A 70,412-nucleotide genomic window follows, 5' to 3' on the forward strand; every position below is an offset into this window, starting at 1 on the left:
CCCCGGCTCGCTGCATGCCTCCACAAATAGCAGTGGTGGAATCTTACACTTCCAAGTAGCTCCTTACTCCCCCCTCCTCGGCTCGTGGTTAATTTCTGTTTGTTTTGGGTTTTTTTTTTTTACCTTTGTTCTGTTAAGCGGCTGCTGTTTGAAAGTATTAAAGCCGTTGTAGGTTGCTATAGAAACTTTTAAAGGACAGTGAAGACAGAGGAAAAATTGTAAGTTTTTAATAAAACAGAAGTGACTGACTTGTGCTAGGAGCAATTCACTTGGTTTTCCTTTCTTTTTTTTTCATTGCCTTTGCTTTTTCCCCCTCATAGACTAGGCCTGGAAAGGGAAGGAAAGCTCCTGGTCTCTGTGTGACGAGTGCTTTCTGTGTACTCTGTGCTCAAGTGTACCTGTGTCACCACCTCGATGAATGAAACTGAGTGAAGCCCTACTAAATTCTCTCTAGAGCTGTGTAACACCAGTGTGCCCCTGATGCTCTTTTCTGGTTCTGTAACTCAGACACAGTTCCTAATTCTTGCAAAAAGAGGTTGTTGTGAAGTACTCTTTGCAACAGAACCAAAGAAGCCCTATTGGACAAGGATGCTGATAACCCACAAAGCCACTGATGTGTCTTAAGTTTTATTAACTGGTCAAAGACTGGAAAGCAGTGGTGATACAATTTGTTAGCCAAAGCAAGCCAGGGGAAGTTGGGCATGTTTTTATTTGATGGTTTGCCTCACACCTGGCATAGCCATGTAATCTTTCAGTGTTAAAGATTCCTGTCACTGACAAGAACTCTTATCTGAACACCATGTCCACTATTCAGAAAGTACTTCCATAGATAGTAGCAACTCTATTTTTTTTAGTTATTTGGTTTTTAGTTCATAGGCTGTGTTGCATACTCTGCTTTGTTCTTTCAATTGCAGTGATGATGTCCAGTGTAGTCATAATTTCAATATTCTGTATATCTTTGGTAGTAGACACTACTTACCTATTTCCTTTTTTTTTAACTAAAGAGGAGACATTAGCTATGCTGCAATAAATAAAATTGTTGTAAACTGAAATGATAGCCTGTGTTTTGTGGGTATATGTATGTGCATACAAATATGTAGAGAGTGAGCTCTTTCAATTCTTTTCTTCTCTGTTTAGGCTTTCATACTCACATCTCCATGTGCTTCATTAAAAAGACTTAGGCCCTTGATCCAAAATCAGGCTGAAGTTGACTATTGGTGCTTGCTTGGCTCCAGCGGATTTTAGATCAAGCCCTAGTCTTCACCACTCTTATCTCTCAGATTTGAAGATACTTCATCTTTTTCTGTTGTTTTGGTTTTATTTCATTAGAATGAGAACTACCATATTGTTAATATGTGAGTTCAGTGGGTATCTGTACCCCTAAATGTGATTTCTGATTAATTTTTTCATTCCATTAGAATTACTCATCCCTCTCTTTCAAACACTGCCATGTATTTGAATTCATATTATGGGTTTAATTCAACAAACCAACATTTGTAATCACAAACACATTTCACAGGGCATGCCTACAACTGGCATGCTTCTTACTGAAAATAACCTTTTTCCATGACAAAAAGTAGAAATCACTCACAGACTGCAGGGTTTATCAATGAGTTTGTTAAACCCAACTAAACTTAATTTTAACCTGAAATAACTGAGAATTATGGAGAGCTTCTGTTTGGTCTTGTGCAGTGCAACTGACTTGAGAAACAACCAGCCTGTTATTTGCTGTGTTATTTGGTGGAATGACTTAAGGGAGATGATCCATATCATTCTGCCTTCTCTCAGGGAATAGCTTGCATGTGAGGCTAATTTTATTTTTAATGTGGGAGAAGTGATCCACAGAAAAGCAAAGAAATCTCTTTCAGTTAGGAAGATACTGCCCCTCAGTGATTATCCCATATTAAATTGCTTCTCTAAAACAGGCCTGAGTTAGGTTCCCTCAAATCCTTCTGTGGATGAAGCACAGGATGAACAAGGAGGAGGAACAGGAGTGTGTGGGCCTGTAGGAAAGTAGATTTTTAGAGAGACCTTTCTACCTTGAATCAAAAATAAATCTAACAAACAAGAGAAAATGGCCTGATTTCATATTTATGCAGGAAGGCAGGTAAATGTCCAGTGAACATTGCAAACTCAAAATTTTAACTGTTTATTCAGTGAAGGGAAATGTGACTGAACAGCATTTGGCTGCACAGGTACTTGACAGAACTATTTAGGAAAAAAATCCATTGCTGTCCCCCAGACATCCCAGTAAATGGAGGCTGTGGAAATTACTAAATTTCTCTGAGTGACAATTCAGCAGCTTCTGAGATCTAGCAAATACCCTGACTGATTCTGCCTCCTAGGCTGGGCATGCACAGAAAAGCAGGATGTGTCCATCAGGTATCCTTTCCTGAGAGTGTTTCCATGCCTTGGCCACAGCAGCTCAACTCCCAGCTGTGGGAAGGATGTGCTGAGGATCTCTTCACTGGGAGATGCTGTTGTTCCTTGTGCCTTGACAGTTCTTTCCATGGAATATAAAACAGAATGTGACATCCAAGTGTTCCAAGATGCGAATATGTCAAAAATATTTAGGGCTTTATTTTTCTCTAAAGATAAATGTATAATTTTTATTGCACATTCTTGAGCTGGAAGAACTGAATTTATTTTTTCCAGACCTTGAAATTCTTAATTTATACAAACATATTAGAGCCAGGCAAATTTTAATGAATCTAAAGCTGAGTTTTATGAGTTTACAGGAAGATGGGAAAAGTGTGATGTCCCCTCATGGCCACTGTTCCACAGGAAGAATGATTTGGTCACTAAAGCAGAGCAGAAAGAGTTGGACTGGCTGTGTTTCCCATTCTGTTTCTCCCAGAAACAGTCCCATTGCACTGATTTTAGGTTCTTCAATTTGAATTCCAGCCACTTTGAATTGCTGGGGGACCCAGTGCTTTTACATTGAGTTTACAGAGGAATTCAAACTTTATTCCCACATCACTAATCTGTAAGGTGGGAGTAGTATTTACACACTGAACTGGTTTAAAAATTGCAGTTTTCTTGTTTGCCCCAGTACTCCACAACTGGCACAGCCAGGTAGTACTGACCAGGTGAGGGTGGTGCAGTGGTTCCTGTTACTGAGAGCTGGGCTTGTCTAAAACAGCCACAGGCCAAAAAAGATTACTGCAAAATCAAAACAAAACCAAAGGTATTTCCAGGATTAAAATAGTTCTGTTTCAGTGTGAAATCTTAAGATTGTACCTGTTTCACACAGAAACAAGCTGAAAATGTAAAGGTGGCAAACAGTACTTTCCCCCTCAAAAGTGGTCTCTCCAGTCATTGGAGAGAGTAATTTTAACTTAAAACTTTTTTCCAAGCTTTCTCCCCCAAGACACTCAAAGCCAAATCATAATACTAAATCATAATATCAAATCATTGATAGTCTTTAGCTATCAGTTATCTCACTGGCCCAGAAGAGTTTCAAGAACTACAGAGCAGGAGTGAGAAATATTTCCATGTACTGAGCTGATCTGTAGCCTAAACTATGAGATCACCACACATCCTGTGATGTGTCCTGCACACATCCATTCTGCAAGGTGCAGTGGCCTTTATTAATGAAGCTCAATATTCTTTTGGCATGGTTAAGTTTGTAAAAATCTTGTAATCACTTCATATCTCTACTATAAATTTGAAATGTTCTTGGCCCTATATAGTGCATGTTCATATATGAGGCATACACTTGTGTAAGTTCAAGATATTTCTTGCAAGGAATATTCATATCTAACAGATAAGGTTAAATTAATTGAAAATTTATTTTTATAAATTAAAGTCCACTCTAACAGCCTTAAAATATTAAAGTAAGCTTAATATATTAAGCAAAACTAATCTTCAGATTTGATAAATACCACCTTGCTTTGTACCACAGCTACTAATTATCCTGCCAGTACATGCTTGGGTGCAGTTCTAGTTTAGAATTTCCCTGAGATGCATGTGAAGGCTGGAGCTCCAGGGAGGCATTTCTGCGATGGGATGCTATCCCAAAGACCAGGGAACAGTCTGGAATAAACACACATTGGCAGGGGGAATGCTCCAGGGGATTTACTGAGTAAACCCACCACACTGCATGTCAGCACAGAATCGGGATCAATTTGTTTTTAAGAAAAAGAACTAAGCCTCTGTACAGCAGTAGTGCCTATCTGAGGGAAATTACAGGCATTTAAGGTGGATTTTTCTGTTTGTTCTTGGCTTTGCAAGTACTACTTTGCCCTGGAGTTATTCTGAGCAAAATTCCATCTGTCGCTCTCTGTCCGTATTTACTGTGTCCGTGGTTATTTGATCAGACTGTGACTCCTGCCATATGCAAAAGGCATTGGATTGTTGTGTTTTCCTTCATTTTTGGCCACGTTTAATGCCCCGTGTCAGCTCTCAGTCTTATTTGCAACCCTGACTGCTAAGTTCCGAGGTGGCTGCCGCAGTGTGTTTGCATCAGCAAGCAAGAGGGGTTGGAGTGTTAATCAGTACTAATCCCGTTATCAGAGCAGCAAAATATCAAACCTGACTAGGAGTCAACATAAGGGATGAACAAACCCAGTTTTTCTTGGGGGACTCATAAGATAGTAGAGTTTGGCTGAGGCTAAAACTGCAGCAGGAGATGAAGCAGTGAGCTTTTGACAAAGAGCCCATCCAGGGAAATTGTTCCAAATCCCAATGAATTTCTCAAGTCAAACACAACACCTTGACCACAAACGCCTTCCCCTCAATTTAATGTCACTGCAGAGGGGTTGTACTGGGGAGCAACTCTTTTTAAGAGGGGAGAATGTTCCAGTAGCCTGGAACTGTAGCTCTTACAAGAAACTTGTTTCAGGGCAGTGTTCTGTGACCAACCAGGTCAATACTATGCTTATAAATCCAGCAGGTGGTAGTTTTTGGTCATCCTGATCCTTTGGGTAGTCTGAATTGCCCTATGAGCAGTTCCACTGCTCTCTAGTTCTGATCACAGGTGCTTTTGGGGTGTCTGTGATGAGGGTACATCATTAATTGGTTAAGTGATGCTGAAATCCTCACATTCTCTGCCAAAACTACCTCTCAGTGTAGAAAACTCTGAATGCAGCCAATGCAGGGTGGAGACTGATATTTGGCCTTGCAGGAAAACAAGGAGAGAGTGCTGAGAAAGCTTTGGTTTCGAAAGCCCTGCAGATTTTAGGGAAGCTCTGAGCACCAGGAGGGCTCCTCAAAGCTCAGCTTTGTTTCTGCACCCTGCCAGGAAAGTATTCTGAAACTTTGCAAAGCAAAGCTCCACAAGTTATCTTCTAAAAATCTCTATTTCCACTGCAGCCAGATGCTATCTTCTCTGCTGTGAAGTGAGAAAGAAAATCTGAGATCCTGTGTCCTATCCAGCCACTGAGGTCTTCTGGCTCTTTAGGCAAACTGTCTGGAGTTTCACGTGTGGGTTTAGGCAAAAGTTTTTGCAGTTTGAGACTGTTGGAGTACAAATCCAACATGCTTAAAGATAAAGCACTGCACAGCTAAACAAACAAAATCTAGCCATAATGTCAAGACAGATTCCAGATTTACTGATCAAAAATTAAGTTTAGTTTTTTTTAAACCTCATGAAAGAATATTGTATGAAATCCACTGAGGTTCAAAGCTGAAATTGAAATTATAAATTCGATAAAATGATAAAACCGATGAAGTGATAAAACGGATTAATTGATAAAACCGATGGCCCTCACAGTGCCCCACACTGAAGTTCAGAATATTTCAACGTTAAATTTTGCATTTAAGTTAATGCCACCCCACAACTATATCTCAATATTTAAAGAAAAAAAACCTCCATGGCCGATTAGCTTCCAGTAAACCAAACCCTTTAAAATCATTGCTGCTCAGCATCACAAGCGCAGCACTAAACCCAGCTGCCCAAACACCTCTACTTCAAAAGTTGTGCAAATGACCAACAAAATAATCACCCCCCGCTCGTGTGAGCCGATCCCCAGCACCAGCAGCTCTCCAAATTTCCACTGATCCCCTAGAAACGCAGGCAGGTGCAGGGAGTTGCTGTCCCTGCTGGCCCTGAAGCTGTGGGGCTGTGGGGCCGCGGCTCCTGGCGCCGGTCGTGTCGCAGTCTCTAATCTCTGCTGTTGCATGTCCTGGGCAGGCAAGCGTGGGCGACGCAGCAGTGCAGGATCGCTAGACAGCAATATGGAAGTAAGTAGGAAGTTCCTGATGTCTAGCTGGATGTGATGATGTGCATTTCAAACCTTTCTTTTATATACATACATATTTTTTTGCTCTTTTTTCTTCTAACATATATATATATACACATATATATAACCTGCCTGCCACGAGTAAAATGCATGCCTAGGCTATTCACTCTGTATTCTTCCAGCTTACAAAGCACTGACAGCTTGTTTTAGAGCAATGCCATTTTTGGTTTGAGCTAACCTTGTTCCCTTTGTTCCTGCCAGCATGGTTAAATGGATATGATGTGTCCTTTTGCCACCATTTCAGTCTGGTCCCAGCTTAAAAGCCCACCTTGCTCTTTGTTACCAAGTACACTGTTCTTGCTGTTTGATATTTAGCTACACTATTGACTGTCATGCTCAACCATCCCCATTGCTTATTTTCGAGTTCAATTGCTAAATGTATGCAGTCATGACACCATGGAATTGCACAGATAGGGCATGGGAGGACAAAAAAAATTATTCAGATAGGTGAATTCAATGTGGATTTCATGAGATTTCATTCATCTTCAAACCATTTATATATACTGTTCATGTCTCTGAATTCAGCTTGCAGATTTTTTTTTTTTTTTTTTTTTTTTTTTTTTTTGTGTGTTTGCTTTAGGTAGATTACAGTTTAAATCTAGCATACTTTGCCTAACTACTCTTGTGTCCCATAACTCTTTAAAAATACAAACCCTCAACTTCAGCAACTAAATTCCAGGCTAAATAATAGAGAATGTTGGACCATAGGTCAGAAAAATATAAGCACATAGAAATGTTAGTGGCAAAAATGGTATGGTTCCATTTAACACAAAATGCAGAGGTAGGCCTGAGAAGCAGCACTGTCATATATAGTAGTGGAAAACTGCTATAAATAAATATTTAAATACCATTTTAAAATCTGAGCTGTAACTGTAATATTTGCTGCTGTATGTTTAACTATTTAGGTTGCATTTAATCTAGCGCGCTTTTTTTGTGGTAAAAAAGCAAGTATGGTATTTTTTGCAGTATTTTAAAATGTATTTTTCCTTTAAAAACACACTCGTAGGTCTTATATCATGTTACATTTCCGTGACATTTTTTTTTTTAATTTGAAGTCATATCACTTTATGTCAAAATATTGAGAGAAAATCACCCAATGCTTAACATCCTCTAAGAAGGGCATGAGTGCCCCACTGGCCACTTAGGGAAGGTGGAGATAAAATTTCCCCTAGAGCTCTCTAACATAATCCACCCATGTTAACCCTAAAGGAGGAGTTTGTGGGTCAGTGTGAACTTTTTCTTTTTTTTTATTTTTTAATTTTTTTTTTCCCTTTCCGAACATTTCAAGATATATTTTTTTTAATTTTTATTTTCTATTAATTTCTTTTTAGGGGTCCATCATTAGCAGTCCTCACATGCGCCGAAGAGCTACATCAACCCGAGAGTGTCCATCTCGCCCTCACCAGACTATGCCCAACTCCTCCTCACTCCTAGGGTCCCTGTTCGGTAGCAAGAGGGGCAAGCCCCCCTCGCAGAGCCACGCGGCCGCGCAGACCCCGCACCACGCGGAGGGCGCGGCCGCCGCGCCGCACCCGCACCACGCGCAGTTCTGCCACCAGAACCCGCCGCCCTACCACCACCACCACCACTACCACCCGCCCCCGCCCCCGCACCCGCACCCGCACCAGTACCACCAGCACGGGCACGGCCACGGGCACGGCCCCTACCTGCCGCACGCCCCGCACCACGGCCCGCACCACGGCCCGCACCACCACGGGCCGCCCCCGCCGCCCGCCGCCGCCAGCACCAAGCCCAAACACAGCGGCATCAGCACCATAGTCTAGGCCTAAAGACCCTCCTCGTGACTCTAGTTCCAAACCCAGCTGCAAAGGCACTTAGAGGAAGCAACAAAATCACACCGTCAGTTTTTACCCAGGCCATTTAATGAGCTTAAAGGCTTGCTGTTACTAAATAAAATAATTCCAGTTAGCCCAGGCTATACTGGTTTTACTTATCTACTGGATAGATGTTCACCACCATCTGGTTAGTTCTTATTTCCAAACTTGCCTTGACAACGTGCTGCTTGCTGAATCTGAGGAAAGCTACCTTTTACACCAAACCCCTGGACAATTTTACACACATAATGAAAAGCTAGCCTATGGAAAAAAAAACAGGGAAAAAAGTCAGACAGAACCAAGTGTTGCATTCTTGCTCTTTTACTCTCAATGGGCAAAAAAAATAAGTAGACCTGATATGGTTGATGAAAGTACGTAAGTAAACTTTATATAATATAAATATATACATATAAATATAAATATAAATATATATATATATATATATATATATATATATATATATATATACTGTATAGTTAACATTTGTGCTTGGAAAGAAATTTTTTCAGTCCACAAAACTAGCAATATAGACTTTACAAGGAATTCCACTTACTTGATAGGACAGTATAATAGATGAATAGCATATGAAAGTAGACCAAAACCATTAAACGTTAGAAACCAATTTCAAACATTTCAGTATTTTCATCACAAGTCCCCTGGACTTGTTAAGATTTCTAAGCAATCATTACTAAATGTGCCAAGTAACATAGCATTTAAATGTTATAGTCCAATACTGCTTTGTATAAATCCTTATTTTATTAACACGATGATATCATACGTAATCAGTATTAGAGCTGCTCTGCTATTTCAGGTAAGCAAACTCGTTAAGATGCAGTAATTATTCCGTAGCAATGGAGGGTGCCCACCTACCAGGGGGCACCTCCGAGCATTGGTCACACAAGTTCTTAGACACTTTAAAGGCTGTGATAACTGTGAATTTACATGATCCACATTTCTTTTGTAAGCATATGGATTGAACGAGCACATGGGAAGAGTTCCGCCAGGTGCATGTAAACACTGCAAAAACATTCATCTCAAACATGAAAATGGCAAACCTCCATCCTTCTCAGCTACTTTGGTTCCTGTTTACCATAATTGCTCATTTTTACCTCCAGCGAAGCTGAATTCTAGTCCAGAGTGTTTCCAGTGGAAGTGCTCTAAAACTTGAAGGTTTGCTTTAGAATTTAGTATAGGGTTTTTTTATATATTGTCATAGTTTGACCTTGGCACAATGCTAGGGCCCCCATGAAGGGTATATTTTTAAAATGGTGGCTGTGAGATGTGACTCGGGAACAGAACAAAGCAGGCTCTCATTCGGGGATGGAGGGGAAAAAAATCATAACACTTTATTTATTACAAATTTAGAAAGGAACACATACTAAACTAAGAATGAACACCTTCCAGATACCTTCCTCCTCCCCCTCCCTTTTCTCCAGAGATCCACCACCCCTCAAATTATCAACCTTCAAATTCATCAGGGAGAGAGGAGTCCCCCCTTGCCTCATGGGCTTTTTCCGGAAGCACAATTGAAACCTCCTGTGCTTCCGTGTCACCCATGGCCCCACCCAAAGAACATCGGCCCTCGTGACTTCTCCCCCCCATGTCCAGTGCTCTCACCACTGGACACGGGCCAGGACTGCTTTTAGGGCTCCCCGTTTAAAGATGCTCCACCCACTTCCAGAAGCAGCAGTCTCTCAACTCTTGGGACACCAGTCCCCCCCAAATTTCACCCCCTGGGGCCGAGGGGCCTCATGAACAGAGATCTTCCTCTCCGTGGAGACAGAGGGCATCTCACACCCCCTTCAGCCGTCTCTGTTCACGCCGCTGCTTCACTCTTGACTCCCGGGTGTTGCCTCCCCCTAAATACAGTCTCTGGGTCACAGGGAAAAAACACGGGTCTGTCCATGGCTATACAAGAAAGAGTCCAGCCCAAGGCCACTCCATCATCTCTTTCACTCAGGATTCTTCTCTCTTCCAGCTTTCCTCACGCTTGCCCATCTCTCATCTCTCTCTCACCTCATCTTGATTCAGGAGGATTCAGTATTTGTAAGGTTTCTATTAGTCTACAAAGGGGTTAAAATCTTCAACTCTGCCTGCCCAAGGACTCCCACATCTGCCGGGCACCTTCTCTCGACGCATCCCCCGCTTCTGGCCGGCTGAGTTGCCAGCACAATTTCTGTCTCTCTCTCCGGGGGGGGGCTGCCCAGACATCTCAATTCTCATCAACCCCTGCATGTTTTCCTCCACCTCTGCACCTTTTGGGGCTCCCAGCCTCCTCCCTGTCATGGCCTCCCCCTGCCCCACCCAGACGCAGCTGGGCAGGGGAGAGGTCGGACCTTACTCACCAACGCCGGATTCCCAAAGAGGAAGTTCTCTGGGAATCTCCTGCTTTTAACCCCCGTGTGTTCTCAGAGGCGTATCCAGATTCTCAGTGGCCATATCACATGCCAATTTTGAATTTGGCCACTGATTGGCCCGACTTAGACTTTTCCAAAAACACATTTCCGGGCCAAACCACGACATATATATATATATATTAAAAAAATTTCAAAATCTGTAATTCCATGTAGCCATGTGCTAGCAATGAAGTGGCTTTACCATTTTTACTCATCACATTTGTTAGTTTGAAACACCCAGCACTCAGCAGGCTGAGTTTATGCTCAAACCTTCACTTCCATAGTCCAGTTAGTTGCAAGACATCACATAAAAATAGGCTGTGCTGTTGTTGCTTATGTGTTGTAACCAAACAATTTGCAAATTTCTCTACAATTTGTATCCCGAAATCCTGTACAAAGCTATCCATGGCACCTACTTTGTAGTTTCAGCACTTTGAGCCACTGCAAGGACTTAACACCTAAACAGTAGAGACAAAGGAATCACAACTGCAAAACTGTACCAGCCTAAAAGCAAACCTTGAAGAGGATGAGCAAAAAGTTCCAGTGAGAGATGGGTAAAAGTAATCACAGCTCCAACCAGTCGGGTTTCTGTGGAACAGAAAACAAACAGTAATAAAAGCGTCCCAAATCGGGAGGACATGGGAGCAACAGAGTGACTTGTCCTGTTGGCTTGCTCATGGCATCTCTAGCGTGGGGAGGATGGGAGAGGTTCAGTCATTTTTTCCCTTTCATACCATGGATACCACAATACCAGCAGAACTGCAAACTGAGCACTTTGTTCACCTCCACAGAGAGCAAATACAGCAATCTAGAGTTTAGCCTTTTGTTTCCAGCAGTCCACGTTTGTTTCACACATGTGCAATATGTTTTCCCCTTCTGCTCCTTCTCCTCAGAATGATCTCCATGAAAAGAAAACAAGTGATTATTATTCTTTTTCTGTGTCACTCATTCTATTCTAAATTCTGCGGCTTACCTTAAGAGGGCTCACCTGGGTCCCCTGAGGCTCTGTTCCTTGCAGTTTAAAAAATATATACTGTTCTTATAAGGGAAAGTAGAACTGTCTGCATGTCATCTAATGTTATTAGTGTGAGGCTACACTCTACATATTGTATAATTGCAAAATATATCAGTGTTACTGTTGATATTAGTTGAAGTAAAGTGATAACATGTTTCAATATGTAGACTTTTCTTCATACATCTGTACCAATAGTAGAGTCTAACTGTAATTTATAGGTTGTTCCAGAAAAGATGAAGAACCATTTAGGTGCAAACATCTCTGAGAAACTGCATCTTTTAATTAAAACAGAGGTAAGAAAGCTCCTCTTCACTGGGTGATGGAGTCTGTACTTGTTTCAGATGCAGAGGCATAATGGAAGTAAAATTCTGTAGATGGAATAAAGGCAGAATATGCAGTAGCAGTGGAGAGGAAAATCTGACTCACTGTGTTGATTAACGCTGAAGGTGTTAAATCTCCCAGATCTGCATTTGCTTTGTGTTTAAAAAACCCTTTCATTCATTTAAATTAGAGTTACATATATTCTGTGCTTAAACAGTGAGCCACAGTTTAATGCCTGCCCACTGATTTTCCATGTGCAGTCAATGCATTTGTGAACCAAAGTGTTGAGGAGATGTCACAAACGTGCATGCACAGAAACATTTCCACATGGTTCCATGGACACTGGGGAGGAGAATGTGCCTGCCCTGGGCCTGCAGGGAGTGTGAAATCACAGATCACTTGGAGGCTGGTTAGAAACCAAAACTGGTAACCTGAGAGCACGGGATTTGGAAACTCTGTTCTTGCTCTTTCAAGCCAAGGAGGAGAAACAGTGGACTTTACTTTTTTTTTTTCCCTAGTTTTGTTCTGTTTTGTTTCTTAGACTATGTGTTTCTATGTACTCCAACCAAACAAAAGTGTCTTGGTGTCAGCACAAGTCTCCAGACCTTTGCTGCTTGTATAGGGTCATAGTAAAACCTCTCTGACTCCATCCTTGATCAACAGTTGCTTAGAGCAGTGTGGGTCGTGCCTAGAATAGGAGAATTCCAGCACTTAACACTGCCTGGGGTTAAGAAAATGAATTAAAATGAATTCTTCAGCCTGCAGACAGGAGTAGAATGGAGAGGGTTTTTTATCAGATACCATTGCCAATTACAAACTGGTACAGAACTGCATAGACTGACCGTGATTCTCTCTTCCCATAAACGATGTGGCAAAGCAGTAATGCTGATTTGGACAAATGAAAGGGAAATGTAAAGAATGAAGGTGTGGCAACAACAAAAAAAATCTTTTCTGGGACAACAATCAAATATATATTTGGGGTTTTTATTTTTTTAAGTTAAGAATGAAATGTAAAACAATGTAAAGAAACAAAAAATCAAAGTTCATCCTAATATAATGTGCGCCTTGTATTGCTAAAAAAAAGAGTCTAACATACAGTGTAGAATGATTTTCCCATCATGTACTGCATGCAGCAGAAGCCTCTTGTTTCTTGATAAAATGAGCTGAAAGACAGTCAGCAGATATTTAAACACTGAATCTCTAGATGTTGACTTGCTGTTCCATATGAAGCTGTGTGTTTTCTGCAGTTAAGCATGCATTTTGCTGTTCCCTTGTAAAATACCATCGCACTTCTTGACTGAAAAATGGATTCTCGTGTATATATTTCAAAGAAAAGTGGAACCAATAACAAGATTCAATTTGGAAAAGAGAAAAGGGGGTGGTGAAAATGGGACCAGTAGGGGGAATAGAGAATTATCTAAATTGTACATAGTGTGTAAATTAGCATTACTATAAGTCTGCAGTCACTTTGAGGTTGCCTATCTCCTGCTAGGAACTTAAATCAGCTTTGAGTTGTATTAAACTGTTAGAATTAGGTCTTGAATGCAGACTCTTAAAGACTTCAAAAATCATTATGCTTACAAGAAGCTTCTGTTCTGGGGAGGCTCGAGACCCCTTTTGTAACTCTGGGGAAGAAAGGAGTGCTTTCATTTTAATATGCATTCTGTTTGTAAGTAGTAACAGACCCTATTGATGTAAAACTATAACTGTGATCATGTGGAGAAATCAAATAAATCATTTAAAACTCTTTGTTTCTCATTTAATGCAATCCAAGAGCTTCAACTCTTCATATTTGAAATGAAGGAAATTCCTTCCAATGGTATCCTGGCCCTGCTGAGGCAGTGGGATTTGTGCTGCTCACTTCAGAGGGGCCAGGAACTGAGGATCAGGTGGAGGAGGTGGTGAGTGGAGTCTGTGACCCGTCCTCACTCAGCTTGGTGGGGTAGTGCTGAAATAAATTGAGTTCTAGAGTCACTAAAGAGCAATGAATCCAACAGCCAGATGTGCAGCCAGGGAGAGAGTGACTCCAGCACCCAGATGTGCAGACAGGGAAGCACGGCAGAGGTCCTGGTGGACAATTCCTAAACCCCTCGAGCCCCGGAGAGTGCTGGCAGCTTTGAGACCTTCGGTCCCAGGGGCTGTGTGTCCAGCTGACCCCAGGCAGCCTCAGGAGCTCCTGTCCAGGGCACTTGTGCCCTGCCTGGGCAGGGCCCCGTTTGTCCTTTCCAGGGTCAAGTCCTGGGCTGCTCCGTGGAACCCCCAGGAGCTGGCAGTGCCTCGTGGCCACGGGCAGGGAGCCCCGGACCCCTCAGCCCAGCACCGAGTAAGTACTGCCCAGTTACTCCTTGTCCTCTGTTTGTGTGTCTCAGTTTCCAGCCCTGAAGGATCCTTTGCCACACGTGACCTTCCCAGAGTTTGAATTGCAGTTACATTTTGACAATCACCTGTGGATATTCCATTGTGGCCTGAACTTGGTGCATTTCCAGCCTTTCCAGGAGATTGTAGTGTGTTCTGGAAAGCCTGGCCAAGCTAATGCTCAGCTGTCAGTTAAACTAAACACTATGTTTGCTTCTGTTTTCTACAAATTTTAGGACATTCTTGAATTATTTTGTGGGAATAGTCAACTATGACCTCTTTCTGGAGGGCTGTAATTTCAGGATGCGCATCTTCACCAATTTTTTTTTTGGTAGGTAAGTACCCACTTACCATCATCCTCTGTGCCACTCTGAGCTGTGGGAGCCCTTTGAAGGTGACCAGTGAAACATCCTCTAGTGGAAGTAGAAGAATTTGTAGAGCTGTTCTTCACTGATGCTTCTATTCCTGGTTTAGAAATTAGGATTTGTAGAACTTTAGCAGATTTTGAGAAGACAAGAGGTTTGCACGTGGCAGTGCACTCACAGATTGTGGGAATGAGTCGTCATCCAATAAACAACTTCTCAAGCTCTTCTAGATAGCAACTTTTTAAAAACAGGTTCTTTCCCAAGAATTTTTGCCTTTTTTTTTTTTGTTGTTGAAATAAAGAAATGCAAGATTAAAAGGACAGAAAAACAAAATAAAGATCTTCAAATGTTTTATCTGTATCTTTCTTCAGATTTTTGTTGACTTAACAATCAATGAATTCTATTTAACTTTGTTTTTTTCCAGTTGGCCTTAATGATTGATTTTGATTCAGAGTTTCATAAAAACAGGTATGGTATTTTAGCATATATTTATTTTAATAGTTGTGTAGTGTTTTATTCATCTCCACCCTGTGTTACAGCTGCATTAAATACACCTTTTCCAAAGGAATCTTTCTGGATTTTTACCCTGCTTAGTGATTTTGGTGCCATATTTTGTTGATGTAAAATTCCTGGAAGGGAACATAACACAACCAATTTAATAGAAATATCTGAACCACACAAAAAATTCATTTTAGGTGTAGTTTTTTTAAGTAAGCCTTCTTTCTGTTTCCTATTATTTCAAGAATTAAAGACAAATCCTGTATTACTCAGCAAAAGTAAATCAACTTCAGGATGAGGCTGGTCATGAAAGTTAGGAAAATCTTAAATTAATATTTCTGCTGGAAGTACTTCCTCAGCTAAGCAAGACTTAAATGAAAGTTGTGTGTGCATGATGCTGACTTGAAGCCATCACTTCTTCACTTTTTCAAATCTTTAGATTTATCATTTTTGCCATGTGAATAATCACACATTTTTAGGGATAAAATGGAAAAAAAAACAACAACAAAACCTTTATTTAGCATTTTTGCAGTAACTGAGATGTGAAATTAGCAGCATGGTTCACGAGACACAGCAGCTGAAAGCAGCCACAGGAGAGTTCAATCCATCAGCTCTGCTGGGTAACGGCACCACTGGAGCTTTCATTTATTTTTCATCCTTGGACACAGTGCTTTAGACAGGTCTGTGTAATGAGCAAAGCAAAAATAATCTGTCTTTAACAAGATGAGCAGAGGAAATTCATTCCAAGGCAAATGAAATATTAGGAGGGCATGATGGAAATGTCTTTTCTCTGCAGTTTCTCAGCTCTGCCACAGCACAGTGCCTGGTTTCTGATGAGGAGATGGGCCCTGGGTGAGTGTCCAGGGAAGTGGGAGAAGCAGGGACGGTGCAGGAGTTCTGTGACTCAGCAGTGGGATCAGAGTGAACCAAGGCTGGAAATTAGTTCATTTAACCATTGCCAGTCTGACTTTGTAGTGATTTTTTATAGGAGCAGAGCTCAGCTGAGTGTGGGGCCCTGAAGGGAGGTGCCCACCCCCTGAGCATCTTCCCCCTCCACCAGCTCCCCGTGTTCTCTTGGCTGATATTCCTTCACTTGCTGGCTAATATTTCTTTATGCCCATCTCCAACAAGGAAGAACATTTTTATTTAATGATTCATCCTGTATATTGTCCTTGCCATCTTTCTGGTAGTCTCGTGTCTCTGATTCTGCCTCAGCCCTTACACCAGGCTCCAAAAAATGACTCTGCTGTAATTAAAAATAACATCCAAAAAAACCCCAACCAAACCCCAAAAAACCAACCAACCAAACACACCCCTGCAATCAGCAGAGTTTGAGATGCTTCTGTTGTCCTTCAACCCCTGAAATTGGAAGAGCAGCAACATTTTCCAGCCCAGTGACGAATGTGCTGAATATTCCAATTCAGACTTGGAGCATCCCACGTGTTTATAGCCCTGAATTTTCATGGCATTTCAGCAGGTTTTAAAAATGTCCTTGATTATGTTCTAACTCCTCTGCTATGCCAATCTGTACATTTTCAAAATCTTTTGTTTGTGTATTTTGTGCCTAAAGGAGGAGGAAACTTTGTTTCTGCTCTTCCTATTTTTTTTCTACTAGTACAATATGCAGTTTCCTGGGCTGTTGCAATATTCCATTACCCTCCTCACAAATTTCCAGACTGCCAGCATAGCTTCATGCAAAAAAACCCACAAAAACCCCAAACAAACAATAACAACAACAACAACAAAAAACATACAAAACAAAACAAAAAAAAAAAAACAAAGAAAAAAAAACACAAAAAAAAACAAAAACAAAAAAAACCCAAAAACAAAAACAAAAAAACCCCACAAACCCAACCTGTCTATATATTAGTAGTGAACCACAGGGGACATGTCCTCAGCAATTCCTCTGACTGCAGGAATTTGAAATGCCTTTGAAAAAAAGCTGGTGAAAAAGCACTGGCATTTTGGGTCATCTGTTTCTCTTCCCAGATGAGAAAAGGGAGAAACAGATGCCTCATTGAACTAATAAATAAATAATAAATTAAATTAATAATAGAAATATTTAACATAAATATATAAATAAATTATTTAATAGAAATACTTAAATTATTTGATATAAATAATGTAAATAATAGTTTATTAATATTGTACTAATAATTATTAATGAAATGTTCTTGAGTTCATGGAGCTCTTCCCTTGTCTCTGACATTACAGTGCAATGAAGGTTATTTTGGCAAAGAGCTTCTTGACCCATGTCCCTTCTGTATCCATTAATAGTGCCAAGATGTGCTTTAACCAGTTGCTGCAAGGTCTTTTTATAGCCAGCCTTGGCCTCTCACTCATCACTGTCCCCTGGGTGTGACATAAAGGCAGCACTCTCCAGGCTGGCCCACAGCTCCTTGGGTGCAATCCCACAGCAACAGCTTCTTTCCTGCACTGAGCTCAGGTCACCTCCCCTCGCTGAGCCAGAAACTTGATTTCAATACACTCTCCGGCACATTTTCCCTTGCTTGAGAAACTAAATCTTATTTGGCTGTTAAAAAAAATTATAGCGTGAAATAAAATATAAAATACTTCAAAACATGAGGCAATTTAGTGCTTCCTTTTAATCTAACATGGCAGAGCTGATGGACAATTTCCCTGCAAGTGCCACCTGACGTTGTGAGAGTCCCTTTGACTAACAGAATGTGTCTTTATTTTTCAGGTGGTTTCTTAGATGGCCACAGTCCAGTCAGTGTGAATGGACAAGAGCCTGGACGAATTTATTGATGTATTTATACAGTGACCATGTTAACATCTGGGTTTCAAACACATCACATCACTTGCACAGCCCACAACCAGGAGCAAAAGTGGAAATACCCGTTCCTGCCCTCACCTTTCCCAGGATTTCATATGTGAAACAGCTTTTTAAAAAAATGTTCCAAGTCAGGAGGTGATGCAATGAGCACATCATCGATGAGCACACGCCTGTGGGAAAGACAATTATGGATGTCAAGTGCAAAACTTTCATACCATCTGTCAGCTTGAACAGGAGCAAACAATGATTGCATAAAGAGAGGAGGAATTGTATGCATTTTCCCGGAAATGCTGCAAAGCCTGGTGAATGTTTTTGTAAAGTGGTTTAGTAACACTTTTTCAGTAAATAAAATATCTATGTCTCAAAGACCTAAATGTTATCAGGTCATTTTATTGCTGAATACCAGTTTTTAAGCAGCTGCTGGAAAAATATGGAAGAATAAAAAGGAAAGCTGAAGGGTATTTTTATTGTAGTCATTTACTGATCTCCACTTCTCTTGCATTAATTCCTTCTCAGGAAGAAATTTTTCCGCTTCTGTGTGGAATGGGCTGAAATGGACATCACTGTGGGAGTTGTGGTTGTTCACAAAATGTGGGTTATGAGGAGCTGTAACAGCTGAGGGATTGGATGGCCCAGGAAGGGAACCTGAAATGATGGGAACACGTGGATGAATATCTCAGTGGCAGAGACAGCAGAGAGGAGTCATAAATAAAAGTGGGGAAAGGAAAAGGTTGGGCATATTGCTGAAGCAAAAGAGAAAAATACTGTTTTAACTTTTTTTTTAGTAGATGGTGCAGTTCTGTGCAAGGCAGTTTGAAGATGTGTCAGGTCAGGGTGGAGGGATTCTGCAGAGAACTGCAGCTGCCAGCAGTGTGATTTCAGCTGTGGTTACACACAGCACTGGATGGGAGAAGATCTGTGGTGTGGCACCACTGGTGCCAGCGCAGGGACAGAGCATTCCCCATGCCAGTGATGGTCCACCTGCAGTTTCGTGCTGTGGGTGTGATATCACCCCCTGTGACTGGAAAACCCCAGGTGTTTATTTATTCAGGATATCCCCACAATGCCATCCTCATGCTTGCTGAGTGAACACACAGGGTGGGGTGTGCTGGCTGCTGCCTCAGTTCTTGTGGACTTCATGATGAGGCATCTTTTCCCTGTGCTTCCCAACTGCCCAGCCTTGTTTTCACTCTTTGGATCATTTTCTTCAAGCAGTTTGTACCACGCTCTGTTTATCCTTTCTTTCAAGCTGCCACATCACCCCTACATCACCAGAACCTGCCTGACTTGTCTCAGGAGAGGGTGGCCTCAGTTTAACCCTTTCATTCCTGATACTCAGTCTGGCAGGTGTTGTGGGACCTGCACCTCTCCTGCCCAGGAAGATAAAAAACTAATTTTTTAATCATTTTTTACCTCTCCTGCCCAGAGCTGGGATGTGACACTGCTGTGGCAGTGCCACCCAGGTCCCCTCAGAGGGACATGGTGTGGCTCTGCCCCATTAACCCCACGTGTCACAAGGCTGAGGCGTGTTCCCTTCTATCCATACCATCAAGCACTGGCACCTCATCACTGCACCCCAAAGACTGCCAAGTGCTGCACCCAGCTCAGCGTTCCCCACCCATTGTTTGCTGCCCGGGAGCATTAGACATCACCTCTTGCTTTTCCACCTTTCAAAACCAAAAGAAGCAGGATAATGTTACTTAATCAGAGCTGAGCACATCCTTACCTTTTCCTGATCCCTCACTCTCAGCCCTTCTTGTTCCCTACTTGCAGTACAGTCGAGAGGCAACCAACATGGCAATTTATTTGGGTTACAACATTAAAGGATTTTCATTTTATGAGTCATAAGTACAGGAAGCAAAATAAGTGAGTTCATTAAGCCTGTGTTTACTTGTTCTTTTTCCAAATGCCATTTTGTCACATTCTGCAGTTCCACACAGACCAAAGCAAAGTCAAGGCAGGTGGACATGGACATGCCTAAAATGACAGAGTAGCGGCAGCCTTTAAAGGGCTTATTTTATCTGAAAGAAACAGTTCAAACAAATTAATTCTACCCTTGAGTAAATGAAGCTCAACACGCCTTTAACAGCCCTTCTGTGTCGGTGAGCAGCCCCAGCCACCTGCAGGTGAGGCAGCGGCTGTGGGGTGATGGTGCCACAAAACTGACCGTGACCTCCCGTACTGAGTGCTTCTCAGCCAGATTTCAGTGAATATCAGTAATTTCACACAGGTTTGGCACCTGGGTTTTTAAAAAAAGACAAAACCCGCTGCCAGAGGGATGGCAGGGGAAGTGAAGGAGGAGGGGGATGCTCGGTGCAGGGCAGCGCTCTCGCAAGGCACAGCGAGCAGACAGGTCTTTGACACTTGTTTATGTGCGGGAAGGGCTGCAGGAGTGCGGGGCCGCTCAGGGGAGGTTGGAGCTGCTCACACCATCCTGCCCCGGCTCCCGACACACGGAGGAGGGGGAGTCAGGCTTGGATTTAGGAGATTCGGGGGCGATTTCCACGCTGCAGCCCAGCGTGTCCCGCAGCTCCAGGAGGGGAAGCAGCGATCCCTGCCTGCGGTGCTGCTCGCGGGCTGGCCTGCGCCGCGGCTTTCGCTTCATGAGGGCGATTCAAAGGCTGCACCAAGAGCTGCTTCTCGGCGGGACCGTGCGGCTCGGGCAAGAGCTGCCGGGCCGGGGAGGGGAGGGCACCAGGGAAGCCGTGAGGAAGCCGTGAGGAAGCCGTGAGGAAGCCGTGAGGAAGCCGTGAGCGGCGTTACTGCGGGCCCTGCGAGCGAAGCGCCGCCCCGTGAGGCGGTGAGGCCGCGGGGCTGTGGGGCTGCGGGCCGTGCCCCGCCCCGGCGGGGCCGGGCGCTCGGCGGTGCCGTCAGCGGAGCGCCGAGCGCGGCCATGAGCGCGGTGCTGCTGCTGCTGCGGGCCCTGCGCTCCGCCCGGCCCCGGCCCCGGCCCCAGCTCCAGCCCCAGCCCCGGGCCGGCCCCGCGGCCTGCGCACGGCCGCGCCCCGCCGCGCCTTCGCCAAGGAGCTGTTCCTCGGCACGCTGCGCAAGGTGGGTCCGCGGGGGGCGGTGGGGGCCGGCCGCGCCCGGGGGTCGCTGCCCTTTCACCGGCGGACAGCGGGGCTGGCACTCACCGGGGGCTCGTCCGCAGCAGCGCCAGGGCCTTTCCCAGCTGCTCATCCCAGCCCGGGCTGCGGGCGTTGCTGTGAGCCCTCGGCAGGGCCCGGCCCGGCCCGGCTGCCCCGCAGCCCCCGGGTCCAGCCCTGCGGAGCTCCCTGCCCTGGCTCTGTGTGTCCCTCAGCTGCAGCCGGGTAACTGAAGGGAGCCTTTGCACACAGAACAGGCGATGGGGCTCAGAGTGACCCAAACAACGCCGAGAGCCCCTGTGCCTGCCAGCCCCGCGGGTCCCCTGGGCGCTGCCTGTCGCCGTGCTCCCCCTCTGGGCATGCCGCTGAACTTGGATCGCTTCGTCCTCTGGTTGTTCTTCAAGGATGGAGGCTTCATGTAAATCTCTGCCTACAGTTTTGGTAGGAAAGATTGGTGTTCTTGTGGTGCCTTGAGATGCCACTGGACAAAGAAGTTAAAATCTGAGATGGAACGCTGTATTAAGCAGAGTTTGTTACTGCAGGGCTTAGAGTGTGCATTTATCAGAGATTGCAGGGTGAAGTAAATGGAAAGAAGGAATAATTCAAATCCACTGAAATAAGTTGAGCAATAAAGTCTCTTTCAACAGAGCTTGTCAGATAAGGTGTTAAAACAGGCAGCACTCAGGCTCCACTGTGTTAAACCCCTCTACAGATATGTCTGGAGTGTTTCTTCTCTCAAGTTTCAACACAGCAGCTTTCTGAAAACCTCTAACATTTCACAGGTCCTGAATTTTTGATGCTGATATATTGCTCAGAGTACCATGAACAGATTTGTGTGGACAGAGATAAATTCTTCTGTTTAAAAGGGGAAAGGCAGTAAAAATTAGAAGTGTTCTTCTCACGTAGCCTCCCACTCCTTGTGTTCCTTGTTTGTATTTTTTACCAATTCCAACCTGTCAGGCTGTGCTGCTTCCAGTTCATGGCCAGAACACCCTGGGGATGATAAGGAGTGGTGGGGCTCACTCACCTTTGTCCTCGAGGCATTAGCAGGTGAAATGTGCTGGGTGTTCGCAAGGGACAGTGCTCATGGGCTGAGCTTTGGAAACATCAAACTCATTTTTATCAGTCCCTGAATAGGGTTAAAACTCATGGGTGATGAAGAACTTTTGCATCCTCGTGGTTCTTAAAGGATCTCTTGATTTCTCCCTCATGTTTCTGTTGTTCAGTTAACACCCTCTGGTCTGGTTTTGATGTGAAATAAAGTTGGGTCCTGTGGAGCCCTATTTCTGTTTCGGGACATTTTCCACAATTCTTAATTTGCACAGTGTTTTAGAGTCTTTGCAAGGCATATCTCCCATGATTTTTATTTTAACTGCATGGTTCGTGTATTAAAAATTATTAAATAATTCTCCTATTCTCCTATTTTAGGAAGAAGTTTTTCCTTACCCAGAAATTAGCAATGAAGAACTGGCAGAAATCAACCAGTTTGTGGGACCTGTTGAAAAGTTCTTCAATGAAGAAGGTATATTATTGTGGTTTTATCCATGCAAGTGATTTAGTGATTACAAAATTATTTCACTATAGCAGTTCCATAAGGTGTTTCAAACATTTAATTTAGTTTATGCATTTATTGCTGCTCACACAGTGATGCTGATTCTGTAGCATGTCCATTTGTGGCTTTTTTGGGAAGTATTTGGGTGCTGATCAGAAGAATTAAATCTCCAAAACGGGAAAAACCAAGGATGTAAAAGAATTCTGGGATAAAGATAGGATTTGAAATTGGTTTTAGCTCAGCTGAATTGTGCTTCTAACTACTTCATACATTGTGATTTTTTTTTTCCTAGTTCTAGTTCCTAGAACTTTATAGCTGTCCTACTCTGCTAAAACTGACCGTGGCAAAATGCAGCAGAGATACTCAGAAATGCTGGCTCGTTGAGGAGTTATGAAAAATCAAAAGCATTTCTGTTTTTTCAGTATTAGAGTAATAATTCCATTTGGGAAAGGCCTTATTACCCGTCTGCATTCCAGAGAGCATTGCAGGGTGTCCTTCCATTCGTGCTGCCTTGGATAAGCCAATTCCAGAGCAATTGCAGAATAGTGGTTTGCACAGACAGCAATTTCTGGGGCAGTTAAACAGCACTGTCTCAGCCTTCCCATTGACAGAGGTTTTCCAAACTCTGTAGGAGTTTGGAGAAGCCAGTGATTGTCACACATCACAATTGGCGAGATCCAGGTGATTTTAACTGTAAAATTGTAGTGTTGCTCACTGACAGTAAATAAGGGATTTATTCAAATTACATTTTTTAACTCTTTGCTCTGTGGGGGGGAACATGGTTCATGGAGTAAACAGCCTGATGTTTAGGGAAGGAATAAAAGGGTCAAATTATGGAGTCTGGAGAAAGTATGATTCCTGTTTGTTTTCACTGCCATGGTACAGAACAGCTCTCTTAATCCCCCAAGAATCTAAAATCTCCTAAGAACAAGATTTTCTAATTTCCTCATTTATGTACTTTTTTTTTTCTTGTATTCACGACCTAGACTTAGTTCAGATAGAGAATCCTGAAAATACTTTGCTTATTCCAGTCTTGGAATCTGCTGGCATGCAGAACCAGTAGAAATGTTTGAGAAAATGAAATAAATGCTGTATTTTTCCCATTTCCAAGTCTTTTTCCTGAATATGTGGTGAGGACAAACAGGATGGTCAGGCTGAAGCTAGAAAGAAGAAATTCTTGTGAAGCTGGGAATGAGAAGGGTCATGAGTGACTGTGGCCCTGGTGGGGGAATCCTGTAGCCTCCCAGCTGCTCTGGGCACTGAGAAACACAGTGTTAAATGAGAAAAAATTCTCTATTTGTAGTGGACTCGAAGAAAATCGATCAAGATGCAAAAATCCCACCCGAAACCTTACAAGGACTGAAGGACCTGGGTCTCTTTGGCATGCAGATTCCAGAGGAATATGGTGAGTAAATGCCACAGAAGAACATCTAGGGGTGCATTTTGTGCCGCTTTTGTACCTCTCCAGTTAAAGCTGCTACATTCCTGTATTTCTGTACTTGAAATGGATTTTTGGGGGAGCGGGGAAGTGGCACAAAAAATGTACTGAAATAAAACCTGGTGCCTGTTCCAGGTGGGCTGGGCCTGTCAAACACCATGTATGCACGTCTGGGAGAAATCAGCTCCCTGGATGGCTCCATTGCAGTGACCCTGGCAGCTCACCAGGCCATTGGGCTGAAGGTAATGCTGCTGCTCTGGGGCCAGGGCTTCTGCACAGATTGCATGGAAAAGGTGAAGTGAAAAATGTGGGGCTTAGGGGGAGCAAATCAGAATTACTGGCAAAGCATAAATCAGGTTGTTGGTGTCTGCAGCAGCCTCTGCCACTGGTTCAGTGTGAGACAGAAAGGCTGCATAGGAAGTACACAAGGAAGTTACTATTAGGATAATTGTTCTTAGGTGAATGAGTCCAAGTTGTTTTTTTTTTTAAATTGGCTAAACTTGTTTAAAGTACCTAGAATAAATAGAATTGAAGCAGTATCAGGGGGGCTCAGGTGATGAGGAAGGAAAGAATTCAGAAAAGAGGAACTTTGGCTGGCTGGGGCTGCATGTTGGGGGGCCTAGAGGAGATAACTCATCTGAGAGAAAGTGTGTCAGTTTTGAACTTGAATATAGCCATAGGTATTTACCTTTTTAGTGCTGGGTGGATGGCAGAAAGAAGCTTGAAACCACACTCAGTTTGTTATAGCAAGAGAAGATTCCTTGTGGAATTGAGCAGAGAATGCTAATGAAAAAATATTTTAATGACTGACAAATAATACAGTCTTGTTGATTAAACTGTCTCTTGCTATGCCATAAAACTTGCAGATGAAGCTTTCTGAACGTGCTGGAGCTTGTCAGCTCCCTCTCTTTTCCCACAGGGTGATGCTGCAAAGTTTCCTGTGCTTGTTTCTGCAGGGGATCCTCATTGCTGGCACCGAGGAGCAGAAGGCCAAGTACCTGCCCCGCCTGGCCTCGGGGGAGCACATTGCTGCCTTCTGCCTCACCGAGCCCGGCAGGTGCTGCTGCCCCACAGCCCCACAGGGGCTCACTGCCTTAGCTGCATTGCTTCATACCTTCAGGCTTCTTTATCTGGGGCCCATGGCTTCAGTATATACATCTGTGGCTTAGTTCTGGTATTTCAAGGAACACTCCAATTACTCTTTCCCCAGCATGCTGCTTTTGGCAGTGTCCATGAAATCCTTGATTCTTGTTCTCATCCCAGGAATTCATTTACTTGAAAGGATGCTTTGTGCTACGTCAGAAATAATGTGCTGTGACTGTTCTGGGATGCTTTCAGTTCTTATTCAAAATATAAAAGCCTGTTTTGAAGGAGCTACCAAAACTAAAAGGAAGAATTTTTGTTGTCACTTAAGTGAGAGGCTCATTGTGTGTTCACATAGCTCAAAGTGTAGCTCCAAAATGTTGCTTTTGTGGCATTCTACACATTCTGGTCAGGTTATAATCCTGATAACATGGTAATGAGAAGAAATGTCCCCTCAGGTAACTTTTAGAACTGTTCAATCTAGTGAGCTTCCTTGTTAGTTAAAAGCTAAAATTTATATACTGCTATTTGAGACCCCCTCCTTTTTACAGAATAGGAAGAGGGGGAATATGCAGTTTTGTTTTTTTAAAGCGTGTTTACTTCTTTAAACATTAGTAACTTGTTTGTTTTCTAGTGGGAGTGATGCTGCATCCATCCAGACAAGGGCAACCCTGAGTGAAGATGGGAAACACTTCCTGTTAAATGGCTCCAAGGTACCTACTCACAGACTGGGAACAGGAAAGGGGTTTCTTACAAATGTAGGAAGTGTTCTTGTCTTTTGCATCAGTCTGGAACTGGGAGGTTTCCAAGCTAGAGGAGAATGACCCTGTCAAAAAGATTAGGCACAAAGGGACTAGAAAATTATTGTTAGAGAATTACTGCATTAAACTCCTGGTAAGGAAAATGGAAAACTACCCTGGGTTCTTTCTCTGTTGGCCATTTGTGTGTTCAGCTTCAGGGCGGGTTGGTTTCTTAGTAAATCAGCCCCTTCCATGACAGCTTAGGTAAAAGGAAACCTGAACCTGTATTTGACATCTCTTCATTCTGCAGGCTAGATTTTAAAATACAACTTGATATTTAATTAGAAATAGGTCTGCCTGGAACCTTTCTGTTAAAAGAAACCGTGACAAAAGCCAGTCTTGAAGAAATCAGAGATGTCCTGGTTTCAGCAGTATTGGATGCGTTGCAGACTTGGTCTGTAGTTGTTGATCCATTTGTGGTGTGAAGAGACCCACCCTGGGGGAGAGGCTGATCAGAGAATTTCTCATCAGAGTTAATTTTTGGCCACAGGGTTTGTCCAGTCTGCATTGCCCCTGTATCTCTCAGGTGCCAGCAGCAGCAGGATGGACCAGCTTTTGTGGAAATGCACTGTGGATTTTAATTTAATGCATATTGATACTACATTCTGGTTTTAAAGTTGCTCTAAACTGAGCACATGTGGTCAGCTCTCCTCAGAAATGTGCTCTCCCTGGGAGCAGACCCTCATTAGAACTGAAGGGAAGGAACAGCAATTTTTCAGCACTCTGTTCTTTTCCCAGCCTGTTACAAAACCCTGGAGGGCTGTGCCCACAAAATCAGCACATTTACCTTTCTTACACATCTTCCCTCTCTCAAAACAGGTCTGGATCTCCAATGGTGGCCTGGCCAGTATTTTCACAGTGTTTGCCAGGACAGAGATTGTGGACAAGGACGGGCAGGTGAAGGATAAAATCACTGCTTTCATCGTGGAGCGGGACTTCGGGGGCGTCACCCATGGGAAACCCGAGGATAAACTGGGCATTCGAGGCTCCAACAGTAAGAGCCACCTAAAACTGTTAGCAGAACTTGTTTTCATAGTTTAAGGTTTTATTTTGGTTGGATCATCTGAATTCAGGGGCAAATCAATACGTATTCCATGTTACAGTATAAGTTTCATGTTTCTTTAGCTGGCTTTTCCCAGGAGCCCTTCCTGACGCAGGGTCTGAAATAAGAAATCCAATTTGTGGAGTTCATTCACTGTGCAGTGAAAGAAATCATTCAGGAGACTCAGTGGCCAGTAGGTTTAATCTAGAAGTCCACGTTCTTCAGCTCTTCTAAGCTTTGTAATGATTGCATCTTTTCACCATCTTGGTGACTGTTCAGTCAGTTCCTTAGAACTAGAAATAAAGACCAAACTGTAGTTCTCTGTTTACACAGTGTATATTCATAATATTTTAAATATTTTACATCAATAACTGATGTCAACTACAGCCTTTTCCCAAATTCTCACTTCTTTGGCGAAGCATGTATAATTCTGTCATAAACAATGCATTAGGAAGACTTCATTTCCTGCTACAAATACTGACTTAAGTTCCTGAATGTCTTTTAAGTATTTCTGTGTCATATTTGATCAAGTGTTAATTCTGTGTTTCAGCCTGTGAAGTACATTTTGAAAACACCAAAGTGCCTATAGAGAATGTAATTGGAGAAGTTGGAGGGGGATTTAAGGTAAGCAGTGGAGAATAACTACTGGTGATTTATAGAAGTCTGAAGGAGGCTGTTTCCTCCCGTGCTGAAGTTTCCTTGTGGGTGGTGTGAGCACTGCCACACTCTAGGGTACAGGAGGAGAGATTCCCCCATTGATCTGTAAATTGGTGTCACTGGACAGTGCACAGTGTGCCATCATCTCAGATTTCTGTGTTTCTTCTCTTCTTGTTGGGCTTTTGGTTGTTTGTTGTGGTGTCCCCTCAGAAGAGGGAGTGACTTCAGCTGCCCTTCTGCCCTGAATGGGGGACATGTCCTCTGCTGGTTCCAGAGCAGAATGTGGGAAGGGAGACACCCTGGCACAGGCTGTGTGGATGTCACAGGGAGTGCTGGAGGCATGCCCAGCTCCAAGGTGCCCTGGCTGTCAGGTGCTTCTCCAGGGCTGCCCTGTTGCACAGGGAAATGCTGGCAGGACCCCAGGAGAGAAAACCACAGGTGGCCTTGCTGTGTAACCTTTCTCTGAGAGTGTGACCTGGGGAGTTGCTAACCTGCTCTTACTCCTTCTCCATTTCTTATTCCTGCTGTAGCAGGCAAGTCCAGGCCTAAGTGCTAAAAGAAATTATTTTCCTTAATGTAGTAGAGATTAAAAGAAGATTGTTATGGTGCCTTCCTGACAAGTTAAAATGTAGGACAGTGACTTCTTTCCTAACAGGCTTTGACATGAGTCACCCATGTTGAGAAACAACACTACAGACACCAGACTCCAAAATCTATTTTTTTTACGTTATTGGTCTGTATTTCATTTCTATACCTCCTTTCTTATCCCTTCTGTGATGTGTTGCTGAAAGCCACCTGAGGCAGAGAGCAGCCATCACAGGTCAGCTGCAAGGAGAAATACTGTGGTTTTCTTCATCTGATAAACTGGAGCCGTGCTGTCCAGCTGGAATGTTGTTTACCAGCTGCAGATAAATGCATTTTTATCTACATTTTACCTTCATCTAATTAGAGATTATTTCCAAGTCACCGGATCATCTACTTCAGATACAAAATTGGATGTAATGGGTGGCAGGAAAAGCCCAGTTTTGAAGCATATTCCTTGGGATGCTGAGAGCTGTGGTGGCTGATGTGAGGGCACTCTCCAGGACTGGCAGTGTGTCCCAGTGAGGAGTGAAATCCAGGGAACACAGAAGCAGGAAGCAGTGACCTAAGGAGAATGTGGCCTAAACCCCATCTGTTTCTTCACAGGTTGCCATGAATATCCTCAACAGTGGAAGATTTAGCATGGGCAGTGCATCTGCTGGAATGATTAAGAAGTTGATAGGTGGGTGAATTGGGAGCTCTGCATGGCTGGGTGCCAGCAGAAACTGCTCTGCCTGAGGCAGATCATGCAAGACATTCAGAGTGGGAGCAGGAGTCTTGACCTTGTCATAACAGGCTTTGATATCTTTAAAACACGAAAATATGGTTTTGAAAAATTAAATTAAAAGCCTGCTTGCAGAGGTTTTGAAATAAAGGTCTTTTTCCTTTTGTACAGTGTAGATTCAGTTCATAGAGTGGGAGGTTATTGCCTCTGTTGGACTTCCCTGAGGTAAAATGTTATTCCCAACAAAAAAACCTCTGTACTATTGATTTTAGAAGGTGTAATCTCCCCTGGAACCTCCCACCTGAATAACTGGCTCAAAGCTGCACACAGTAACTAGGGCTAAAACTGCTTTCTGCCAATTATTAGCCAAAACAGTAACAGAAGTCTCTCTAACCAATTAGCACCAAACCTGATCACTTCTCTTAAGAGTACAGGTTCATACCTCTGGTTCAAAAGCCTTTGACAGGCTGGTCCCACACTTGGTCAACAACATCAGTGTGAGGGTGATTTTCACAAAGTGCTGCTTCTGGAACAGCCAGGGGGCTCCTGGGCACAGACTGGAATGTCACCGCCCAGGGAAGGACACCAGCTGCTGGAATGGTCTGTCACAGCCCTTCTGAGAATGACTTGTTTTTCTTTCTTTGAAGAACTGACATCAGAGTATGCTTGCACCAGGAAACAATTCAATAAGAAACTCAGCCAGTTTGGATTAATTCAGGTAACAAAACATGAAACACCTAAATCTCTGTGCGAAGTGCCAGGACATAGATTGCATTGGGTGTATTTTGGCTGTACTGGTTTAAAGGATTTGCTAGAAATTTGTGTGAACCTGGTGCTGACTTCTGTACACTGATCTTTTAAATGTCCAGAATGATAAATGTATAAAAGTATTTTTTATTTATTGTTGTTTCAAAGTGGTACTTTTTATTGATTGATTAATTTGATGATGTAAAACATATAAGAACTGCAGGTCTTTTTAAGTTTGAGGGTTGATTGTGGACTTTTGCATCTGAATTTCTGTACGATTCCTCCTGTTGCTGTGTGGCAGGAGAAGTTTTGTTTGATGGCTGTGAAAGCCTACGTGATGGAGAGCATGGCTTATCTGACTGCAGGGATGATGGACAGGCCAGGCTTCCCTGACTGCTCCGTCGAGGCTGCCATGGTCAAGGTAACCAGGGCTGGGAAAAGGCTCAGTGTTCAGCCTGCAGAGGGCTGAGAACTCAGGGCTGCATTTAGAGGAGAGAAGCACTGCAGCCAGGTGGAATGACAGATACTGTTCTGTCTGTACCCCACAAGCTCAGACTCGTGCAAAATAAAACCTGCAGGGAACAGGTTGAGAATGTCACAGCCGCTGAGCTGGCGTCTGAGGAGGCCTCACATGAGCACTGGGACACTCAGTCACACTCCAGCTGCCATCCTGGCCAAGCTGCTGCTGTGCCAGCTTTCCCAGGGAGCTGATGGCACAACAAACCCTGTGGAATATCCAGGCTGTGGCTGTCAGGGTGTCCCTCATGGTCACTGCAGAAAACTCCTGCTCTGGGCTCCAGCCAAGCAGCTGCAGCTGCTCTCCCTGTGTGGGGCTGCCCCTGTCCCTGGAATGTGGAGAGTGCCCTGTGCATTGCATCACTAAATTTGACAAACCCCTGAGCCACAGGGATACTGCTCCAGGACCGGTGTAACACACAGAAAACGCTGCAGCAGTGTCCTGTGGATACAACCCCAGAGCAGGGCATCCTGTGTTTATTGCTGATTTATTATCTACTCTCTGCTGATCAAACCCTGTTCCATGGCAGGTGTTCAGCTCTGAAGGTGCCTGGGCATGTGTGAGTGAGGCTCTGCAGATCCTTGGAGGCCTTGGCTACATGAAGGATTATCCTTATGAACGCTACCTCAGAGACACCAGGATCCTGCTCATCTTTGAGGCAAGTACCAGGATCCCCTTTTTCTGCAAACTGCAGTTCACACCTCCTATAAAGGGGAGTAGAAACCTGAAGGTTTGATTGACCAGGATCTTGTTCCTTCAGCTGCAAAGTCTCTAACAGTAAAACTGCAGGACTAACCTTGTTTTCTTTGGAATATCAATAGTAGTTCCCTATAATAAAATAAGCTATGATGGCTTTTACAGACTGACCACAGTGTGAGTTACAGCAGTAACCTTTCCTCTTGTGTGCTTCTCACGAGAGAAGCAGAGAAACTCATAAAAGATCAACTTAGACATTTAATTAACTTATTGATGGCTATTTAAATTAAAAGAAAGGTTGGTTCTGAAGCTTGTTCTCTTTCCAAGCTGGATTGTCAGTGACCCATCATGTGCACATCAGAGTCACTGTCAGACTTGATTTTAACTCAGCTCATTTTGAGCAGTTCTACAACTATTCAAATATTCCTTCACTGGAACAGTGCAGAGCATTTTTAATCAAAATGCATTTTGTCTGTTTTCTTTTACATTGGGGTATATTTGTGTGTTTAATGATGAGGGGCTCAACTTCTGCAATGCCCCATGAAATCAGAATTAAAACTGAGATAAAGCAAAAGGCGGCAGTTTATGTGTGGGGAGAGTCATCATGTGATACTGGAGCAGTGGGAAGAGCACAGGGGCACAACAGACCTGCTTGGAAAACACTATTGTAAACTCTGGTTACCCACCTTCTCACTTTCTCTTCTGCTTTTTCCAGGGCACCAATGAAATCCTGAGAATGTACATTGCACTGACAGGGATGCAGCATGCAGGGAAGATCTTAACTGACAAAATTAAGTATGTTCTTATTTATTCTTAATAGTTTTAAATAAACTAAACAGAATCAGATAACTTTATAGATAAGAGGACAAACTGCAGGGAATACCTGCAGTATTTCTATTTATTGTCTGTAAAAGTTCACTGTTACAGGGACTCTGTGTTTTTAATGGGATGGTTCATAGATTTAGGAATTGTAGTATTTAATGCATTTTATCTTGGACTTTTACACAAGCTGTAATTATTTCTTTCAAGACCAGGAATTAATATTTTGTATCTGAATGAAGTTGTATTGACACAACAGCTGCATTGTGCATATTGAGTACTGGTCTCTGGAATTCCTTGTGGGTGTCTTGGAGAGCAGCTGATGACTCTTAAGGCTCCACAGTTGTTCTCCAGACTTCACAGCAGTGGATCAGGACTTGGTGCTAAAGTATTTGGAATTCCAACTGGTTGTGTCTGAACCTCTTGGAATTTTTTTTAACAGCCATTCTTTCCCCAACATTTCAGAGCAATCAAGAAAGGAAACGTGGGAGTGGCGCTGGGGGAGTTCCTGACCAGGTTACAGGACACCCTGGGCAGGAAGGTGGATCTGGGGCTTGTAGGTGACAGTGGGGTGGTGCATCCCAGCCTCCAGGTAAGGGCCTCTCTGCTGAGCTCTTGTGTTTGTTCCCTTTGCTGCTTGCCACAATTTCATCTCCTGTTTTTGCAAACCAAAATGTATACCTAGGGGCAGTGAGATTTTCCAGGGTAAGCAGATGTTGGCACCATGACAGGGTAAGAAGTTACAGTTATTGTCCAGGTATCAAGGGAGGATGAAGGCTGCTCTAAGCCTGTGTTTATACCAAATCCAGTTTTAGATCCATTTGGATAATTTGTATAAATTGAGCCTTCACCATATGAAAGCGTTTTTAATAGCTGCCCTTTGTTATAAGGTTAGTTACAAAACAGGAGTTTTTCCTGTTTAATTGGAACAGAGTTTCAGGTCAGAATGACTGTGAATTACACATACACATACTTGCTTAATCACTTAGGAAAAGGTTTTTATGACCAAAAATGAATGTTCTGTTAATAGGAAAAAGATAAGGTATATTTTTCATGGGGCGTTCTGTTAGTTACTTTTGTTATCATAAGCCTATACTAAAAGTTACTGAGAGTAAACTCCAGAAAATTGTAATGGATCTTTGAGAGAAAGAAATGTGCCTGTCTGGCTTTTAGCAGCAAGGTGGATGAATGTTAAAAAAGAGAAAATCCAGTATCCTCTTTAAAGGGGGTGGGGGTATGTTGCTTTTCTGTTATAAGACTACTCAAATTGTTCTATTTTGTGTTTTGTTTTATAGGAGAATGCCAAGAAACTTGAAGAAAACGTTTATTATTTTGGAACTACAGTCAGGGGCCTGCTAAGTAGGTTTGGCAAGGTAACTACTTATTTTGTCTGTTGTCTTTGTTACTGAATAGTTTATCCTCAGGGCCCCACTGGAACCTGCAGGGGACTGAGTGTGGCAGGACCAGCACTTCCTTCACATGACACCTTCTCACTGGGTGTGAGAAAACACACTGACATTAGGTACTCAGTGTAATGGGCAAGTTACATTGTTAGAACCAAAACCAAAGTACCAGCACCCTCAGTGAATTGGTTGTTTTCTTCTTGTGTAAGCACAAATCCTGCTGCTACAGGCATTTAACAAAGTGGTTTAAGGCACACATCAATATTACAATTTTACAAGTAGAATTTAAAAGGTGCAGCTTAGTAAACCCAAAACTAACAATGATAATTTCTGACCTAGGCTAGAACGGGTTTATGCGAAATAAAGCTGGACCTAAACATGAAGTATGGACAGTGATATTTGGTTAAAGTTTTAAATTGGCAAACCACAAGCAGATAATGATTTTCTCTCTCCCAGACAATAGTGGATGAGCAGCTGGTGCTGAAGAGAGTGGCAGATGTGGTGATTAATTTGTATGCAATGACTGCAGCCATCTCCCGGGCCAGCCGCTCCATCAGCATCGGGCTCAGGAACCATGACCACGAGGTGAGTGTCCCTCAGCACCAACCATTCCCACTCAGGCTGTGCTCCTGGCAGCAGGCAGGCTGCATCTCTGGGGAATTACAGCAAACTCTCCCATAAAAGTGCAGCAGAACGTGGCTAAACCTGCCAGAGTGCAGGAGCCTCTCAGGGGCTCTGCTTGTTGAGCTGCACACTTTCAACATGTTTAAAATACTTCTTTAACACATACACAGACATTTAGAACCTCACCACAACTCTGCACGTTCTCTCAAATCTGTTAACACCATGCAGTTCTTCCCAAGCTCTTTCCATATAATCATTAATAAAAACACATAAGCACAACAGTATTTGGGCAGCACAGCTCAGGTCAGGACAGGACAGTGCTTATTTAGTAGCTCATGTAAAGTTTCATGGTAACAGTGGTGTTGCAGCACAAGAAAAATTTGCTCCAGATCAGTGTGAAAACAAATCCAACGTGATGAAGGTTTGGCTTTGGCCTTGAGACTTTGCTCTTTGTGTGAGCCCTGCTCTGGATTGATTCCCAATCAGTCTTGGAGTAGCTTTTGGGCGAAGGCTCATCCCAGCCCTGAGCCTTGGCAGTTCTCTGGCCTCAAAGGGACAGCTGAGGCTGCACTGCACATGACTGGGGTTCAGGGCACCATCATCAAAGAGCTTTGAGATGTTTCAATTACTGTATTCTTACTACATGGTTTTTGTTATGAAATTCATTCACTATTTTTAAACTCAGTTTTACTCCTTTTCCAGGTGCTTCTTACAAATATCTTCTGCACAGAAGCCTATTTCAAGAATAATTATGCCATGGCTCAATTAGAAAAATGTAAGTACTATAAAATAGTTCTTACGCTCTTCTGTCTTTCAGACTGTAATCAAAAAAAGGTGAGTTTGATGTGACCAACAGAAGAGTTTGGCTCCGCTTTTAATTGAAACAAGCAGCAGAGCTGGAACCTGTTGAAAAGAGTCTCTTCACTTCATAGCTAAAGCCAACTGCAAGAGTTCCTTATTGAGGAATATAATATCTACATTTCATGTATATACTTCTGACAAGTAGCTGATAGAAATGAGGGATTTGGACTCTTTGGGAAGTACTGACCAGCTGGGCATTGGGTCTCTGAAGCTCAGTCTGTAATAACCAATCTTTTTCAATAGAGAATGTTCAGTTTCTTCCTGGCCCTCACACTCTTGCATTTGTGTTCAAAAACACTTCTTGAAAGAAATTTACAACAGCTCTTTGTGGTCCCTTAGTTGACTTTTCTCTCTTTCTCCACAGATGCTGATGAAAACCTGGATGATTCCATTAAAAAAGCTGCAAAGCAGATCCTGGAGAAGAGGGCATACATCTGCTCTCACCCTCTGGACAGGACCTTCTGATTCCTCCCTGAGAGCAGGCACTCATGAATGTCAGTCAGGGAGGAATTTGCTGCAGTTCCAGTATTTGGCATCTTAAAAGCATCTGTTATTTAATGTCTTTACTAAATGTAACTGTGTAAAATAAAACTTCTTTCTAACCAAAATTTCATAGGAAAAGGATAAATACAGAGATTTCATTTAAAGCTGAAGTTATTTTATTACAGACATACATATATATATATATATATATATATATATATGTCTGTTTCCCCTGTAACTGGATAAAGACAGGTGAGGTTTAGATGGGGAGATGTTTCTTCCTAGGAAGGGACTGTGGGGTTTCTCAGTATTTTTGTACTTCAATCAGCTGCTCATTCACTGAGCAAGCCTGAAAGACTTGGGTATACCTGTGTTTGAGGATTCCAGGATGAGGGAAGAGATGAGAATCTTGACTCCATGTTTCAGAAGGCTGATATATGAGGATATTATATTAAAGTACTACACTACAACTATACTAAATAGAGAGAAAGAATTCATCAAAAAGCTGGAAGGGAAAGCAAAGGAATGAATAACAAATCTTGTGACTGTTCACAGCTTTAACACAGGTGGCTGTCATTGCTCATCAAGTAAAAACAATTTCACATGCTGGGTAACAATTCTCCAAATCACATTCCAAAGCAACAAAACATGGAGAAGCTGAAGCTTCCCAGCTTCACAGGAGAAAAGACCCTGGAAAAAGGATTTTTCATAAAATGTGTCTGTGACACTCGTAGAATGAGAACAGTTCTGTTTAGGAGCCCAAACATTGGTGCTAAACAGGTTTATTCTCGGTTTTTGGGGGCAAGAGGAAAGAACTGAAGCCAGTTACTGTAAAATGCCTGCACAAGCACCGGTGCAAATCACAGCCAAAGGAAGGCTGAAGCCAGTCCCACAACCACAGCCCAAGCGGCCAGAGATCCTCCTTCAACCCTGGCTGCATTGAAGCCCCACTGATTGCCAAGAAGAAAAGCGCCCTACTGAGAGCAAGCAAACTTAACCCTCTGCCAGGACACAAATTTAGAGGGAAAAAAATCAGACACACTTCCCAGTGAGAAGGGTTGGAACTCTCTGCCCCCCAGCACTTCCCCGGCAGGCAGGTTCACAAAGGTGCTGGGAGCTAAGCTGTGCCCTGCGAGGGAACAGAGCCAGCCTCCCTTCAGTGGGAGAAGGCGCGGCCTCAGCTGTAGCCCCGGGTGCCTGCGGTGGCCCAGGGCACGGCCATGGCTGTCAATGTGTTGGGCTGCAGCACAGGGCAGGCCGGAGCTCAGCAGCCTCAGCAGAGCCCAGGGCCGTGGCCCTTCCCTGCCGGCGCCCGAGCCTGGCCCGGCCCGGCCTGAGCAGCCCGGCCTGGCCCAGGGGATGGGCTGCGCCTGCCCGCTGTGCCCACAGGCTGGGCCCAAGCCTTTGCAAGAGGCTTTCTCCCAGCTTGGCAAAACCTCGGCCAAGTGTCCCTGTGCTGTGCTGAGAAGAGTAAAAAACCCCCTCAAATTTAACCCTACTGCCCACCGCATGAGGGATCCCTGCACACCTTAGGAGAGGCCATCAATACTCCTTTGTGCCTCATGAGAGATCCCTGCACGCCTCTGCAGGGACCCCAAAATATCCCTTTGTGCCTCGTAAGGTCCAGGCCCAGATGATCCCCCGGAAGGAAATTTGCCCTCAGCCCAGGGACGCTCAGCATGGGCTCCCCCTTCCCCTCGGGGCCCTGCGCTGGGCACAGCAGCCCCTGCCTGGCTCCTGCCTGCCCACACCGTGGCCTTCCACGGCTGCTCCTGGGCATGGAGCTCAGTCAGTGCTGGTGCCGGGGGGGCTTTGCTGGTGCTACCACATGGACATAGCTGTGAAAACTCTATTTCTTTATTTAAACATAAAATAGGGGCCAAGCCCTGCCCTGCCAGACAAGGGCTGCCCACCTTCAGTCCTGGCCGGGGAACAGGACCAGGGGACTCCGGGGCAGAGGGTCTCGTTGAGGAGGGATGGATTTGGGGATGCCTTCATTATGGTGGTGCAGCCACGGCAGGGCAGATAGGGGCAGAAGTGAAGAGCTGGGTTATATTGTCAAGTTGTCGTTGTCTCTATTTTTAGGATAATTTTCTGAAGATGCACAGGAGCACCTGTGAAGAGAGGAGGTGGCTGAGGCCCCAGCTGCCAGTGGCACACAGGGAGCCTCCTGCACAGCAGGGCCCAGAGCTGGCAAGGCTCCCCAGCACGGCTGGAGCTGCTGGCACAGCTGGGCCCAGCTGGACAGCTGCCCCTCAAGGCCCCGGCCAGCAGGGCACGGCTCTGGGCAGGGTCCCTGGCCAGGAGCGGGCCCCAGAGCGCCTCTGCCTTTCAAGGGCAACCTCGGCCCTACTCTTTCTCCTCCCCACCTCCCTCTGCCTCTGCCCCGTGCCCCTGGGGCTGCTCTTGGCCAGGCAGCCTCAGTGGGAGCCAGCTCTGGCTGCTGCCCCAGAGGGCCCCAAGGACAAGGCCCAGCAATTGAGAGGCCAATGGAAGCTCCGCAGAGCTATTTGTAGAATCATGGACTGGCCACAGCTCCACTGGAGACTCTCTGGGCATGTTCCCTGACTATGAGCAGCATTTAAAGGAAGCTGTTTGAGGCAGAGAATCGCAAAACACTCACGATTTTCTCTTCCAGCAATACCAGATTGCTGCACAGCACATCATCAGGCACAGTGCCGCACCAGCCACAATGGCCATCAACTTAATCAAACAAGGTGTTCCCCAGCAGAAAACTCTTCTCATGCTTTTCCAGATGATGTCAGAATGTGTTGAGGTGCTGGCTGCATCTGTGGGAGCAATGGGGAGCGTGAGCCCGTGCTGTGCTGCACTGCTGAGCTGGCAGCACGGTGGATACAGGCAGGATGTTCTCTGTTTCCCCCAGAGCTGGGGCCTGCAGGCACCTTGCTGCCCTTTGGCACAGGCCTGCTCAGTACCCGAACCCCTGAGCCTGCACACCGTAATTCCTCTGTGCTGTGCCATTCTGCTCCAGGCAACACTTGTTGAAGACATGGATAAGGAGAAGGAAAATGGCCAGCATTTTGGAGCTGCTCCAGGGCCCTCCCTCCTGCACAGAGCGGCCCCTCCAGATGTGCGCAGAGACTGGGAAATTGCAGGGGATCTTAGGGTGTGCATGGCCTGTGATGCATGGATGCCTTCCCACTGTGCCTGCCATGGCGTGTCCAGATGTGCAGCCAATGCCCCCGGCTGCTGAGTCCCAGGGGAAGCATGAGGGAAATGCACCCACCACGCTGGCTGTCCACACCACTCAGGATTTTTTCCAGATGTTTGGATTCCTCCAGGGATGTACTAGCTCCTATAGGTTTCTTCTTCCTTCTTGGAGGACCTTAAGAGAAATATTTCTGTTTCCCAGGAATGGATCCCACAAAACGAGGGCTCAGCCTGTGGGGTCAGCAGGCACACGCTACTCACCCCTGCCATGGGAGCTGGGCCTGCGTGCAACATCCACCAAAGTCCTCCCTGCAGACACACCTGTAACACAACAGCCACAGAAGCTTCTGCCATCTCTGCTGATCTGCACGGGCACCGCTGAGCCGCAGGAGCGGTGAGGGGATCGCGCAGGGTGAGGGCACACACGTGCATGGTTCTGTGCTGGCACCTGCAGCAATGCCCCCCTGGCCCAGCTTTGGGCTCTGAGCTGGCAGCTCTCCCAGGAGAAAGGCCTTGACCTACCCTCAGCATCTCCCAGAGGCTCAGTAATGGGTATGCGTAGGGAATCCAGATCGTTTCCATTCACAGGATAGTCTTCGTCCACAGGATCATCTTTGTCAACAGGCTCATCTTCATCATCAGGATCATCATCAGGGTCATCTGCAAAGAAAGGCAGGACAGAACAGTTCCTTTGACCCTGCTGAAGGTTCTCCTTCAGGCCTGAGTGGCAGTGAGGGCACCTGGGTTCTTGGTGCCCTCCAAGGCACTCCCTCAGCTCTGCCTCCCACTCAGGAGCAGGGGCAGGGGCAGGGGGACCTCGTGCCTGCAGTGGCCCCACACTGGGATGGAAGGAGCCCCTTGCAGGGCAGTCAGGGCAGAAAGGATTCCCTGGAGCTGCCAGCAGCTGTAAAGCCAGCCCCGGGCAGGGCCAGGGCTTGGCAGTGGCAGCAGGAGCAGCTCAGGCTCCCTGGGGCTGGCAAAGGAGCTGCCAAAGGCTCAGCCCCGGGGCACAGCCCTGGGCCCGGCCCCTTCCCTCTCTGCTCTTCTCCCTGGCTGCACAGAGCACATGGAAGGACACACTGGCATTGCCCACGGGAGGAAGATGGACAGCTAAATGCTCCTTCCTCCCACGGGCAGCAATCCTGTGAGATCATTGTTGGGTACAAGAGTACAAATTTGGAGGCCAGGATTTCCAGAATCCATCAAACTTTGGAGGATCTTAAGGGAAATCACAAAGGAATATTACTCTGGACAATGATTACACTTGGATTGTGATTGCTCTGTTAGCAAAGGGTTGCTGATAACCTACCACCACCAAGCTCCAAGATCCTTAAACTGTGCTTTAACAAATGACGGAAGTCACGTTCCCAGTCTAGAAAGGAGCACAGATGGGAACTGTTCCATGCTGTGCTGGGATCCCCTTGTATAGGGAACCGAGCACTGCAAGGGGGTCAGGTAATGCTGTGTGCCCGCACTGCCAAGCAGCAGAGAGGGCAGCTGAAGCCTCAGCAGGGCTCAGGCCCAGAGGCACAGCAATTACCTCCGGGGCCTTTGCCTGGCATCGCCTCCCTTCCTGCAGCAGAGGCTGCCATGGAGCCACTGCTTCCTCTGGGAAATGCTGCCTTCAGCACAGGCTCTCCTTCCATCTCTGCAGAAAAGAGAAGGGAATGCTCCATCAGGTGAGGCTGTTCACCAATGGGAATGTGGCATCTTCAGGAGGCAATGCTTGTCTCAGTAATGGACAAGATTCAGGAGAAAGACCAGGTTATTGGGGCCGCTCCAGGGCCCTCCCTCCTCCAAGGAGCTGCCCCTCCAGATGTGCTCAGAGACTGGGAAATTGCAGGGGATGTCAGGGTGGGCATGGCCCATGGTGCAGTTTGGGCAGCCAGTCAGCTGATGCCAAATGCCTTCCTGCAGGGGCTGGGCAGAAGATGCAGCCAGGCCAGGCTGGGAAACAGCCCTGCAGGGCATGAAAGCAGCAGCAGCAGCGGGGCAGCGAGGCTGCCATGGATCCCTTCCCACTGTGCCGGGCACGAAGTGTCCAGATGTGCAGCCAAAGCCCCCGGCTGCTGAGTCCCAGGGGAAGCATGAGGGAAATGCACCCACCACGCTGCCTGTCCACATCACTCAGGACCCTATTCATGTGTTTGGATGCCTCCAGGGACTTCCTGTCTCCTCTAGGTTTGTTCCTCCTTCTCGGAGGACCTTAAGAGAAGTATTTGCATTTCAGGTGAATGGATCCCACAGAACAAGGGCTCAGCCTGTGGGGTCAGCAGGCACACACTACTCACCCCTGCCATGGGAGTGGGGCTTGTGTGCAGCAACCAGGAAAGGAGCCTGAAAAGTCTTTGCTGCAGACACACCTGTAACTCAACAGCCACAGGAGCTCCTGTCACCTGGTGCCTACCAGGCTGTCCATGATTATTCTTTTAGGAACATTGACAACATACCTTCAGGAGGCTTAAGAGGTTGGAAGTCTTCATGGAGCCAAGCTGCTGGAGAAGCCTTCCTAGCATGCTCATCTAGAGGGGAGCACAGATCTGATCAGACCCATTTCCATGGTGTGCTGGGATCTCCCTCTGCCTGAGGGAACTGGGCACTGCAAGGGGGTCGGGTAAGGCCGTGGGAGCCAGATATCAATGGACAAGGCCAAAGCTGCACAGGGGCCTGGGGAGCTCTGGACTGGCTCTGGTCACTCTCCTCCCTCTTTGCAGGCCCTGTGCAACATCTCTGGAGTGGTGGCTGGAGGAGCCCAGAGCCCGTGGGGGCTCTCTCCCTCCCACAGAGGAAATCCACACTAAATCCTTGGGGGAAACTGCAGCAGGCAGTGCCACAAGTGTCCCTCCCAACCTCCGTCCCTCCTTCTGCTGGGACAGCTTCCGCAGCCCAAGGGCACATATCCAGGCCCTCTCAGGACACACTGGAGCCTTGCTCTCCCCCTCTGTCCTTTCCCCACCATGCGCACTCCGTGCAGTCACTCCCAGGTTTCAGGAAGTGTTTCCCACGCAGGGACCCCAGCAGGACTGCTCAGTACCCGAGTGCCCTGAGCCTGCTCGGGATAATTCCCCTGGGCTGTGCCAGTCTTGTCGGGGCTGTGCCTGCACTGCCAAGCAGCAGAGAGGGCAGCTCAAGCCTCAGCAGGGCTCAGGCCCAGAGGCACAGGAATTACCTCCTGGGCCTGTGCCTGGCATCGCCTCCCTTCCTGCAGCAGAGGCTGGCACAGAACCACTGCTTCCTCCGGGAAACTCAATCTTCACCACAGGCTTTGCTTCCATCTCTGTAGAAAGGAAAAGGGACAGATGAATCAGGTGGGGCTGTTCCCCAATGGGAAGGCGGCATCTTCAGGAGGCAATGCTTGTCAAACACATTAATAAGGTTCAGGAAGTCATCCAAGCTTTGGAGCGGGACCAGGGCCCTCCCTCCTCCAAATCACCACCCCTCTGGAAATGCCCTGTGACCGGGAAGTTGCAAGGGATCTCAGGGTGGGCATGGCCCATGGTGCAGGTTGGGCAGCCAGTCAGCAGATGCCAAATGCCTTCCTGCAGAGGCTGGGCAGAAGATGCAACCAGGCCAGGCTGGGAAACAGCCCTGCAGGGCGTGAAAGCAGCAGCAGCAGCGGGGCAGCGAGGCTGCCATGGATCCCTTCCCACTGTGCCGGGCACGACGTGTCCAGATGTGCAGCCAAAGCCCGCGGCTGCTGAGTCCCAGGGGAAGCATGAGGGAAATGCACCCACCACGCTGCCTGTCCACATCACTCAGGACCCTATTCATGTGTTTGGATGCCTCCAGGGACTTCCTGTCTCCTATAGGTTTGTTCCTCCCTCTTGGAGGACCTTAAGAGAAGTATTTGCATTTTCCCCGGGAAGGATCCCACAGAACCAGGGCTCAGCCTATGGGGTCAGCAGGCACACACTACTCACCCCTGCCATGGGAGCGGGGCTTGTGTGCAGCAACCAAGAAAGGAGCCTGAAAAGTCTTTGCTGCAGACACACCTGTAACTCAACAGCCACAGGAGCTCCTGTCACCTGGTGCCTACCAGGCTGTCCATGATTATTCTTTTAGGAACATTGACAACATACCTTCAGGAGGCTTAAGAGGCTGGAAGTCTTCATGGAGCCAAGCTGCTGGAGAAGCCTTCCTAGCATGCTCGTCTAGAGGGGAGCACAGATCAGATCAGAACCCATTTCTATGGTGTGCTGGGATCCCCCTCTGCTTTAGGGAACTGGGCACTGCACGGGGGTCGGGTAAGGTCTTGGCTGCCAGATGTCAGCGGACAAGGCCAAAGCTGCACAGGGGCCTGGGGAGCTCTGGACTGGCTCTGGTCACTCTCCACCCTCTTTGCAGGCCCTGTGCAACATCCCTGGAAGGGTGGCTGGAGATGCCCAGGCCCTGTGGGGGCTCTGTCCCTCCCACAGAGGAAACCCTCCCTAAAGCCCTGGGCAAAACCATCCCCAGCGCTTCCCGGGGAGCAGGGAGCGCTGTCCCGGGAAAGGGCAGCCAGGCTGCCGGCTCACCTGCTCGCCGCGCTTGCAGCGGAGCAGCCTGGGCAGCCCTGGCAGGCAGGGCCACGGCCAGGAGTAGTAGGAGGAAGAGGCGCAGAGCAAGGGCCATGGTGCCTTGCCCTCTGCCAGTCCCACAGCTCTTGCTGCCACCGCTGTCCCGACACCGCTGTCCCAATGTCAGCACCGCTGCTGCCACCGCCGCTGCTGCCGCAACAGTTGTGCTCCAGGACTGACTGCTGGCTCCTTTTGCTGCTGTGCAACCACGGGGCTCTGGCACCTCTGGCACCTCTGTGACATCAGGGCCTGCTGTGTCCTCAGCCTGCTGTGACCCCAGAGCCTGCTGTGACCTCATGGCCGGGGCAGGTTTTTGTGGGAATGGATCTCAAGAGGTGCCCTTCCAGCAAGGAGAGTGTGTCCCTGCTGGTAGCTATGTGCAATCTAGCTCTTTTTCACAAGAACCGAGCTATACAATATTGGACACGTGAGACATTTCATGGTTCTACATGCCAAAGCAATGTCACGTCCAAAATTCATCTCACGTTGGCCATTCCCACTATTGCAGGCAGCCCCAGCCCTGCCCCGCTCCCACCGAGTCCGTGCTGTGCGCTGTGCTGGCCTTTGACCCCTATTTCAAAAGTGAAGGGCTTGATGCCATAGCTTACAAAAGTAATGCAACACAGGCCATCAGGGGATCTGCAAACTTTAGGGGACACCCAAACCCTCTGTACATCTTATGGCTATACCCTCAGCCACCCTAAAATCCCCCTGTGTGCCTCACAGGAGACCCCAGAACCCTGCTCAATTTACAGGTGTCCCTCGGCCCCTGCACACCTTTCCACATACAATAAATTCCCTGCACAATTTTTGGGTGCCCCCAGCCCCTTGCACAGCACAGAGATGATCCAAAGCTGCTGTGTGCCTTTAGAGGGAGCCAAACATAACACTCAGGGAGCAGCAACAGGGCTGAGCCACCTTCTGTGTGTGCTCACCATGTGTCCCTGGGGGAACAGATGAGGCTTGGGGGCAAATGGCCTCTCTGCTCATAAGAGATCTGGGAGTGCCACAGGTTCAGTCTCTGTCGGGCTCTGAGCTCACCCCTCAGGCTATGAAGGACTTCCTTCAGAGTCCAGCCTCATTCCATTGATCTCAAGGCATGCACTTTCTAGGTGGTTTCCCTCTTTTCCTGGGCATGCCCCTGGAGGAAGAACAGGCCCAGATGATGCCACGGAAGGAAATGTGCCCTCAGCCCAGGGACGCTCAGCATGGGCTCCCCCATCCCCTCGGGGCCCTGCCGCTGGGCACAGCAGCCCCTGCCTGGCTCCTGCCTGCCCACACCGTGGGCATCCACGGCTGCTCCTGGGCATGGACCTCAGCCACTGCTGGTGCCGGGTGGGCTTTGCTGCTGCTACCACCAGGACACTGGGTCACAGCTCCATCTCTTTATTGCAGCAGAAGAGCTGATTTGGGAAGTGCTGTGTTGCCCCATTTCTTCAGCCCCACTAGCTGCCCACACCCACAGTGGCACTGGGCCGCCCCCAGAAAACTGTCGAATCTGGGCTGTGGCTGCAGGGCACAGCTGCTCTACAGCACAGGTGGACTGCCTTGGGGGTAGGACTGCCCTGAGGGTAGGGACAAGGAACAGGGTGAGGTCGGCTCTATGTTTTCCAAAGGTGATTATTCTACAGACGATCAGGGCCAGAACAACACTGCATTAAAGGCATACACCAACTTACAAACTTGGCAGGGTCCCAGGGCAGGATCCAATCTTTAGCCAATTGGGAGAAACTGAGGGTGGAACACCAGGCGGGGAATACAAGGTTTAAACCAATTGGGGATTACAGGGGAGGGGAAGAACTTAAACAAACCAATGGGGTTCCGAAGGATACAAAATTGATAGGGAAGTCTCTAGAGCAAGGGGCAGGCTTGGAGAGGGACTGACATGCAATGGGAGGAGGAACAGTGAACAAAAGGGCAGGTCTTTGGAGAGATGGACGAGTGGGGCAAAACCAACAACACAGTGGGAAAGGACCAACCCATTAGTAATAAAATATGCTATAACAATACAAAATAAGGGGAGGGGTTTATAAAACTGTCTGTTAGGACTGAATTACAATCAAAGACATGAACTGCAGTGGGGAAGCTCTGATTCAAGGTTCAGTTGAGCACTTCCAAATTATTTCCTGGCAGAAACAGATGGCCCAACTTGCCCTTATCACATGGAAATAAAGGGTTCCCCAACAGCAACCCCTTCCGAGGCCATCCTGGGCATCGGGAACAGGTCTTGTGGTGCCGGCTGCATCTGTGGGAGTGATGGGGAGCGTGAGCCCGTGCAGTGCTGCACTGCTGAGCTGGCAGCACGGTGGATACGGGCAGGACGTTCTCTGTTTCCCCCAGAGCTGGGGCCTGCAGGCACCTTGCCGGCCCTTGGCACAGGCTGTGCCAGCCAACAAAGCCCAGCAGGCCAGGAGGAGAGCCCGGGGGCAGCGCAGCTGCTTGGGCAGTGGCTGCTGCCAGGGACACGGGCCAAAGCCATCCCTGAGCAGCCACTGCCACCCCTGGCCCTCCCTGCCCCATGACAGCTCCCCCAGCCCCAGGGGACAGACTGTCAAAAAGTCCACAGCCAGCAAAGAGATTGTCCCAGGAATTGTGTGCTGCTTTTCCTCCCTCCAGTTGTAAATCCCTCAGACTGCTGTAAATGCCCACACGTGGTCTGATCAGCCCCTATGCTTTTCCACTCTGCTCTCAGAAATTTTGCAACAAATCCACCAATAAATTCGAGGTTACATCTGTGAATTGCACACTACAGTTTCCTTCATTTTTCCCAGTACCTGGAAGTTTCTATATTTAGTAATGCCCTTGAGGATCTCTGATTCTTTTCAGTATTTGGGTTTTTTTGTATTGAGACAGACGATACAGCCTAATTCATTTTAGTTTTTGCAGGTCTGGGTTTTTCCTCAGCATGATGGTTTACTTATTATCTACATGTAAACTTGTTTTTATTTATGGTTTTTTTTGGTTCCCCAAGGAATTATTTTGACAATCTGTCATTCACTTCATAGTTAATGTTCCGTAGAAGAACAATTTGGACTCTCTTTCTATAGAAATATAAAGATCTCAGAAAGCTGTATTTTTAATTTTGAGGACACTCTTTCTTCCCACTCCCACCTATAACAGTGATCCCTTTTGAAACATCTCTGAGGACATGTGGAGTTATTTGGGAAATGCTTGGCTTAACCTGGGTAATGGGTTACTATTTTCAGTGCTATAAACCTACATTGCTTCAAGGTTCACACCACGGTCCTGATTTGTGGCTCAATGCATGGATACCTGCCTGAATTAAAAGAATGTTTGTGAGGCAGCTGAAGAGCTTAGACCTCAGTGATTAAAATTCCTGGGAGGAGGAGGTGGAGGAAGAAAGGATAAAATCCTGTTTCAAAAGCTGTTTTCTCACTTCTAGTATGCCAGAAGTATGGTAGATTACACCTATCTTCAAATGTCATTTACTTACAGAACAACTCTCTACAGTGCCAGACTCCAGGAGAAATGACTCAACACTTTGCCTCCCAATGCATCAGCTTTAATTCTAGTGAGAGGTAGGCCTTAATTACAGTCTGATTAGAGCAAATCAACAAAGCAGTCTTGCCGTTGTGTGAGTGGCAAGAGGAATTTGCTTGTGAACAGATGAATATGTCCCACTCAGTAATGAACAAAATTTGCCCTGACTTGGAAGAAAGTAGACAAGGAGCAATGCAGTATTTGGGGTTTATCCAGGGATAAATGGGGCAAGAAGCTGTAACAACTTACCTGTTTTACAGAACACAAGTACTGATATGGCCAATAATGCACCCACAAGAAAAGATCTTCAGGACATTCCTTTATTTCTCTAACCAGGAATGGGCAGCAAAATGCTGGCATTTATCAGAACTGGAAGCCGTGTTCCTCTCCTGTTTCTCCTTGAGCACACTGTGTGTTATTTGCAGACTTCACTGTCCAGCCCATCAATCCTCTCGTGGCCAATTGCTAAATGGCACAAGTACCAAAATACAGGTGCCAGCATAATCAGCCCAGCACTAATGCAGCACTGCTTTGATGGTGCACAGGAGCACAGAATGGCTTGGCTTGGAAGGGACATTTAAAGGCCATCTAGTCCCAATGGCCTGGAGTGAGCAGGGACACCTTGAACTAGGTCAGGTTGCTCAGAGCAGGAGCTTGAATGTCTGCAGAGATGGATGTCCACCTCTCTGGGCAACCTGTGCCAGGTTTTCATAACAAACAGTGTAAAAAATGTGTTTCTTTCATCTAGTCTGAATTGACCATCTTTTAGATTAAAACCATTCCCCCTAGGTCTGGTCATGAAAGGCTCTGTTAAAATTCTGTCCCATCTGTTTACAAGCCCCCATAAGGCCCTGAAAGGCAGCAATCAGGTGTCCCTGGAGTCTTCTCTCTTCCAGGCTGAACACTGCCAGCTCTCCCAGCCTGTCTCCAAAGCAGAAGGGCTCCAGCCCTCAGAGCATTTTGTCCCTCCTCTGGATTTGATCCAACAGGTCCATGTCCTTCCTGTCTTGGGGACCCAGAGCAGTATGCAGTACTCTGTCGTGGGAGAGACCGAGACACTACAAAGCAACACACTCCATTTCCAGAAGACTTCAAACCCTGTTTTTATTCTAGCCTGCATGCTTTTTCTGCATTTTTACAAAGCTCTTAAGTTTATACTTTACTCATTGGTCACGAGAGACAAACAAAATACTCATTGAAATAGGGAGTTGTAGGTTTCTCTTATTTATCCATGTTTCTTTCTTGGTTTCTATGTCAACAACCTTAGTAGAAAGTTCTTTCAGGGGTTAGCACGGATCCTCTTATCAAACTTCTCAATGGCTCACAGAAATCACTGTAAAACCTCTTCCACAGTACTCCAGGTGGGGTCTCACCAGAGCAGAGAGGTGGAATCACCTCCTTCAACCTGCTGGGCACTCTCCCTTGGATGCACATGGCTGCCTCATGTCCAGCCTCTCTTCTAGCAGCAACCCCAAGTCCTTGGTGGAGCTGCTCTGCATCCCTTCATGCCCCAGCCTGTGAGATCAGCTGAGCTGGGACTGTGTCACAGCCCTTGGGCAGAGCAGCTGGGCAGGATGAGCTCCCTCCCGAAGAAGGCAGATCCAGCTCCCGAAACAACTGCACCCTGGCCATGAGCTCACAGCAGGCTCTGAGGTGCCAGAGGTGCCAGAGCCCCATGGTTGCACAGCAGCACAAGGAGCCAGCAGTCAGTCCCTGAGCACAACTGTTGCGGCAGCAGCGGCGGTGGCAGCAGCGGTGCTGACCTTGGGACAGCGGTGTCGGGACAGCGGTGGCAGCAAGAGCTGCGGGACTGGCAGAGGACAAGGCACCATGGCCCTTGCTCTGCGCCTCCTACTCCTGCTGCTCCTGGCCGTGGCCCTTCCTGCCAGGGCTGCCCAGGCTGCTCCGCTGCAAGCGCGACGAGCAGGTGAGCCGGCAGCCTGGCTGCCCTTTCCCGGGACAGCGCTCCCTGCTCCCCGGGAAGTGCTGGGGATGGTTTTGCTCAGGGCTTTAGGGAGGGTTTCCTCTGTGGGAGGGAGACCCCAGAGGTCTGGGGCTTCCTCAGTTTCCACTCCAAGGATGTTTCACAGAGCTCGGAAATAGTGTGGAGAGTGACCGGGGCAAGGCCATAGCTCCCCATCCCCCGGTACTGCTTTGGTCATGGCCATTGACATCTGGCTCCCATGGCCTTATCCGACCCATCCTCATGAAGAGGAACTACCTTTCTCTAATGTCCTCGAAGAGACAAGACCCAAGACACAGAAGACAAAAAATCCCTGGAGGCAGCCAAACATCTGGACCAGATGATGAGTGCACAGGTGAGACGCCATGGTCAGTGGATTTCCCTCCCTTGCAGTGCCCAGATCCCTAAGGCAGAAGGAGATTCCAGTACACCATGGAAACACTTCTGATCTGTGCTCCCTTCTAGGTGAGGGTGCTGGGATGGCTTCTCCAGCAGTGGGGATGGAAGATGATTTGGAGCCCTTGGGAATTTCTGCAGGTTAGTTCACCAGTTTCCCTCAGAGAATAATTATTGTAAGCCTGGAAGAACAAGGTGACAGAAGCTTCTCTGGCTGTTGAGTTACAGGTGTGTCTGCAGGGAGGACTTTTCAAGCCCCAGGGCTGGATGCTGCACACAATCCCAGCTCCCATGGCAGGGGTGAGTAGTGTGTCCCTGCTGACACCGCAGGCTGAGTCCTATTTTTGTGGGATCCATCCACATGAACTGGAAGTACTTTTAAGGTCCTCCAACAGTCAGTACCAAAGAGGAGACAGCAAGTTCCTGGAGTCAGGAAAACATCTGGGCCAGATGCTGAGTGACCTGGAGAGATGCTGTGGTGGGTGCATTTCCCTCATGCTTCCCCTGGGACTCAGCAGCCAGGGCCTTTGGCTGCACATCTGGACACGCCGTGGCCGGCACAGCGGGAAGGGATCCATGGCAGCCTCGCTGCCCCGCTGCTGCTTTCACGCCCTGCAGGGCTGTTTCCCAGCCTGGCCTGGCTGCAGCTTCTGCCCAGCCTCTGCAGGAAGGCATTTGGCATCTGCTGACAGGGAGCCCAAACTGCACCATGGGCCATGCCCACCCTGAGATCCCTTGCAATTTCCCAGTCTCCAGGCAGATCACAAGAGGTGGTGCTTTGGAGAAAGGAGGGGCCTGTCCAATCCCAAAAGCTCATCTGATTTCGTGATCCTTGTCCATGACTTTCACCAGTGTTAGCTTCTGAAGATGACACCTCCCCAATGGGGAACTGTCCCATCTGATCCATCTGTCCCTTTTCTTTCTCCAGCGATGACCCAAAATCTGGCACAGAAGGTGGCTGTTCCAGGAAGAAGCAGCGGCTCAGTGGCAGCCTCTTCTGCAGGAGAACAGGCAGTTCCAGGCACTGGCACAGCAGGTGATAGCTCCAGTGTCTCTTGAGAGGGCCTGAGCCTGTCCCCTGGGGCTGGGGGAGCTGTCACGGGGCAGGGAGGGCCAGGGCTGGCAGTGGCTGCTCAGGGATGCCTTTGGCCAGTGTCCCTGGCAGCAGCCACTGCCCAAGCAGCTGCGCTGCCCCCGGGCTCTCCTCCCGGCCTGCTGGGCTTTGTTGGCTGGCACAGCCTGTGCCAAGGGCCGGCAAGGTGCCTGCAGGCCCCAGCTCTGGGGGAAACAGAGAACGTCCTGCCTGTATCCACCGTGCTGCCAGCTCAGCAGTGCAGCACAGCACGGGCTCACGCTCCCCATTGCTCCCACAGACGTTATCAATGAAACAGGAATATATGCCCCGGATCCAGTGCGCTTCCCAAGAATTGTCTGCCCCCAGGATGTGCGCAGGGCCTGCATGATAGGCACGGTGTTGACAGTGTTCACTGTGCCACTTGTGCTGATAGGCTGCTATCTTGGCATTCGTAAGCTGTACGAGCTCAGACGGTCAGTTGTTGATTTTTCTCCACAGTTTTCTTATAACTCTACTTCTGGCATTGGTAGCATGACTGGGAGTCATGCTACTGTGGAGTTGTGGCCAGTCCATTGTTGTCCAAAGAACTCTGCTGAGGGTTCTGCTGCTGCCCAGTGCTTCCATTGGCCTCTTAATTGCTGGGCCTTGTTCTGTGGGTGCGCTGGGGCTGCAGCCAGTGCTGGCTCCCACTGAGGCTGCCTGGCCAAGAGCAGCCCCAGGGGCACAGGGCAGAGGCAGAGCAAGTTCTCAACAGCATTTGGGCAGCACAGCTCAGGACAGGAAAGGACAGTGCTTATTTAGTACCTCATGTAAAGTTTTACAGTAAGAGTGGTGTTGCAGGTCAAGCAAATTTGCTCCAGATCAGTGTTAAAACAAATCCAACGTGATGAAGGTTTGGCTTTGGCCTTGAGACTTTGCTCTTTGTGTCAGCCCTGCTCTGGATTGATTCCCAGTCAATCTTGGAGCTGGTTTTGGGCGAAGGCTCATCCCAGCCCTGAGCCTTGGCAGTTCTCTGGCCTCAAAGGGAGAGCTGAGGCTGCATTGCACATGACTGGTGTTCAAGGCTCCATTATCAAAGAGTGTTGAGATGTTTAAATTACTGTATTCTTACTACATGGCTTTTGTTATGAAATTCCTTCATTAGTTTTTAAAACTTAATTGTAATAAAACTTCTTTCCCAGTGCTTTTTCCAGTTATTTGATATAGTCAGTGATGGCCAAGGTATCCCATGGCTGAATTAGAAGACTGTAAGTATTATAAAATGAAATAATGTTGACACTCTTAGGTCTTTCACAGACTCCTGAAACTTATGTTGGTTTGATGTGACCAACAGAAGAGTTTGGCTCTGCTTTTAATTGAAACAAGCAGCAGAGCTGGAACCTGTTGAAGAGAGTCTCTTCACAGCTAAAGCAAACTGCCAGGGTTCTTTTATTCCAGCTCTAAGCAGGAAGATAAAAATCTCTCAGCAGTTAATACTCCTGACCAGTAACTGATATAAACTAGGCATTTGGGCTGTTTGCTGCCTCACCCCTGAGTTCCTCAGAGCTGCAGCTCCCTGTTCTCTTGGCAGACAGGGGCTGGCTATGGATGACAGTCACGTCTCTGGCCTGGTGCACACCAGGTCCACACATGAGCTGTGGGATCGTCCTTGCACACCCCATCCTGGAAGAACCCAGGTCAGTGATGAGTCTGACACAGTTTGATGCATGGTAGCAAAAGAAGGCAAAATAAAGCCTAGAATTGGTACCATTCTTTAATATGCTTTTGCCACCAACATTATCCAAGTTCCTATGCTTGTTTTCCTGGAGAATTTGCACTCAACAGAGCTTCAGTGCCTTTGATCAAATCAGTCTTAAGAGCAGCTTGGGGCTGGTCAGTCATTTAGATGTCAGTACTGACTGGGGTCCAGGCAACAAAAGAACATAAGCTGCAGGCCACCCATACAGCTTTTCACCTTAATGAGCACAAAGCCTTTATTTTTGCCAACGAAGGGATGTTGGGAGGATTTTTGCACCATTGGGCCAAGGCACAAGGCTGTGGATCTACACAGCACTTTGGTAAGGAGGGGAACACAGGTGGGGGCAATCCAGGCTGTTAGCAGTGCCCCCACCCCCTGATTAGGGACAGCACAATTGCTTTTAGAGCTCCTTAACCAGCTGGTGAAAAAGTCATCTCCTTTTCTTGCCCCCTGCACACTGCCAGGCAAGTTGAACAGAAAATCTGCCTCTTCCTCCATGATTTCTGAGCACCAAAGCAAAGAACCACAAAAAAAACCCAAAAAACCAAAACAAACAACAACAACAACAACTACAACAACAAAAAAACCCAAACAGCTAAAATACAAATAATTTTTTGACCAGTCAAAGCTTTTTTTAGAACTTTATAAGACTGACTGAGCCAGTGCTGAATTAAGAGTGGAACATGTTATGTGTCTTGCACAAAGTATGGGACAGCTGCTGCCATGCAAACGTGGGTGCAGGGTCAGACCCTTAACTTCAGACACAGCCCTGCTTTCCTGAGGGACAGAAATTCATCTGTTAGAATCCCTTGGAGCTTCTGGAGCTGCTCTTGGCCCTCCTGTGGATAACTGGGTTGCTGTGGAGCACTGGAGAACTTTCAGCTTGGTTCCTGTTATGTATATTATGGTAATTCGTACTGATAGAACACAAATATATATATATAAAAGAATAAAATATCAAACCTTGAAATCACAGTAGCAAGGGAAGAGAGGATTGCTTCACAGGGTGAGGAAACTGCAGCTGGCAGTCGGGTAGGAGGAGTGTCATTAACATAGGAAGTGAACCCAGCCGGCACAGGAGATTGTCGTTCTCACTGGTGTGAACAGGAGGAGGCCCAGCGATGATGGCCCATGGAGATGTTCATCTTAGACAGAGGGGACCATCAAGGACATACATCTGCATACGGGATTCCGGTAACCAAAGAGTGGATACACATCAGTTCCCGGACAAGGTTCTGTCCAGCACAGGACGGAGAATAGAGGCATCATGAATGTGAAAAACCGTGAGGAAAGACAAAGGGACTCTGCCATGGGCTAGAAAAAGAGTATAAGAAGGGATTCTGCCAAGCAGCATTGGTGAACAGGGGGGATTGGGTGCGATAGAAGGCGGATCTGTGTTCACCCAGCTTCCATCCCAGGGTCAGTGCTGTCCTTGATTGTTGGCTGTCGGGACTGTATATCGGTTGTGAATAAATTTACATTTTATTTTTATTAAATTGGCTGGATCGATTTTTACCTATAACAGTATCCATGTATGGGGGCCTGCAGAATCTAAGCAGCATCTTCCTTGGCCAACAACAGACTGGAAAGGAAAAAACAGCATCAGAAACCTGAGAGATGGAAAACTTGGGGCTGTTTGAGATCAAAAATGTCAACTAAAAATCTCGGTGGTGAAGAACAACCTTTCTCACAAGGATTCCAGTAGAATAAATGACACAGGTGTTGGAATAACAGCCAGTGCCCACAGCAATGACAATTCCTTGGTGAGGAGGGTCCCAATTCCTTGGAGAGTCGGCTGAGTAACGACACTCACAGCCAATGTGGCTACATGTCATCCTCCTTTATTAAGCAACTTTGGCATATTTATCCTTCTCTATACACTGTCGCACGCCACTAGTGCTTAATGCTGATTGGTTAAGTAGCTATATTCACACATACATCTTAATTACTGATTAGTTGTCACGCTATAAGCATCTTTAGCTAAGGTGTGCCAAATGAGCAGCTCCCACGACGAGCTTGGCGCATTTGGTTTCATCCTGACACAATGCTCATTCTTCCTTGTTGTATCTATTTGAGGACAGTGCATGGTCTATCTTGTTCCTGTTTGAGGACAGTACATGGTTTTCAGAGTAACTCTGTAATCTGCAGACCAGGGCTGTCCCATTCCCGCAGGAGAATATCATGGCCTTGTTCAGCCAAGAATCCTTCTACACCTTGGAATAAAAGGCAGTGCCCACTGCAAAGACATTTCCCTGTCCTGTGGGCTCCATAACCCACACAAGAACATGGCACTTTTCCTGAGTGCTTCCCAAAGCTTCTCTGCAAGAAGCACTGGAGAAGTGCATGGGGCAAGAGTTGTGCAAGTGCCAGGCTCTTGTGCAGCAGAAAAGTCATAAAATATGAAAGATTCTAGCAACCCAAATAAATCCATCATTTATGGCTTGTAAAGACTCCAGTGAATCTCAGTTGCTTCAGGGCAAAAAGAAACACAGGGCAAACTTTCCCAAGTGTGCTTTCATGACAAGATTCCTGTTTGGCTGCTCCTGTTTGTGGAAGAAGACAAGATTACAAGCTGTCCAGCTGAAGAAGGAAAGGAGGATGTACACTTCCCTGTCATATTTTCCTACTGACAAAGGAATTAAGACCAAGAATTTGGGTAAATGGAGGGATAAGACTGGAGTACGGATGAAGTTTTACATCCTAAGATACTTCATTTGCTGAAATAGAAGCACTTTTGTTGTACATGGATCTCCTTGCTAAACCTCTTTGTCTTCAAACTCCCTTCCTCCATGGCAGAACTGAACAAGCACCATATGTCAGAGCCTCAAGTTAAAAGCTCTGTGATGAGATAATTTTAATGGATCCATTACCAGTCCTTGGGGTTGCTGTCATGAGGAGCTCAGGTGGCTTTTTGTTGAGACCCAAATCAATGAGCCATTTGTCCCAGCTCCACCTGTCCTGAGGCAGCACTGGCTCCACTGTGCCATTTCTAAATGAAAATTGAATCTCCTAAAGAAGCCAGGCCAAAATCATGAGGGAGTAGTCACGAAAAATAATTTAGGTAGTTTGCTGGGTATTGATCAAACAGCTACCAGCATCCCAAAGTCCAGGCTACCCTAAAAAAGGCTCTTTGCTCTGTAAGAAGCCTTTCAATTGGTAGTGTTTCATACCCATGCAGAAGAACAAAAAGCCAATTCCACTGTAGAAACATGAGCTGCAGCTATGCACTAAATTGTGCTTAGTAGCTGACCTGCTGCTTTAGTTTTGGGGCAGGAGGTACTGCCATAAAATTTCACAAGAAAATTATCAAGTATCTAAACTATGCAGTATTATGTTATTTTCTACCTCCAGTATTGCCAGCACATAGCTTAAGGAAGAAAGGTATTTACCAGCCACCATAGATGAAAAAAATTAAAATTAAAAAAGGGCTTTTAAGGAAATCAGAGTGATGGCCACCAGTCATTTTCCAGCTTTGCCGGATTTCAGTTCAAAGTCAATCTAAACAAGCCCGCATGTGTCTAGCAAGAAGGAAATCACAGATCATGTCTGCTCCTCCACCCAAGCTTTGCTGTATCAAAGATGGATGGTATTCTTTTCCAGCTCTCAAGAGATGTGTCATAATTTCCAAATAAACAAAATATCATACATAGAAATATTTCACAGATTGTAGCAGTTTCTTTGCGAGGAGCTCTCCGGGGTGTCCCCGGAGGGCCCCCTGGGCTGTGAGTTCGCTGGCAGCAGCAGGCACGCAAGGAGACTCCACACGGCTTCTGAGGGTGCTGATTAGATGAGGGCTTATTGGGGACCCAGCCCCAGGAGTAACATGGTTTCTGAGGGAGAAGGGGGAAAGGGAAAGGGAGGGGGAGAGAGGGGGAGCCCAGGGGAGAGATGGGCCATGAGAGAATCTGGTCTTCCTCACACAGCTTAAGAGGGAAATTCAAAGTGGGTGCGAAATAAGGTTTGGACCAATGGGATTGCAGATTCATGGGACTTCAGGGGAGGAACACAGATTGGAATAAACCATATATTTTTGAGGGGTACATTTTTGAGACAGAGCATACCATTTGAATGAAATGCAACATCACAATAGATTAGTAACATAGATGATAGATGATAGATAGATGATAGATAGAGATAGATAAATAGATAGATAGATAGATGGATGGATAGATAGATAGACAAGGCAGATAGAGATAGATGAATCACTTTATATAGAAAGGGATGGGGAAGTGAGAGGTTATTCTTTTCCACACATGGGAAACAATCTTTTTCCCAGAAAAATCAGCTTCCTTCTTCAGTGACCACCAGGGTATCTGAAGACCCCACCAAGAAGGCCCTGTGATGCCAATGGCCTGTGCATCCAGCAAGACAAGAAAGTAAGGCCTGCCTCTTAATACTACAGTGGGGTAAAAGTGGTTTATTCTCGGTTTTTGGTGGCATAGGAACGAACTGAAGCCACTTGCCATAAAATGCCTGCACAAGCACCAGTGCACATCACAGCCAAAGGGAGGATGAAGCCAAGGTGTCCCACAACCACAGCCCAAGCAGCCAGAGATCCTCCTTCAACCCTGGCTGCATTGAAGCCCCACTGACTGCCAAGAAGAAAAGCACCCTACTGAGAGCAACCAAACTTAAACCTCTGCCAGGACACAAATTTAGAGGGAAAAAAATTTAAAATCCCCACACCACCAGACACACTTCCCAATGAGAAGGGTTGGAACACTCTGTCCCCCAGCACTTCCCCGGCAGGCAGGTTCACAAAGGTGCTGGGAGCTAAGCTGTGCCCTGCGAGGGAACAGAGCCAGCCTCCCTTCAGTGGGAGAAGGCACGGCCTCAGCTGTAGCCCCGGGTGCCTGCGGTGGCCCAGGGCACTGCCATGGCTGTCAATGTGTTGGGCTGCAGCACAGGGCAGGCCGGAGCTCAGCAGCCTCAGCAGAGCCCAGGGCCGCGGCCCTTCCCTGCCGGGGCCCGAGCCTGGCCCGGCCCGGCCCGGCCTGAGCAGCCCGGACTGGCCCAGGGGATGGGCTGCGCCCGCCCGCTGTGCCCACAGGCTGGGCCCAAGCCTTTGCAAGAGGCTTTCTCCCAGCTTGGCAAAACCTCGGCCAAGTGTCCCTGTGCTGTGCTGAGAAGAGTAAAAAACCCCCTCAAATTTAACCCTGCTGCCCAACGCATGAGGGATACCTGCACACCTTAGGAGAGGCCATCAATACTCCTTTGTGCCTCATGAGGGATTCCTGCACCCCTCAGCAGGGACCCCAAAATATCCCTTTGAGCCTCTTCAGGTCCAGGCCCAGATGATGCCATGGAAGGAAATGTGCCCTCAGCCCAGGGACGCTCAGCATGGGCTCCCCCATCCCCTCGGGGCCCCGCCGATGGGCACAGCAGCCCCTGCCTGGCTCCTGCCTGCCCACACTGTGGCCTTCCACGGCTGCTCCTGGGCATGGAGCTCAGCCACTGCTGCTGCTGCCGAGTGGGCTTTGTTGGTGCTACCAACCGGACATGGTTGTGAAAACTCTATTTCTTTATTTAAATATAAAATGTGGGACAAGCTCTGTCCTGCCAGACAAGGGCTGCCCACCTTCATTCCTGGCCAGGGAACAGGACCAGAGGGCTCGGGGGCAGAGGGTCTTGTTGAGGAGAGGTGGGTTTTGGGACGGCCTCATGGCGGGGATGCAGCCATGGCAGGGCAGATAGGGGCAGAAGTGAAGAGCTGGGATAAAGTTTCAGGTTCTCATTTTCTCTGTTTTTAGTTGCGTCTTCTGAACATGCACAGGAGCACCTGTGAAGAGAGGAGGTGGCTGAGGCCCCAGCTGCCAGTGGCACACAGGGACCCTCGTGCACAGCAGGGCCCAGAGCTGGCAAGGCTCCCCAGCACGGCTGGAGCTGCTGGCACAGCTGGGCCCAGCTGGACAGCTGCCCCTCAAGGCCCCGGCCAGCAGGGCACGGCTCTGGGCAGGGTCCCTGACCAGGAGCGGGCCCCAGAGCGCCTCTGCCTTTCAAGGGCAATCTTGGCCCTGCTCTTTCTCCTTCCCACCTCCCTCTGCCTCTGCCCCGTGCCTCTGGGGCTGCTCTTGGCCAGGCAGCCTCAGTGGGAGCCAGCTCTGGCTGCAGCCCCAGCGGGGCCCCCAGGACACGGCCCAGCAATTGAGAGGCCAATGGAAGCACTGGGCAGCAGCAGAACCCTCAGCAGAGTTCTTTGGAAAATCATGGACTGGCCACAACTCCACTGCAGACTCTCTGAGAATGTTCCCTGACTATGAGCAGCCTGTAAAGGAAGCTGTTTGAGGTGGAGAATCGCAAAACACTCACCATTTTCTCTTCCAGCAATACCAGATTCCTGCACAGCACATCATCAGGCACAGTGCCGCACCAGCCACAATGGCCATCAACTTAATCAAACAAGGTGTTCCCCAGCAGAAAACTCTTCTCATGCTTTTCCAGATGATGTCAGAATGTGTTGAGGTGCTGGCTGCATCTGTTGGAGCAATGGGGAGCGTGAGCCCGTGCTGTGCTGCACTGCTGAGCTGGCAGCACTGTGGATACGGGCAGGACGTTCTCACTCCCTGTTTACCCCACAGCTGGGGCCTGCAGGCACCTTGCTGCCCCTTGGCACAGGCATGCTCAGTACCCAAACCACCTGAGCCTGCATGCCATAATTCCTCTGTGCTGTGCCCTTCTGCTCCAGGCAACAGTTGTCAAAGACATGGATAAGGAGAATGGCCAGGGTTTTGGAGCTGCTCCAGGGCCCTCCCTCCTGCACAGAGCGGCCCCTCCAGATGTGCGCAGAGACTGGGAAATTGCAGGGGATCTTAGGGTGTGCATGGCCTGTGGTGCATGGATGCCTTCGCGCTGTGCCGGGCACGGTGTGTCCACGTGTGCAGCCAATGCCCCCGGCTGCTGAGTCCCAGGGGAAGCATGAGGGAAATGCACCCACCACGCTGGCTGTCCACATCACTCAGGAGTTTTTCCAGATATTTGGATTCCTCCAGGGATGTACGAGCTCCTGTAGGTTTCTTCTTCCGTCTTGGAGGACCTTAAGAGAAATATTTCCGTTTCCCAGGAAAGGATCCCACAAAACGAGGGCTCAGCCTGTGGGGTCAGCAGGAACAAACTACTCACCCCTGTGATGGGAGCTGGGCTTGTGTGCAACATCCACCAAAGGACCTGGGAAAGTCCTCCCTGCAGACACACCTGTAACAAAACAGCTTCTGCCATCTCTGCTGATCTGCACGGGCACCACTGAGCCGCAGGAGCAGGGAGGAGATTGCGCAGGGAGAGGGCACACACGTGCCTGGTTCTGTGCTGGTACTTGCATCAATGCCCCCCTGGCCCAGCTTTGGGCTCTGAGCTGGCAGCTCTCCCAGGGGAAAGGCCTTGACCTACCCTCAGCATCGCCCAGAGGCTCAGTAATGGATATGCGTTGGGAATCCAAGTCATCTCCATTCACAGGATAGTCTTCGTCAACAGGCTCATATTCATCATCAGGATCATCATCAGGTTCATCTGCAAAGAAAGGCAGGACTGAATAGCTCCTGTGACACTGTTGAAGATTCTCCTTCAAGCCCAAGTGGCAATGAGGGCACCTGGATTCTTGGTGCCCTCCAAGGCACTCCCTCAGCTCTGCCTCCCACTCAGGAGCAGGAGCAGGGGGAGCACGTTCCTGCAGTGGCCCCACATTGGGATGGAAGGAGTCCCTTGCGGGGCAGTCGGGGCAGAAAGGACTCCCGGGAGCTGCCAGCAGCTCTAAACCCAGCCACGGGCAGGGCCAGGGCTTGGCAGTGGCAACAGGAGCAGCTCAGGCTCCCTGGGGTCGGTAAAGGAGCTGCCAAAGGCTCAGCCCCAGGGCACAGCCCTGGGCCCAGCCCCTTCCCTCTCTGCTCTTCGCCCTGGCTGCACAGAGCACACGGAAGGACAGACTGGCATTGCCCACGGGAGGAAGATGGACAGCTAAATGCTCCTTCCTCCCACTGACAGCAATCCTGTGGGATCATTGTTGGGTACAAGAGTAAAAATTTGGAGGCTAGGATTTACAGAATCCATCAAACTTTGGAGGATCTTAAGGGAAGTGACAGAGGAATATTACTCTGGACAATGATTACACTTAGACAATGATTATTCTGTTAGCGAAGGGTTGCTGATAACCTACCTTCACCAAGCTCCAAGATCCTTAAACTGTGCTTTAACAAATGACGGAAGTCACGTTCCCAGTCTAGAAAGGAGCACAGATGGGAACTGTTCCATGCTGTGCTGGGATCCCCTTGTATAGGGAACCGAGCACTGCAAGGGGTCAGGTAATGCTGTGTGCCCGCACTGCCAAGGAGCAGAGAGGGCAGCTGAAACCTCAGCAGGGCTCAGGCCCAGAGGCACAGCAATTACCTCCTGGGCCTGTGCCTGGCATCGCCTCCCTTCCTGGAGCAGAGGCTGCCATGGAGCCACTGCTTCCTCTGGGAAATGCTGCCTTCAGCACAGGCTTTCTTTCCATCTCTGCAGAAAGGAAAAGGGACAGCTGAATCAGGTGTGGCTCTTCCCCAGTGGGAATGTGGCATCTTCAGGAGGCAATGCTTGTCACCAGGTTACTGGGGCTGCTTCAGGGCCCTCCCTCCTCCAAAGAGCGGCCCCTCCAGATGTGCTCAGAGACTGGGAAATTGCAGGGGATGTCAGGGTGGGCATGGCCCATGGTGCAGTTTGGGCTCCCTCGCAGCTGATGCCAAATGCCTTCCTGCAGAGGCTGGGCAGAAGCTGCAGCCAGGCCAGGCTGGGAAACAGCCTTGCAGGGCGTCAAAGCAGCAGCAGCAGCGGGGCAGCGAGGCTGCCATGGATCCCTTCCTGCTGTGCCGGGCACGGCGTGTCCAGATGTGCAGCCAAAGCCCGCGGGTGATGAGTCCCAGGGGAAGCATGAGGGAAATGCACCCACCACGCTGCCTGTCCACCTCACTCAGGACCCTATCCATGTGTTTGGATGCCTCCAGGGACTTCCTGTCTCCTATAGGTTTGTTCCTCCCTCTTGGAGGACTTTAAGAGAATTATTTGCATTTTCCCTGGGAGGGATCCCACAGAACAAGGGCTCAGCCTGTGGGGTCAGCAGGCACACACTACTCACCCCTGCCATGGGAGTGGGGCTTGTGTGCAGCAACCAAGAAAGGAGCCTGAAAAGTCTTTGCTGCAGACACACCTGTAACTCAACAGCCACAGGACCTCCTGTCACCTGGTGCCTACCAGGCTGTCCATGATTATTCTTTTAGGAACATTGACAACATACCAGCAGGAGGCTTAAGAGGCTGAAAATCTTCATGGAGCCAAGCTGCTGGAGAAGCCTTCCTAGCATGCTCATCTAGAGGGGAGCACAGATCTGATCAGACCCATTTCCATGGTGTGCTGGGATCCCCCTCTGCCTTAGGGAACTGGGCACTGCAAGGGGGTCGGGTAAGGTCTTGGCTGCCAGATGTCAGTGGACAAGGCCAAAGGTGCACAGGGGCCTGGGGAGCTCTGGACTGGCTCCTGGTCACTCTCCACCCTCTTTGCAGGCCCTGTGCAACATCCCTGGAGGGGCGGCAGGAGTAGCCCATGGCCCGTGGGGGCTCTGTCCCTCCCACAAAGGAAATCCACACTAAATCCTTGGGGAAGACTGCAGCAGGCAGTGCCACAAGTGTCCCTCCCCACCTCTGTCCCTCCTTCTGCGGTGACAGCTTCCCCAGCCCACGTGGACATACCCAGGCCCTCTCAGGACACACTGGAGCCTTGCTCTCCCCCTTGGCCCTTTCCCCACCATGGACACCCTGTGCAGTGGCTCCCAAGTTTCAGTTCGTGTCCCCCATGCAGGGACCCCAGCAGGACTGCTCAGTACCCGAGTGCCCCTGAGCCTGCTCAGGATAATTCCCCTGGGCTGTGCTGGTCCTCTCCGGGCTCTTTCCGCATTGCCAAGCAGCAGAGAGGGCAGCTGAAGCCTCAGCAGGGCTCAGGCTCAGAGGCACAGCAATTACCTCCTGGGCCTGTGCCTGGCATCGCCTCCCTTCCTGCAGCAGAGGCTGCCAATGAGCCACTGCTTCCTCTGGGAAACTCAGCCTTCAGCACAGGCTTTCCTTCCATCTCTGCATAAAGGAGAAGGGACAGATGAATCAGGTGGGGCTCTTCCCCAATGGGAAGGCGGCATCTTCAGGAGGCAATGCTAGTTGAAGATATTAATAAGGTTCAGGAAGTCATCCAAGCTTTGGAGCGGGACCAGGGCCCTCCCTCCTCCAAACCACCACCCCTCCGGAGCTCCCCAGTGAAGGGAAATTGGAAAGGATCTCAGGGTGGGCATGGCCCATGGTGCAGTTTGGGCTCCCTCGCAGCTGATGCCAAATGCCTTCCTGCAGAGGCTGGGCAGAAGCTGCAGCCAGGCCAGGCTGGGAAACAGCCCTGCAGGGCATGAAAGCAGCAGCAGCAGCAGCAGCGAGGCTGCCATGGATCCCTTCCCGCTGTGCCGGGCACGGCGTGTCCAGATGTGCAGCCAAAGCCCGCGGGTGATGAGTCCCAGGGGAAGGCTGAGGGAAATGCACCCACCAGGCTGCCTGTCCACCTCACTCAGGACCCTATCGAAACCTTATGTGTTTGGATGCCTCCAGGGACTTCCTGTCTCCTCTTGGTTTGTTCCTCCCTCTTTGAGGACCTTAAGAGAAGCATTTGCATTTTCCCCGGGAGGGATCCCACAGAACAAGGGCTCAGCCTGTGGGGTCCGCAGGCACACACTACTCACCCCTGCCATGGGAGCGGGGCTTGTGTGCAGCAACCAGGAAAGGAGCCTGAAAAGTCTTTGCTGTGGACACACCTGTAACTCAACAGCCACAGAAGCTCCTGTCACCTGGTGCCTACCAGGCTGTCCATGATTATTCTTTTAGGAACATTGACAACATACCTGCTGGAGGGTTAAGAGGCTGGAAGTCTTCATGGAGCCAAGCTGCTGGAGAAGCCTTCCTAGCATGCTCATCTAGAGGGGAGCAAGATCTGATCAGACCCATTTCCATGGTGTGCTGGGATCCCCCTCTGCCTTAGAGAACTGGGCACTGCAAGGGGGTCGGGTAAGGCTGTGGGAGCCAGATGTCAGTGGACAAGGCCAGAGGTGCACAGGGGCCTGGGGAGCTCTGGACTGGCTCCTGGTCACTCTCCACCCTCTTTGCAGGCCCTGTGCAACATCCCTGGAGTGATGGCTGGAGATGCCCAGGCCCTGTGGGGGCTCTGTCCCTCCCACAGAGGAAACCCTCCCTAAAGCCCTGGGCAAAACCATCCCCAGCGCTTCCTGGGAGCAGGGAGCGCTGTCCCGGGAAAGGGCAGCCAGGCTGCCGGCTCACCTGCTCGCCGCGCTTGCAGCGGAGCAGCCTGGGCAGCCCTGGCAGGCAGGGCCACGGCCAGGAGGAGCAGGAGGAAGAGGCGCAGAGCAAGGGCCATGCTGCCTTGCCCTCCGCCAGTCCCGCAGCTCTTGCTGCCACCGCTGTCCCGAAACCGCTGTCCCAACGTCAGCACCGCTGCTGCCACCGCCGTTGCTGCCGCAACAGTTGTGCTCAAGGACTGACTGCTGGCTCCCTGTGCTGCTGTGCAGCCACGGGGCTCTGGCACCTCTGTGACCTCAGAGCCTGCTGAGAGCTCAGCCTGCTGTGACCCGTGAGCCTGCTGTGACCTCATGGCCGGGGCAGGTTTTTGTGGGAATGGATCTCAAGAGGTGCCCTTCCAGCAAGGAGAGTGTGTCCCTGCTGGTAGTTATGTGCAATCTAGCTCTTTTTCACCAGAAGTGAGTTAGACAATATTGGGCATGTGAGACATTTCATGGTTCTACATGCCAAAGCAATGTCACGTCCAAAATTCATCTCACGTTGGCCATTCCCACTATTGCAGGCAGCCCCAGCCCTGCCCCGCTCCCACCGAGTCCGTGCTGTGCGCTGTGCTGGCCTTTGACCCCTATTTCAAAAGTGGAGGACTTGATGCCATAGCTTACAAAAGTAATGCAACACAGGCCATCAGGGGAGCTGCACACTTTAGGGGACACCCAAACCCACTGCACATCTTATGGCTATACCCTCAGCCACCCTAAAATCCCCCTATGTGCCTCACAAGAGACCCCAGACCCCTGCTCTATTTACAGGTGTCCCTTGACCCCTGCACACCTTTCCACATACAGTAAATTCCCTGCACAATTTTGGGTGCCCCCAGCCCCTTGCACAGCACCGAGATGACCTAAAGCCCCTGCGTGCCTTTTAGACGGAGCCAAACATAACACTCAGGGAGCAGCAACAGGGCTGAGCCATCTTCGGTGTGTGCTCACCACGTGTCCCTGGGTGAACAGATGAGGCTTGGGGGCAAATGGCCACTCTGCTCATAAGAGATCTGCGGGTGCCACAGGCTCAGTCTCTGTCTCTGGGCTCTGAGCTCACCCCTCAGGCTATGAAGGACTTCCTTCAGAGTCCAGCCTCATTCCATTGATCTCAAGGCAAGCACTTTCTAGGTGGTTTCCCTCTTTTCCTGGGCATGCCCCTGGACGGGGTCCAGGCCGAGATGATGCCAAAGAAGGAAATGTGGCCTCAGCCCAGGGACGCTCAGCATGGGCTCCCCCATCCCCTCGGGGCCCCGCTGCTGGGCACAGCAGCCCCTGCCTGGCTCCTGCCTGCCCACACCATGGCCATCCACGGCTGCTCCTGGGCATGGACCTCAGCCACTGCTGGTGCCTGGTGGGCTTTGCTGCTGCTACCACTCGGACATAGTTGCGATAACTCCATCTCTTTATTTGAACATAAAATGTGGGACAAGCCCTGCCCTGCCAGGCAAGGGCTGCCCACCTTTAGTCCTGGCCGGGGAACAGGACCAGGGGACTCAGGGGCAGAGGGTCTCGTTGTGGAGGGGTGGGTTTTGGGACGGCCTCATGGCAGGGGTGCAGCCACAGCAGGGCAGATAGGGGCAGAAGCGAAGACCTGGCATAAACTGTCAACTTCTCATTGCCTCTGCTTTTCTGCTTGTCTTCTGTATAGCACAGGAGCACCTGTGTAGAGAGGAGGTGGCTGAGGTCCCAGTTGCCAGTGGCAAACAGGGACCCTCCTGCACAGCTGGGCCCAGAGCTGGCATCCACGGCTGCTCCTGGGCATGGAGCTCAGCCAGTGCTTTTGCCAGTTGGGCTTTGCTTGTGCTACCACCAGGACACTGGGTCACAGCTGCATCTCTTTATTGCAGCAGAAGAGCTGATTTGGGAAGTGCTGTGTTGCCCCATTTCTTCAGCCCCACTAGCTGCCCATACCCACAGTGGCACTGGGCCGCCCCCAGAAAACTGTCGAATCTGGGCTGTGGCTGCAGGGCACAGCTGCTCTACAGCACAGCTGGACTGCCTTGGGGGTAGGACTGCCCTGAGCGTAGGGACAAGGAACAGGGAGAGGTCTTCTCTATGTTTTCCAAAGGTGATTATTCTACAGGCAATCAGGGGCAGACCAACACTGCAACACTACATTTAAGCTTGTATTTATTTATGCGTTTTTTGTTCCCCAAGCAATTATTTTGACAGTCTTTTGTTCACTTCTCAGTTAATGTTCCATAGATGAACGGTTTGGACTCTCTTTTTATAGGAATATAAAGAGCTCAGAAAGCTCTATTTTTAATTTTGATAACATTCTCTCTCCCCGCTCCTAGCCTTCACAATGATCGTTTTTGAAACATCTCTGAGGATAGGTAGAGTTATTTGGGAAATAACCAATAGGCTTGGCTTAACCTGGGTATTGGATTATTATTTTCAGTGCTATAAACCTACATTGCTTCAAGGTTCACACCATGGTCCTGATTTGTGGCTCAATGCATGGATGCCTGTCTGAATTAAAACAATGTTTGTGAGGCAGCTGAAGAGCTTAGACCTCAGAGATTAAAATTCCTGGGAGGAGTAGGTGGAAGAAGAAAGGATAAAATCCTGATTCAAAGGGTTTTTCTCACTTCTAGTATGCCAGAAGTATGATAGACTACACCTGTCTTCAGATGTCATTTACTTACAGAACAACTCTCTACAGTGTCAGACTCCAGGAGAAATGACTCAGAGAGGTGGACAATGTGCTTTTCCAGTTATTTGAAAGAGTGAATGATGGCATAATTACCTCATGTCTTAATTAGAAGACTGTAAGTACTAGAAAATGAAATAATTTTGACACTCATATCTTTCACAGACTCCTGAAACTTATGTTGATGTGACCAACAGAAGAGTTTGGCTCTGCTTTTAATTGAAACAAGCAGCAGAGCTGGAACCTGTTGAAGAGAGTCTCTTCACAGCTAAAGCAAACTGCCAGGGTTCTTTTATTCCAGCTCTAAGCAGGAAAATAAAAATCTGTCCACAGTAAATCCTCCTGACCAGTAACTGATATAAACTAGGCATTTGGGCTGTTTGCTGCCTAACCCCTGAGTTCCTCAGAGCTGCAGCTCCCTGTTCTCTTGGCAGACAGGGGCTGGCTATGGATGACAGTCACGTCTCTAGCCTGGTTCACACCAGGTCCACACACGAGCTGAGGGATCATTCTTGCACACCCCATCCTGGAAGAACCCGGGTCAGTGATGAGTCTGACACAATTTGATGCATGGCAGCAAAAGAAGGCAAAATAAAGGCTAGAATCGGTATCATTCCAACCACTTTACATTTTGCTGTGTATAATGGAGACAGGAGCTACAAGTTTCCTATTCATGCACAATTTGCTGTCTGAGAGCACTCAGTTCTCAAAGTCAAGGATCTTGCCGGTCTGTGTCTGAGATGACTGTAAAAACATAAACAGCATTTATGTGCTACACCTGTGTATCAGAACTTCACAACAGAAATCACAAGCTGATTCCGCTGTTAAGTAAATTAAAAAAAACAAAAAAAACCCACAAAACAAAAGCAAAACTGGCCAAATAAATCAGGCAAACAAAACAACCACCAAGAAAAACCAAAACCAACAGAAACATCCCCACAAATCCAGAAAAAGGTAAAAATCAGGTGAAGGAGGCAGTGATCCAAGAGAAACAAATGGGCAGAGCAACTACAAAACTGCAGAAAGGAAAGATAATAAGAAAGGAGACATAATAAGTGGGTATGACACCAAACTAGCCAGGAGATCTGAGATACTGTTCTCACCCTTCTGGAAACAATCTGACATCAAAACACACTGAAAATCATTGATGATGATTGTGATAATGGGAATCTCTACGTTTAGGTTTCATATATGCATTGTGTGTGAGTTCTGTTTTCCTTGTGAAGTCGCATCATCTGGCAAGGGGGCTTTTCTGTCCAAAGAAAAACACTGCAGCGGAAAAGGAGGCCAGCTTGGAAAAGATTAAAAATAAGAGGTAAAAATAAAGTAGTTTTTAATAATATGTTGTTTGGTTGGTTTGCTGTTTGTTCATGGGTTTTTTGCCTGTCTTTGAAAGCAGCCCCTCAGATGTTAATGCACACAGCAAGTCCTTTGTAACGGGCTGTCTTTGCAAAAAATCTGCCAATTTTGTGATGTAAGGCAGAAACAGTTTCCCTTGGGCTACAGCTGGAAGGCTTAGAAATGTGTTCCAGAAACTCAGGATAACGCAGAGTCTGAGTAAACACAATTTAATGTCATGGAGTGCAAGATGCAAGTTACCCAATAAAGTAATCAGAGTATTTAAATGCCAAGCAGCGGGAAAGGGCTGTGCATTAGAATGACAGGGAGCAGCCACAGAGGCAGGATGGACAAGTTTCCCAGCCAAAGCAGACCAGAAGTGTTATGAATAAAAAGTTATCTATTTTTTTTAAGGTTGCAGAGTTAAAACAAGTTGGACCAGTTGCTGTTAAGTTGGCTTCATTGTTAAGAGTTCTTCTTCAATTACCTGTTAATGGTTGGTGAATAACCATATTCCCCCTGATGCTTGCCAGGGAGTGACACAGGGACCCTGCAGGTAGCAGGAGAATGGGAGTGGCATCAGAGCTGGTATGCAGATGAGAAATGCATTGCACCAAATTTTGCAGTTTTCCAGGAAAACCCCTAAAAACAAGGAGCCAACATAGAACTAGGGGACCTAGGTGATGTCTAAGGATGGGAGCGTAGTCCAGTGCCTGCTTGGATCCTTTTTGCTTCTCACCCTAACCTGAAAGGATGTTGACTAGAGAGAGGACCCGAGGTGTTGGACCAAAAAGGCGGAATCTCCTAATCTCTGGTGAGGACGGAATCCCCAGCTCTGCCTGCAGACCAGCGGACACAGCTGCATCATCCTCCTCCTCCGTGCCACTCCTGGGAGCTCCGGCGGCATGGGCGCAACCCGTCGATTTCTCCCCACCTGAGCTGATTCCTTTTAATAAAGGCATTAAAAAGGAGAAAGTTCTCCTGTCCCATTCATTTCAGCTTGGCGGCTCGTCCGGGATAGCCACACCTGAAGAGGACACCAGGACTGGGACGGCCGCCCACCCTGGACCTGCAGAACAGCTGGATATCAGGACCAGAGAAGATTGGCTTGGGACAGTGACACGGAGCAGCGCCGGACTGGTGAGAGTATCCGGTGGCAAGAGAGGGAGGCCAGCGAGTGTGTGTGAGTGAGACGAGGGCCGGCAGCCCGGCCCCTCGAAGCGAGCGAGGACCCCTCAGTACCGCGGTTCCGCACCCCCGCGAGGGGGCCGGCCGGGAACAGGGGGAAGCGAGTGGAACTGGTGACTGAGGTGCCTCCAAAGGGGTAAAGAGGACTCCCCTCCGGGCATGCAGAGGAAATAGCTGTGTGAGTGGCACGTACCCCAAAGGCCCTGATACAGGTCCTAACGAAGGAAGTGAGGTGATTTAGAATATCAGGCAGTTTTGTTTTTAAGTCCTGACGACAGAGGTCAGGCACGAGGTCTGGCAGAGGAAGCCTATCTTGAGTTTTTTCAAGCCCTGAAGCATAAGTCCTGACAGGGGAAGGTCAGGCAAACTGAAAATCAGGCAATACTTTTGTTTTAAGTCCTGACAAGAGAGGTTAGGCAAACTCAGAAGTCCCAAGAAGAATTTGGGCAAGTCTAAAAGTCCTGCAGGCAAACAAAGTCCTGATGAAGGAGGTCAGGCATACAGCCTCAGAAGCCAGGGTCTCGAGGAATTTTTTTGGTTCTTTTGTTTGTTTGTTGAGTCAGGGCGCGCGAGGCCAAGGCCTCAACAAAGTCCTGACGAAAAGGGTCAGAGAAATTGGAGTTTTGGCAGAGGAGGTCGGGACTTCTTAAGTAAGATATATTTCCTTTAAGATAAAATCATCTTTGTGATTTTTTTTGAGGCTGAAAAAATGAGAGGGTGCAATAGTAAGAAAAGTGGCCAGAGACTGAGAACTATACCTCCCCACAGTCCCCTAGGTGAACGATTAGAGAGATGGGACTCTATAGAAGCCACAGAAGGATTAGATAAAGTTAAGATGATTCACTATTGTCTAGAAGCGTGGCCAGAATTAGATGTACAAGGAGGATGGCTGTGGTGTGGGACAAAAGACAAGTGGATGTGTCAACAACTGAGTCAGTATCTGACATCTCAAGAGGATACTGATCCTGAGCAATTGTTCTATGTAGCTTGTTGGTTGAATACCATCAAGGATGAAGGAGTGCGAATTTGTAAAGTGCAGAGGAAGAAAGAGGGGAATGAAAGAGGGGATGCTGAAGTTAAAGAGATTGCCGAAAGGTGGGACCCCCTAGACTACTTGCCTCCTGATGCCCCTCCACCTTATAATCCTCTCCTTCGAGCACCTCAAATAGCAGATCCAGTTCTTCCCTCGGCGGCCATGGGGGCCATTCCCTCACTACCCCCTTCGACTCCTTTAGCTGCTTCTGCACCACCACTGATACCTACTCCACCTGCTGCATGCTCCACCCCTTCTCCAGCTCCACTTAACATGCACTCAAGCTCTTCTGCCCCTCCTACTGCTGTCCCTCCTCCTAACTGGGACACAAATGCTTCCTTACCTAGTAACCTCTTATCACCAGGTACAGCCGCTGACCTACAGCAGGTCCAAGCTAGTGCTAATACCCCTCAAATGAGTAATCTTGTGTCTGAAGATGGGCCATACTGCGGTACCCGATCCAAGACCTCCAAAGTAGAGAGACTTTTTCCTCTTAGAGTAGTTCCTATGGAAGCAGTAGCAAGAGGTGTTGCTTTTGTAAACGCTCCTCAAACTGCCTCTGAGGTGAGAGCATTCAAGAAGGAGTTAGGGAATTTAGTTGAAGCCCCTGTGGGCATTGCTAACCAAGTGGATCAGTTCTTAGGTCCAAATATCTACACTTGGGGGGAGATGAATTCTATTCTAAATATATTATTTTCCCCAGAAGAGTCCCGAATGATTAGAGCCGCAAGCATAAGAATTTGGGAAAAAGGTAATCGTCCAGGACCCCAAGTGCCATCAGGTGAAGACAAATTGCCACTAGTGGATCCCAATTGGAACCCTAATCAGGAGGAAGGGAGGAAAGCCATGATGGAGTACAGGTCTCTGATCATTAGAAGGATCAGAGAATCAGTTCCCAAAGGAACTAATACAAAATTGGCATTCGCGGGCGCACAAGAGAAGGATGAAACTCCTGCTACTTGGCTTAATCGCCTAAAGCAGAACTTTCAATTGTATTCTAGAATAGACCCAGACACCAAAGAGGGTGAAGTGCTATTAAAGGTCCAGTTTGTTACTAAATCTTCGCCTGATATACGGAGAAAACTGGAAAAGAATTAAGATTGGCAAGAAAAAGACATTAATGAGTTATTGAAGGAAGCATTGAAAGTGTATTTAATGAGGGAAGAAGAAAAAGCAAAGGCCAAAGCTAGGATCATGGTCTCTATAGCTAGAGAAAGTGTTGGAGCAAACAATTCTTTCCTACAGTCCAAGGCCACAAAAGAGTAGAGGAATCCACCACCAGGAGCAGATAAGGATAGGCCAGTACCATCAGGTACAAGAGGAACGGAGGCCTCAAGTCCCTTCAAGTGAAAGGCGTTGCTGTTACTGTGGGCAGACTGGGCACATTAGAAGGTTTTATAAAAAGCTGACCCTTGATGAAGCAATAGCCAAAGAATAAGAAGCCTTAGAGAAAATGCTTAGAGATGATGATTAGGGGTGTCAAGGGCTCTGTACTTTAGGGGACCCAATGCAACA

The 70,412-nt window shown here is 47.8% G+C and overlaps 2 protein-coding genes and 2 long non-coding RNA genes across 4 annotated transcripts in view; 2 read left to right on the forward strand and 2 right to left on the reverse strand.

Moving 5' to 3' along the window:
- LOC135307593 (IQ motif and SEC7 domain-containing protein 2-like) overlaps positions 1–9,210 on the forward strand; it is an 11,916-nt gene extending 2,706 nt beyond the window's left edge. The window contains exons 3-4 of the mRNA XM_064432005.1: positions 6,134–6,183; positions 7,574–9,210. Coding sequence (XP_064288075.1) covers positions 6,134–6,183; positions 7,574–8,026 — 503 coding nt within the window. The 3' untranslated portion in view covers positions 8,027–9,210. The remainder of the gene's footprint in view (positions 1–6,133; positions 6,184–7,573) is intronic.
- Positions 9,211–18,198: 8,988 nt separating this feature from the next.
- LOC135307594 (uncharacterized) lies at positions 18,199–20,539 on the reverse strand. Its single transcript, XR_010368309.1, has 2 exons — positions 19,238–20,539; positions 18,199–18,469 (listed from the first exon to the last, which is right to left on the reverse strand). It is a non-coding gene; the product is annotated as an uncharacterized LOC135307594 (long non-coding RNA).
- Positions 20,540–23,765: 3,226 nt separating this feature from the next.
- LOC135307596 (complex I assembly factor ACAD9, mitochondrial-like) lies at positions 23,766–35,063 on the forward strand. The gene is made up of 16 exons (XM_064432007.1): positions 23,766–23,867; positions 24,036–24,142; positions 24,857–24,957; positions 25,618–25,696; positions 26,603–26,777; positions 27,376–27,449; positions 28,671–28,746; positions 29,436–29,506; positions 29,837–29,956; positions 30,582–30,710; positions 31,464–31,543; positions 32,033–32,159; positions 32,863–32,940; positions 33,427–33,555; positions 34,297–34,369; positions 34,820–35,063. The coding sequence occupies exons 1-16, from the start codon at positions 23,846–23,848 to the stop codon at positions 34,918–34,920; spliced, it is 1,542 nt and encodes a 513-aa protein (XP_064288077.1). The 5' UTR covers positions 23,766–23,845; the 3' UTR covers positions 34,921–35,063.
- A 1,710-nt stretch (positions 35,064–36,773) lies between these two features.
- Positions 36,774–38,111, reverse strand: LOC135307112 (uncharacterized). Its single transcript, XR_010367843.1, has 2 exons — positions 37,562–38,111; positions 36,774–37,052 (listed from the first exon to the last, which is right to left on the reverse strand). It is a non-coding gene; the product is annotated as an uncharacterized LOC135307112 (long non-coding RNA).
- Between the last annotated feature and the right edge of the window lie 32,301 nt (positions 38,112–70,412).

Source organism: Passer domesticus, chromosome 9 (assembly GCF_036417665.1).
Source record: "Passer domesticus isolate bPasDom1 chromosome 9, bPasDom1.hap1, whole genome shotgun sequence".
Taxonomy (NCBI): domain Eukaryota; kingdom Metazoa; phylum Chordata; class Aves; order Passeriformes; family Passeridae; genus Passer; species Passer domesticus.

Bases quoted from the DNA above. Each gene is read 5' to 3' on its own strand.
- LOC135307596 (XM_064432007.1), top strand. From the start codon at position 23,846: ATGCAGATTCCAGAGGAATATG. The intron at 29,507-29,836 runs GTAACAAAACAT...GCTGTGTGGCAG, and splicing joins GCCAGTTTGGATTAATTCAG to GAGAAGTTTTGTTTGATGGC. The intron at 34,370-34,819 runs GTAAGTACTATA...CTTTCTCCACAG, and splicing joins CATGGCTCAATTAGAAAAAT to ATGCTGATGAAAACCTGGAT.